Raw genomic sequence first — 64,678 nt, 5'->3', positions numbered from 1 at the left:
GAAGACCCGAGTGACGGACGAGAGTCGAGTTGGACCTTCCGGTCGGGAATCACGCTTTTTTGAAGGCAATTGGTTGGAGTCGAAATCGCAGACGCAAGATAAGCAGTAGGAACATTATTCTTTTATTTATTGTCTTACTTACATTATTGTCTTAATGATGTGGAAAGGCAAGGATAGGAGAGGTTGTGTGGATCGATACCTGCCACGTGGGCGAGTGGGTAACTCTGGTTAGTGTCCCTGGGGATTCCTTCTTAACCACGGTCAGGTTAAAAATAGTCCAGAACTTTCATTATGTGAAAATTCTGGAAAAATAGTCCCAACTACTAAAGGGAATTAAGAAGTAGGCCTACAGATTCTCCGCATGGCCTGAATGAGGCCCAAGGAGCTAGGCCGCCCTGGAATTAAACCCTTAGAAGTAGTATGACCTGTACAATTTTGTGCCTTTCGTTGTCTGGTCTAGGGGGTAGTACATACGCCAAGCGTGATTGGCTTGGTTTAAGCCATTTCAGGGGAGGTGTCGCCTTTCATTGTCTGGTCCAGGGGTAATACACACGGCAAGCTTGATCAACTTGACGGAGCCGGCTCGAGGAGGGTGTCTAATGTAAAGGCTCGAAACACCCGAAGATCCGAGAGTGCATTACTGATGATGTGTCCTGGCACATGATAATGAGAGGTTTCGATTTTCCTATACAAGCAGCTGGCTTAGGAGCTCAGACTTTAAATTCTGCAGACTAACCTTTGCCAGCTAAACATATAGATCCACCAGCCCTACACTTAAACCTAATCCTAAAGTCCAAAAGGGGCATACACCCCCATAAATAGGCAAATTCCAAGAGGGGTAGTCACCCCCATAAACCCTAGGCAACTTCCAAAGGGGGCATACACCCCCACAAACCCTAGGCATTCCCCGATTAACTTTTGATATTCTGAGAGGGGTAGGATTCAACAAGGGCAAGTGTGGGACCTGGTTAATGAAGGCGTGGGCCAGATCAAAGTGGCAGGGTGATGTGAAACAGAATCTCAAGTGGGGAGATCAGAAATCACAAGAGGGCTTTTTAGCCCACTGCCCGCATAATTTCAACCTAACCTATCAGTGACACGCTCTTCATTCTCCCGGCCCCAGAAAGGCCAATAAGAAAACCCAGATATTTTATTTCACCTATCAGGTGTTAAAAAATTCATAGTTAAAAGAATGGAGAGGTTCACTAATCAGCAGCTAATGTACCTTTAAGGGCTGAGGTGAGCCGGTCTCCTAGCAACAGCCAGGTTTGCAGTAGGTGGACAATTAGGTTTTAGTATCACATTAGTTAAAAGAGGCCCTGCGGGGGGGAAGAAGGTGAGGGATGTTTTAACTGGATAGCAGTATTGTCTGGGTTTAGAGACTCCACAGAAGACCCGAGTGACGGACGAGAGTCGAGTTGGACCTTCCGGTCGGGAATCACGCTTTTTTGAAGGCAATTGGTTGGAGTCGAAATCGCAGACGCAAGATAAGCAGTAGGAACATTATTCTTTTATTTATTGTCTTACTTACATTATTGTCTTAATGATGTGGAAAGGCAAGGATAGGAGAGGTTGTGTGGATCGATACCTGCCACGTGGGCGAGTGGGTAACTCTGGTTAGTGTCCCTGGGGATTCCTTCTTAACCACGGTCAGGTTAAAAATAGTCCAGAACTTTCATTATGTGAAAATTCTGGAAAAATAGTCCCAACTACTAAAGGGAATTAAGAAGTAGGCCTACAGATTCTCCGCATGGCCTGAATGAGGCCCAAGGAGCTAGGCCGCCCTGGAATTAAACCCTTAGAAGTAGTATGACCTGTACAATTTTGTGCCTTTCGTTGTCTGGTCTAGGGGGTAGTACATACGCCAAGCGTGATTGGCTTGGTTTAAGCCATTTCAGGGGAGGTGTCGCCTTTCATTGTCTGGTCCAGGGGTAATACACACGGCAAGCTTGATCAACTTGACGGAGCCGGCTCGAGGAGGGTGTCTAATGTAAAGGCTCGAAACACCCGAAGATCCGAGAGTGCATTACTGATGATGTGTCCTGGCACATGATAATGAGAGGTTTCGATTTTCCTATACAAGCAGCTGGCTTAGGAGCTCAGACTTTAAATTCTGCAGACTAACCTTTGCCAGCTAAACATATAGATCCACCAGCCCTACACTTAAACCTAATCCTAAAGTCCAAAAGGGGCATACACCCCCATAAATAGGCAAATTCCAAGAGGGGTAGTCACCCCCATAAACCCTAGGCAACTTCCAAGGGGGGCATACACCCCCACAAACCCTAGGCATTCCCCGATTAACTTTTGATATTCTGAGAGGGGTAGGATTCAACAAGGGCAAGTGTGGGACCTGGTTAATGAAGGCGTGGGCCAGATCAAAGTGGCAGGGTGATGTGAAACAGAATCTCAAGTGGGGAGATCAGAAATCACAAGAGGGCTTTTTAGCCCACTGCCCGCATAATTTCAACCTAACCTATCAGTGACACGCTCTTCATTCTCCCGGCCCCAGAAAGGCCAATAAGAAAACCCAGATATTTTATTTCACCTATCAGGTGTTAAAAAATTCATAGTTAAAAGAATGGAGAGGTTCACTAATCAGCAGCTAATGTACCTTTAAGGGCTGAGGTGAGCCGGTCTCCTAGCAACAGCCAGGTTTGCAGTAGGTGGACAATTAGGTTTTAGTATCACATTAGTTAAAAGAGGCCCTGCGGGGGGGAAGAAGGTGAGGGATGTTTTAACTGGATAGCAGTATTGTCTGGGTTTAGAGACTCCACAGAAGACCCGAGTGACGGACGAGAGTCGAGTTGGACCTTCCGGTCGGGAATCACGCTTTTTTGAAGGCAATTGGTTGGAGTCGAAATCGCAGACGCAAGATAAGCAGTAGGAACATTATTCTTTTATTTATTGTCTTACTTACATTATTGTCTTAATGATGTGGAAAGGCAAGGATAGGAGAGGTTGTGTGGATCGATACCTGCCACGTGGGCGAGTGGGTAACTCTGGTTAGTGTCCCTGGGGATTCCTTCTTAACCACGGTCAGGTTAAAAATAGTCCAGAACTTTCATTATGTGAAAATTCTGGAAAAATAGTCCCAACTACTAAAGGGAATTAAGAAGTAGGCCTACAGATTCTCCGCATGGCCTGAATGAGGCCCAAGGAGCTAGGCCGCCCTGGAATTAAACCCTTAGAAGTAGTATGACCTGTACAATTTTGTGCCTTTCGTTGTCTGGTCTAGGGGGTAGTACATACGCCAAGCGTGATTGGCTTGGTTTAAGCCATTTCAGGGGAGGTGTCGCCTTTCATTGTCTGGTCCAGGGGTAATACACACGGCAAGCTTGATCAACTTGACGGAGCCGGCTCGAGGAGGGTGTCTAATGTAAAGGCTCGAAACACCCGAAGATCCGAGAGTGCATTACTGATGATGTGTCCTGGCACATGATAATGAGAGGTTTCGATTTTCCTATACAAGCAGCTGGCTTAGGAGCTCAGACTTTAAATTCTGCAGACTAACCTTTGCCAGCTAAACATATAGATCCACCAGCCCTACACTTAAACCTAATCCTAAAGTCCAAAAGGGGCATACACCCCCATAAATAGGCAAATTCCAAGAGGGGTAGTCACCCCCATAAACCCTAGGCAACTTCCAAGGGGGGCATACACCCCCACAAACCCTAGGCATTCCCCGATTAACTTTTGATATTCTGAGAGGGGTAGGATTCAACAAGGGCAAGTGTGGGACCTGGTTAATGAAGGCGTGGGCCAGATCAAAGTGGCAGGGTGATGTGAAACAGAATCTCAAGTGGGGAGATCAGAAATCACAAGAGGGCTTTTTAGCCCACTGCCCGCATAATTTCACCCTAACCCCTAACCCCTAACCCCTAACCCCTAACCCTAACCCTAACCCTAACCCTAACCCTAACCCTAACCCTAACCCTAACCCTAACCCTAACCCTAACCCTAACCCTAACCCTAACCCTAACCCTAACCCTAACCCAAGTGTGGGACCTGGTTAATGAAGGCGTGGGCCAGATCAAAGTGGCAGGGTGATGTGAAACAGAATCTCAAGTGAGGAGATCAGAAATCACAAGAGGGCTTTTTAGCCCACTGCCCGCATAATTTCAACCTAACCTATCAGTGACACGCTCTTCATTCTCCCGGCCCCAGAAAGGCCAATAAGAAAACCCAGATATTTTATTTCACCTATTAGGTGTTCAAAAATTCATAGTTAAAAGAATGGAGAGGTTCACCAATCAGCAGCTAATGTACCTTTAAGGGCTGAGGTGAGCCGGTCTCCTAGCAACAGCCAGGTTTGCAGCAGGTGGACAATTAGGTTTTAGTATCATATTAGTTAAAAGAGGCCCTGTGGGGGGAAGAAGGTGAGGGACGTTTTAACTGGATAGTAGTACTGTCTGGGTTTAGAGACTCCACAGAAGACCCGAGTGACGGACGAGAGTCGAGTTGGACCTTCCGGTCGGGAATCACGCTTTTTTGAAGGCAATTGGTTGGAGTCGAAATCGCAGACGCAAGATAAGCAGTAGGAACATTATTCTTTTATTTATTGTCTTACTTACATTATTGTCTTAATGATGTGGAAAGGCAAAGATAGGAGAGGTTGTGTGGATCGATACCTGCCACGTGGGCGAGTGGGTAACTCTGGTTAGTGTCCCTGGGGATTCCTTCTTAACCACGGTCAGGTTAAAAATAGTCCAGAACTTTCATTATGTGAAAATTCTGGAAAAATAGTCCCAACTACCTAAGGGAATTAAGAAGTAGGCCTACAGATTCTCCGCATGGCCTGAGTGAGGCCCAAGGAGCTAGGCCGCCCTGGAATTAAACCCTTAGAAGTAGTATGACCTGTACAATTTTGTGCCTTTCGTTGTCTGGTCTAGGGGGTAGTACATACGCCAAGCGTGATTGGCTTGGTTTAAGCCATTTCAGGGGAGGTGTCGCCTTTCATTGTCTGGTCCAGGGGTAATACACACGGCAAGCTTGATCAACTTGACGGAGCCGGCTCGGGGAGGGTGTCTAATGTAAAGGCTCGAAACACCCGACGATCCGAGAGTGCATTACTGATGATGTGTCCTGGCACATGATAATGAGAGGTTTCGATTTTCCTATACAAGCAGCTGGCTTAGGAGCTCAGACTTTAAATTCTGCAGACTAACCTTTGCCAGCTAAACATATAGATCCACCAGCCCTACACTTAAACCTAATCCTAAAGTCCAAAAGGGGCATACACCGTCATAAATAGGCAAATTCCAAGAGGGGTAGTCACCCCCATAAACCCTAGGCAACTTCCAAGGGGGGCATACACCCCCACAAACCCTAGGCATTCCCCAATTAACTTTTGATATTCTGAGAGGGGTAGGATTCAACAAGGGCAAGTGTGGGACCTGGTTAATGAAGGCGTGGGCCAGATCAAAGTGGCAGGGTGATGTGAAACAGAATCTCAAGTGAGGAGATCAGAAATCACAAGAGGGCTTTTTAGCCCACTGCCCGCATAATTTCAACCTAACCTATCAGTGACACGCTCTTCATTCTCCCGGCCCCAGAAAGGCCAATAAGAAAACCCAGATATTTTATTTCACCTATTAGGTGTTAAAAAATTCATAGTTAAAAGAATGGAGAGGTTCACCAATCAGCAGCTAATGTACCTTTAAGGGCTGAGGTGAGCCGGTCTCCTAGCAACAGCCAGGTTTGCAGCAGGTGGACAATTAGGTTTTAGTATCATATTAGTTAAAAGAGGCCCTGTGGGGGGAAGAAGGTGAGGGACGTTTTAACTGGATAGTAGTACTGTCTGGGTTTAGAGACTCCACAGAAGACCCGAGTGACGGACGAGAGTCGAGTTGGACCTTCCGGTCGGGAATCACGCTTTTTTGAAGGCAATTGGTTGGAGTCGAAATCGCAGACGCAAGATAAGCAGTAGGAACATTATTCTTTTATTTATTGTCTTACTTACATTATTGTCTGAATGATGTGGAAAGGCAAAGATAGGAGAGGTTGTGTGGATCGATACCTGCCACGTGGGCGAGTGGGTAACTCTGGTTAGTGTCCCTGGGGATTCCTTCTTAACCACGGTCAGGTTAAAAATAGTCCAGAACTTTCATTATGTGAAAATTCTGGAAAAATAGTCCCAACTACCTAAGGGAATTAAGAAGTAGGCCTACAGATTCTCCGCATGGCCTGAGTGAGGCCCAAGGAGCTAGGCCGCCCTGGAATTAAACCCTTAGAAGTAGTATGACCTGTACAATTTTGTGCCTTTCGTTGTCTGGTCTAGGGGGTAGTACATACGCCAAGCGTGATTGGCTTGGTTTAAGCCATTTCAGGGGAGGTGTCGCCTTTCATTGTCTGGTCCAGGGGTAATACACACGGCAAGCTTGATCAACTTGACGGAGCCGGCTCGGGGAGGGTGTCTAATGTAAAGGCTCGAAACACCCGACGATCCGAGAGTGCATTACTGATGATGTGTCCTGGCACATGATAATGAGAGGTTTCGATTTTCCTATACAAGCAGCTGGCTTAGGAGCTCAGACTTTAAATTCTGCAGACTAACCTTTGCCAGCTAAACATATAGATCCACCAGCCCTACACTTAAACCTAATCCTAAAGTCCAAAAGGGGCATACACCGTCATAAATAGGCAAATTCCAAGAGGGGTAGTCACCCCCATAAACCCTAGGCAACTTCCAAGGGGGGCATACACCCCCACAAACCCTAGGCATTCCCCAATTAACTTTTGATATTCTGAGAGGGGTAGGATTCAACAAGGGCAAGTGTGGGACCTGGTTAATGAAGGCGTGGGCCAGATCAAAGTGGCAGGGTGATGTGAAACAGAATCTCAAGTGAGGAGATCAGAAATCACAAGAGGGCTTTTTAGCCCACTGCCCGCATAATTTCAACCTAACCTATCAGTGACACGCTCTTCATTCTCCCGGCCCCAGAAAGGCCAATAAGAAAACCCAGATATTTTATTTCACCTATTAGGTGTTAAAAAATTCATAGTTAAAAGAATGGAGAGGTTCACCAATCAGCAGCTAATGTACCTTTAAGGGCTGAGGTGAGCCGGTCTCCTAGCAACAGCCAGGTTTGCAGCAGGTGGACAATTAGGTTTTAGTATCATATTAGTTAAAAGAGGCCCTGTGGGGGGAAGAAGGTGAGGGACGTTTTAACTGGATAGCAGTACTGTCTGGGTTTAGAGACTCCACAGAAGACCCGAGTGACGGACGAGAGTCGAGTTGGACCTTCCGGTCGGGAATCACGCTTTTTTGAAGGCAATTGGTTGGAGTCGAAATCGCAGACGCAAGATAAGCAGTAGGAACATTATTCTTTTATTTATTGTCTTACTTACATTATTGTCTGAATGATGTGGAAAGGCAAAGATAGGAGAGGTTGTGTGGATCGATACCTGCCACGTGGGCGAGTGGGTAACTCTGGTTAGTGTCCCTGGGGATTCCTTCTTAACCACGGTCAGGTTAAAAATAGTCCAGAACTTTCATTATGTGAAAATTCTGGAAAAATAGTCCCAACTACCTAAAGGAATTAAGAAGTAGGCCTACAGATTCTCCGCATGGCCTGAGTGAGGCCCAAGGAGCTAGGCCGCCCTGGAATTAAACCCTTAGAAGTAGTATGACCTGTACAATTTTGTGCCTTTCGTTGTCTGGTCTAGGGGGTAGTACATACGCCAAGCGTGATTGGCTTGGTTTAAGCCATTTCAGGGGAGGTGTCGCCTTTCATTGTCTGGTCCAGGGGTAATACACACGGCAAGCTTGATCAACTTGACGGAGCCGGCTCGGGGAGGGTGTCTAATGTAAAGGCTCGAAACACCCGACGATCCGAGAGTGCATTACTGATGATGTGTCCTGGCACATGATAATGAGAGGTTTCGATTTTCCTATACAAGCAGCTGGCTTAGGAGCTCAGACTTTAAATTCTGCAGACTAACCTTTGCCAGCTAAACATATAGATCCACCAGCCCTACACTTAAACCTAATCCTAAAGTCCAAAAGGGGCATACACCGTCATAAATAGGCAAATTCCAAGAGGGGTAGTCACCCCCATAAACCCTAGGCAACTTCCAAGGGGGGCATACACCCCCACAAACCCTAGGCATTCCCCAATTAACTTTTGATATTCTGAGAGGGGTAGGATTCAACAAGGGCAAGTGTGGGACCTGGTTAATGAAGGCGTGGGCCAGATCAAAGTGGCAGGGTGATGTGAAACAGAATCTCAAGTGAGGAGATCAGAAATCACAAGAGGGCTTTTTAGCCCACTGCCCGCATAATTTCAACCTAACCCAAGTGTGGGACCTGGTTAATGAAGGCGTGGGCCAGATCAAAGTGGCAGGGTGATGTGAAACGGAATCTCAAGTGTGGAGATCAAAAATCACAAGAGGGCTTTTTAGCCCACTGCCCACATAATCTCAACCTAACCTATCAGTGACATGCTCTTCATTCTCCCGGCCCACGAAAGGCCAATAAGAAAACCCTGATACACACAAGGCGAGAGAGAACCAGTAAGTTAAAACCCGGATGGAGTCGACAGAGAGGTCAGTGCTAAACAGGGTCAGCTCTGCTGAATGCCCAGTAAACACTCACAATTTAACCCATGCAATCCCAGGCATACAGGTGCCAGGTAATGATATTTAAAAATATCATTACCCTCAGAATTACATGCGTCTCATTATTGGTCCCTGGGAAAAATACAAGCAGTGTCTGAGTCGGACACTGTTGGGCCACTTATGTAGGCCCCGAAACAGCCGAGGATCCGAATGTTCTCTACTGATGATGTGCCCCAGTGCACACCCGGTTCGCTGAACCAAGTGGTGTCGGACCACGATAATGAAAGGCATGGGCCAGATTAACCTGACTTCCCCATACAAGCCTAGCTGGCATAGCAGCTCATATCTCAAACTCTGCAGCCTAAACCCTCCCAACCAAACATAAACATCCACCAGCCCTACACACAAACCTAACCCTAAGGTCCAAAAGGGGCACACACCCCCACAAACCCTAGGCACTCCCTGATTAACCCTTGCTAAACCCTCACAAACCGGATACCCTATGTCGAGAGGGGCAAGATTCAACAAAGCCACGTGTGGGACCTGGTTAATGAAGGCGTGGGCCAGATCAAAGAGGCAGGGTCCCGTGAAACGGAATCTCAAGTGTGGAGATCAAAAATTACAAGGGGGCTTTTTAGCCCACTGCCCGCATAATTTCAACCTAACCCTAACCCTAATGACAGTTTGGCTGGGTACAACATTTCCAGCTGCAGATGTCCTGCGGCAAGGACTGATCCCTTGTTGACAACACTCCCACCTTGTGGTGTACTGCCGCAATGACAGTTCATCTGTAGACAATACTCCCACCTGGTGGTGTCCTGTCATAACGACAGATCAGATGTGGACAATACTCCCACCTGGTGGTGTCCTGCCACAATCACAGTTCGTCTGTAGACAATACTCCCACCTGGTGGTGTCCTGCTACAATGACAGTTCGTCCGTAGACAATACTCCCACCTGGTGGTGTCCTGTCATAATGACAGATCAGATGTGTACAACTCTCCCACCTGCTGGCGTGCTGCCGCCATGACAGATCAGATGTGGACAATACTCCCACCTGGTGGTGCCCTGTCACAATGAAGGATTAGGTGAAGACAGAAATCCCACCTGGTGGTGACCTGTCGGTATGACAGTTTTGCAACAAAATCCTAACCCTTACCCTCATGCGAGCCTATCCGCCATAGCAGTTCATACAGCACTGCTCAAAACTCGACAGCCTTACCTGTGACTGCCACAGATATACATCCACCAGCTCAAAACACAAACCAAATCCTAAAGTGCAAAAGGGGCACACACCCCCACAAACCCTAGGCAAATTCCAAAAGGGGCACACACCCCCACAAACCCTAGGCACTCCCCGATTAACCCTTGCTAATCCCCAACGAACCGGAGAGGGCAAGATTCAAAAAAGGCAAGTGTGGGACCTGGTTAATGAAGGCGTGGGCCAGATCAAAGTGGCAGGGTCACGTGAAACGGAATCTCAAGTGTGGAGATCAAAAATCACAAGAGGGCTTTTTAGCCCACTGCCCACATAATCTCAACCTAACCTATCAGTGACACGCTCTTCATTCTCCCGGCCCAAGAAAGGCCAATAAGAAAACCCAGATATTTTAACCCAAAAATTGACATAGAAGTTGGAAATTAAGACCAACCCCTGATATAATTAATTAAGTAATTGATAATTCACTAGCAGAAGTGATGAATTTACCTAGGTTATATAACCCCATCATGCCCATAGAATAATGAAGTAATGGGTTGAACCCTACAGTTATAATAAAGTAATATAATCTAAAAAGAGGAATAATTTGAGATCTCACCTACTAGGGGTTATGAAATTAGAAATGAAAAATTTAGAGTTAAAAGTATGGAGGGGTCCACCAACCCTGAGGGACAATTAGCGGATAATGTACCTTTAAGAGTTGAGCGAACAAGGTGGGCCGGTTTCCTAGCAATAGCCAGGTTTGCAGCAGGTGGACAATTAGGTTTTAGAATAACAATAGTTAAAAGAGGCCCTGCGCGGGGGGGGGGGGGGGGGGGAGGAAGGTGAGGGACGTTTTAACTGGACAGCAGTACTGTCTGGGTTTAGAGACTCCACAGGAGACCCGAGTGACGGACGAGAGTCGAGTTGGACCTCCCGGTCGGGAATCACGCTTTATTGAAGGCAATCCGCTGGAGTCAAAATCGCAGACGTAAGACAAGCAGTAGGAATATTATTCTTTTATTTATTGTCTTACTTACATTATTGTCTTAATGATGTGGAAAGGCAAAGATAGGAGAGGTTGTGTGGATCGATACCTGCCAGGTGGGCGAGTGGATAACTCCGGTTACTACCGGGACCCCGGTGCCCCTGGGGATTCCTTCTCAACCACGGTCAGGTTAATTTATAAAATAGTCCAGAACCTTCATCATGTGAAAATTCTGGAAAAACAGTCCCAACCACCAAAGGGAATCATGAAGTAGGTCCACAGATTCTCCGCATGGCCTGAACGAGGCCTAAGGAGCTAGGCCGCCCTGGAATTAAACCCTTAGAAGTAGCATGACTCGCATAATTGCATGCCTTTCATTGTCTGGTCCAGGGGTAATACACACGCCAAGCTTGATCGCCTTGGCGGGGCCGTCTCGGGGAGGGTGTCTAATGTAAGGGCCCGAAACACCTGACGATCCGAGAGTGCATTACTGACGATGTGTCCTGGGACATGACAATGAAGGGCTTTGACCATATTAACTTGATTTCCCCATACAAGCCTAGCTGGCTTAGTATCTCAGATTTTAAACTCTGCAGACTAACCTCTGCCAGCCAAGCATATAGATCCACCAGCCCTACACTCAAACCTAATCCTAAAGTCCAAAAGGGGCACACACCCCCAGAAACCTTAGGCAAATTCCAAGAGGGGCAGACACGCCCACAAGCCCTAGGTAACTTCCAAGGGGGGCACACACCCCCACAAACCCTAGGCATTCCCCGATTAACCCTTGCTAAATCCCCATAAACCGGATATCCTATGTCGAGAGGGGTAGGGTTCAATAAGGGCAAGTGTGGGACCTGGTTAATGAAGGCGTAGGCCAGATCAAAGTGGCAGGGTAATGTGAAATGGAATCTCAAGTGAGGAGATCAAAAATCACAAGAGGGCTTTTTTAGCCCACTGCCCGCATAATCTCAACCTAACCTATCAGTGACACGCTCTTCATTCTCCTGGCCCAAGAAAGACCAATAAGAAAACCCAGATATTTTAACCCAAAAATTGACATAGAAGTTGGAAATTAAGACCAACCCCTGATATAATTAATTAAGTAATTGATAAATCACTAGCAGAAGTGACGAATTTACCTAGGTTATATAACCCCATCATGCCCATAGAACAATGAAGTAATGGGTTGAACCCTACAGTCATAATAAACCAATATAATTTAAACAGAGGAATAATTTGAGATCTCACCTACTAGGGGTTATGAAATTAGAAATGAAAAATTCATAGTTAAAAGAATGGAGGGGTCCACCAACCCTGAGGGACAATTAGCAGTTAATGTACCTTTAAGGGCTGAGCAAACAAGGTGGGCCGGTTTCTTAGCAACAGCCAGGTTTGCAGCAGGTGGACAATTAGGTTTTAGTATCACATTAGTTAAAAGAGGCCCTGCGGGGGGAGGAAGGTGAGGGACCTTTTAACTGGACAGCAGTACTGTCTGGGTTTAGAGACTCCACAGAAGACCCGAGTGACGGACGAGAGTCGAGTTGGACCTCCCGGTCGGGAATCACGCTTTTTTGAAGGCAATCCGTTGGAGTCGAAATCGCAGACGCAAGACAAGCAGTAGGAACATTATTCTTTTATTTATTGTCTTACTTACATTATTGTCTTAATGATGTGGAAAGGCAAAGATAGGAGAGGTTGTGTGGATCGATACCTGCCAGGTGGGCGAGTGGATAACTCCGGTTACTACCGGGACCCCAGTGCCCCTGGGGATTCCTTCTTAACCACGGTCAGGTTAATTTATAAAATAGTCCAGAACCTTCATCATGTGAAAATTCTGGAAAAATAGTCCCAACTACCAAAGGGAATTATGAAGCAGGCCCACAGATTCTCCGCATGGCCTGAATGAGGCCCAAGGAGCTAGGCCGCCCTGGAATTAAACCCTTAGAAGTAGTATGACCTGCACAATTTTATGCCTTTCGTTGTCTGGTCTAGGGGTAATATATACGCCAAGCTTGATCGCCTTGGCCGAGCCGTCTCAGGGAGGGTGTCGCCTTTCATTGTCTGGTCCAGGGGTAATACACACACCAAGCTTGATCGCCTTGGCGGAGCCGTCTCGGGGAGGGTATCTAATGTAAAGGCTCGAAACACCTGACGATCCGAGAGTGCATTACTGATGATCTCTCCTGGGACATGATAATGAAAGGTTTCGATTTTCCCATACAAGCCTAGCTGGCTTAGCAGCTCAGACTTCAAATTCTGCAGACTAACCTCTGCCAGCTAAACATATAGATCCACCAGCCCTACACTTAAACCTAATCCTAAAGTCCAAAAGGGGCACACACCCCCACAAACCTTAGGCAAATTCCAAGAGGGGTAGACACCCCCACAAACCCTAGGCAACTTCCAAGGGGGGCACACACCCCCACAAACCCTAGGCACTCCCCGATTAACCCTTGCTAAATCCCCATAAATCGGATATTCTATGTCGAGAGGGGTAGGATTCAACAAGGGCAAGTGTGGGACCTGGTTAATGAAGGCGTGGGCCAGATCAAAGTGGCAGGGTGATGTGAAACAGAATCTCAAGTGAGGAGATCAGAAATCACAAGAGGGCTTTTTAGCCCACTGCCCGCATAATCTCAACCTAACCCTAACCCTAATGCGACCCTAACCCTAACCCTAACCCTAACCCAAACCTAAACCTAAACCTAAACCTAACCCTAAGGTCCAAAAGGGGCACACACCCCCACAAACCCTAGGCAAATTCCAAAAGGGGCACACACCCCCACAAACCCTTGGCACTCCCCGATTAACCCTTGCTAATCCCCAACGAACCGGAGAGGGCAAGATTCAAAAAAGGCAAGTGTGGGACCTGGTTAATGAAGGCGTGGGCCAGATCAAAGTGGCAGGGTCACGTGAAACGGAATCTCAAGTGTGGAGATCAAAAATCACAAGAGGGCTTTTTAGCCCACTGCCCGCATAATCTCAACGTAACCCTAACCCTAATGTAAAGGCCTGAAACACCTGACGATCCGAGAGTGCATTACTGACTATGTGTCCCAGGACACGATAATGAAAGGCATGGACCAGATTAACCTGACTTCCCTATACAAGCCTAGCTGGCATAGCAGCTCATATTTCAAACTCTGCAGCCTAAACCCTTCCAACCAAACATAAACACCCACCCACCCTACCCTAAAGTCGAAAAGGGGCACACACCCCCACAAAACCTTAGGCACATCCCAGTGAACCCAGACTTCAGTAATGATTAAAGCCCCGAAAACATGACGATCCGAGAGTGCATTACTGACGATGTGTCCCAGGACACGATAATGAAAGGCATGGACCAGATTAACCTGACTTCCCCATACAAGCCTAGCTGGCATAGCAGCTCATATCTCAAACTCTGCAGCCTAAACCCTCCCAACCAAACATAAACATCCACCAGCCCTACACACAAACCTAACCCTAAGGTCCAAGAGGGGCACACACCCCCACAAACCCTACGCACTCCCCAATTAACCCTTGCTAAACCCTCACAAACCGGATATCCTATGTTGAGAGGGGCAAGATTCAACAAAGCCAAGTGTGGGACCTGGTTAATGAAGGCGTGGGCCAGATCAAAGTGGCAGGGTCACGTGAAACGGAATCTCAAGTGTGGAGATCAAAAATCACAAGAGGGCTTTTTAGCCCACTGCCCACATAATCTCAACCTAACCTATCAGTGACACGCTCTTCATTCTCCCGGCCCACGAAAGGCCAATAAGAAAGCCTTGATACACACAAGGCGAGAGAGAACCAGTAAGTTAAACCCCGGATGGAGTCGACAGACAGGTCAGTGCTAAACAGGGTCAGCTCTGCTGAATGCCCAGTAAACACTCACAATTTAACCCATGCAATCCCAGGCATACAGGTGCCAGGTAATGATATTTAAAAATATCATTACCCTCAGAATTACATGCGTCTCATTATTGGTCCCTGGGAAAAATACAAGCAGTGTCTGAGTCGGACACTGTTGGGTCGCTTATGTAGGCTCTCTAGTGATTAAAGGCCCCGAAACAGCCGAGGATCCGAATGTTCACTACTGATGATGTGCCCCAGTGCACACCCGGTTCACTGAACCAAGTGGTGTCGGACCACGATAATGAAAGGCATGGGCCAGATTAACCTGACTTCCCCATACAAGCCTAGCTGGCATAGCAGCTCATATCTCAAACTCTGCAGACTAAACCCTCCCAACCAAACATAAACATCCACCAGCCCTATACACAAACCTAACCCTAAGGTCCAAAAGGGGCACACAACCACACAAACCCTAGGGAAATTCCAAAAGGGGCACACACCCCCACAAACCCGAGGCAACTTCCCAAAGGGGCGCACAGCCCCACAAACCCAAGGCACTCCCCGATTAACCCTTGCTAAACCCCCACAAACTGGATTTCCTATGTCGAGAGGGGCAAGATTCAACAAAGGCAAGTGTGGGGTTAATGAAGGCGTGGGCCAGATCAAAGTGGCAGGGTCACGTGAAACGGAATCTCAAGTGAGGAGATCAAAAATCACAAGAGAGCTTTTTAGCCCACTGCCTGCATAATCTCAACCTAACCTAAATTACTAAAGGGGCACACACCCCTAAAAACCCTAGGCAAATTCCAAAAGGGGCACACCCCCCACAAACCCTAGGCAACTTCCAAAAGGGGCACACACTCCCACAAACCCTAGGCACTTCCTGACAAGCCCTGGCTTCGGCCCCACAAACCCTAAGCACACCCCGATTAACCCTTGCTAAACCCCCACAAACCGGATATCCTATGTCGAGAGGGGCAAGATTCAACAAAGGCAAGTGGTGGACCTGGTTAATGAAGGGAGTGGGCCAGATCAAAGTGGCAGGGTCACGTGAAACAGAATCTCAAGTGAGGTGATCAAAAATCACAAGAGGGCTTTTTAGCCCACTGCCCGCATAATCTCAACTTAACCCTAACCCTAATGTAAAGGCCCGAAACACCTGACGATCTGAGAGTGCATTACTGACGATGTGTCCCAGGGCACGATAATGAAAGGCATGGACCAGATTAACCTGACTTCACCATACAAGCCTAGCTGGCATAGCAGCTCATATCTCAAACTCTGCAGCCTAAACCCTCCCAACCAAACATAAGCATCCACCAGCCCTACACACAAACCTAACCCTAAGGTCCAAAAGGGGCACACACCCCCACAAACCCTAGGCTCTTCCCGATCAACCCTGGCTTCAGCCCCACAAACCCTAAACATAGCAGCTCATATTTCAAACTCTGCAGCCTAACCCCACTCAGCCAAACATAAACACCCACCAGCCCTACACACAAACCTAACCCTAAAGTCCAAAGGGGGCACACAGCCCCGCCAAAACCTAAGCACACCCTGATTAACCCCTACTAGACTCCCACAAACCGGATCAAACATATACATCCACCAGCCCTACACTCAGACCTAATCCTAAGGTCCAAAAGGGGCACACACCCCCACAAACCCTAGGCTCTTCCCGATCAACCCTGGCTTCAGCCCCACAAACCCTACCCCGATTAAACCTTGCTAAACCCCCACAAACCAGATATCCTACGTCAAGAGGGGCAAGATTCAACAAAGGCAAGTGTTGGACCTAGTCAATGAAGGGATGGGCCAGATCAAAGTGGCAGGGTCGCGTGAAACTGAATCTCAAGTGACGAGATCAAAAAGCACAAGAGGGCTGATTCGCCCACTGCCGGAATATTCTCAGCCTAACCCTAATGCGAGGGCTTGTGGGGGTGTGGCCAGGGTTAATCGGTATGTGCCCAGGGTAGAGTTATGGTTAGGGGTTAGCATTGGGGTTAAGGTTAGCCGCATTGTGACCTGCCACAGTGACCCGTCGTCTGTGCATAACATTCCCATGTTGTCGTGTCCTGCCACGATGTCAGTTCAGCAGGTGTGGACAATAGTCCCACCTGTTGGTGTCCTGCTGCAAGGACAGATATCTTTAGATAACTATCCCACCTTGTGCTCTCCTGCCACAATGACAGTTCAGTCGTAGACAATACTCCCATCTGATTGTGTCCTGCCATAATGACAGTAGAAATATGGACAACATACCCACCTAGTGGTGTCCTATCACAAGGACAGGTCCTGTGTGGACATGACTCCCACCTGGTGGTATCACGTCGCAATGAGAGTTCCATTGTCAACAACAGTCGGACCTGTTGGTGTTCTGTCGTAATGTCATGCCCACTGTGGACAAAGTATCCTGCCACAATGACAGGTCCACTATAGACAATACTCCCACCTGGTGGTGTCTTGCTGCAATGACAGTTTGGCTTTCGACAACACGCCGAGCAGATGGTGTTCTGCCGTAACGACATTCCAGCTGTGGACAACACTCCCAGCTGCTGGTGTCCTGCCGTGATCTCAGTTCCAGTGTGGACAACAGTCCCACCTGCTGGTGTCCTGCCACAAGGACTGATCCCTTATAGACAGCATTCCCATCTAGTGGTGTCCTGCCGCAATGACAGATCAGTTGTGGGCAATACTCCCACCTGCTGTTAACCTGCCACAATGACAGGTGCCATGGACAATCTTCGAACTGTTGGTGTCCTGCCTTAATGACAGGCCCAGTGTGGACATGACTCCCACCTGGTGATGTCCTGGCACAATGATAGTTCCGCTGTCAACAACACTCCAACCTGGTGGTGCTCTGATGTAATGACATGCCCACTGTGGACAACACTCCCACTTGGTGGTGTCCTGCCAGAATGACATGTCTGTTGAGGAATACATTCCTACCTGGTGGTGTGGACACAATCCCACCTGCTGGTGTCCTGCCGTAAGGACTGATCCTTTGTAGACAACACTCCCATCTTGTGGTGTCCTGCTGCAATGACAGATCAGGCATGGGCAACACTCCCACTGGTGGTGGTCCTGCAGCAATGTCAGTTCTGGTGTGGACAACACACCCACATGCTGGTGTCCTGCTGCAAGGACTGATCCCCTGTAGACAACATGCCTACCTTGTGGTATTGTGCTGCAATGCCAGTTCAGACGTGGAAAATAATCCCACCTGGTGGTGTCCTGCTGCAAGGATTGATCCCTTGTAGACAATACTCCTACCTGTTGGTATCGTGCCGTAACGACTGGTTAGATGTGGACAACACTCCCACCTAGTGGTGTCCTGTCATAATGACAGGTTGGAGGAGGACAACACTCTCACCTGATTATCCTGCCGTAATGACAAACCTGCTATGGACAACGCTCCCACTGGTGGTGTCCTGTCACAATGACAGGTCCGGTGTGGACTTGACTCAAACCTGGTGGTGTGCTGCCGCAATGATAGTTCTGCTGTCGACAACACTCCGACCTGGTGGTGCTCTGACGTAATGACATGCTCACTGTGGGCAACACCTCCACTTGGTGGTGTCCTGCCATAATGACAGGTTAGATGTGGACAACACTCCCACCTGGTGGTGCCCTGCCTCAATGACAGGTCTGCTGCGGACAACATTACAACTGGTGGTGTCCTGCTGTAATGACAAACCTGCTATGGACAACACTCCCACTGGTGAAAAGAAGATACGAGGTTGGTTTGGCAAATAAGGTGAAAGTAAATCCGAAAGGTTTCTACAGTTATATTAAAAGCAAGAGGACAGTGAGGGATAAAAATGGCCCCTTAGAGAATCAGAGTGGTCAGCTATGTGTGGAGCCGAGGGAGATGGGAGAGATTTTGAACGATTTCTTCTCTTCGGTATTCACTAAGGAGAAGGATATTAAATTGTGTAAGGTGTGGGAAACAAGTAAGGAAGTTATAGTACCAATGACAATTAAAGAGGTGGAAGTACTGGCGCTTTTAAGAAATTTAAAAGTGGATAAATCTCCGGGTCCTGACAGGATATTCCCCAGGACCTTGAGGGAAGTTGGTGTAGAAATAGCAAGAGCTCTGACGGAGATCTTTAAGATGTCATTAGAAACAGGGATTGTGCCGGAGGATTGGTGTATTGTTCATGTGGTTCCATTGTTTAAAAAGGGTTCTAGAAGTAAGCCTAGCAATTATAGACCTGTCAGTTTGACATCAGTGGTGGGTAAATTAATGGAAAGTATTCTTAGAGATAGTATTAATAATTATCTGGATAGACAGGATCTGATTAGGAGTAGCCAGCATGGATTTGTGTGTGGAAGGTCATGTTTGACAAACCTTATTGAATTTTTTGAAGAAGTTACGAGGAATGTTGACAAGGGTAAGGCAGTGGATGTAGTCTATATGGACTTCAGCAAAGCCTTTGACAAAGTTCCACATGGAAGGTTAGTTAAGAAGGTTCAGTCGTTAGGTATTAATGCCTAATGCTGGAGTAATAAAATGGATTCAACAGTGGCTAGATGGGAGATGCCAGAGAGTAGTGGTGGATAATTGTTTATTGGGATGGAGGCCGGTGACTAGCGGGGTGCCTCAGGGATCTGTTTTGGGTCCAAAGTTGTTTGTAATATACATAAATGATCTGGATGATGGGGTGGTAAATTGGATTAGTAAGTATGCCGATGATACTAAGGTAGGAGGTGTTGTGGATAATGAGGTGGGTATTCAAAGCTTGCAGGGAGATTTATGCCGGTTAGAAGAATGGGCTGAACTTTGGCAGATGGAGTTTAATGCTGAGAAGTGTGAGGTTCTACATTTTGGCAGGAATAATCCAAATAGAAGATGCAGGATAAATGGGAGGGCATTGAGGAATGCAGAGGAACAGAGAGATCTAGGAATAACAGTGCATAGTTCCCTGAAGGTGGAGTCTCATGTAGATAGGGTGGTGAAGAAGGCTTTTGGAATGCTGGCCTTTATAAATCAAAGCACTGAGTACAGAAGTTGGGATGTAATGTTAAAATTGTACAAGGCATTGGTAAGGCCAAATTTAGAATATTGTGTGCAGTTCTGGTCACCGAATTATAGGAAAGATATCAATAAATTAGAGAGAGTGCAGAGATGATTTACTAGGATGTTACCTGGGTTTCAGCACTTAAGTTACAGAGAAAGGTTGAACAAGTTAGGTCTCTATTCATTGGAGCGTAGAAGGTTGAGGGGGGATTTGATCGAGGTATTTAAAATTTTGAGAGGGATAGATAGAGTTGACGTGAATAGGCAGTTTCCATTGAGAGTAGGGGAGATTCAAATGAGAGGAGATGATTTGAGAGTTAGGTGACAGAAGTTTAAGGGAAACACGAGGGGGTATTTCTTTACTCAAAGAGTGATAGCTGTGTGGAATGAGCTTCCTGTAGAAGTAGTAGAGGCCAGTTCAGTTGTGTCATTTAAGGTAAAATTGGATAGGTATATGGACAGGAAAGGAGTGGAGGGTTATGGGCTGAGTGCGGGTAGGTGGGACTAGGTGAGATTAAGAGTTCGGCACGGACTAGGAGGGCCGAGATGGCCTGTTTCCGTGCTGTGATTGTTATATGGTTATATGGTGGTGTCCTGCCTTAATGACAGGCCCAATGTGGACATGACTCCCACCTGGTGGTGTCCTGTCACAATGATAGTTCCACTGTTGACAACACTCCGACCTGGTGGTGCTCTGACCTAATGACAATATACAATAGGTGTAGGAGTAGGCCATTCGGCCCTTCTAGGCAGCACCACCATTCACTGTGATCATGGCTGATCATACACAATCAGTACCCCGTTCCTGCCCTCTCCCCAGATCCCTTGACCCCGCTATCTATAAGAGCTTTATCTAACTCTCTCTTGAATGCATCAAGAGACTTGGCCTCAGTCAGCTGGAGACGCTCATGGAGTGAGTACTGTTTTGGATTCGCTCCATAACCTTTACTTTTTTTAACCTTTGATCACCCTTATTCAGCTTATTTTTACCTATACCGAAAGTTTCTTTGTTAATTTTTTTTGGATTTACTGCCAAGAGTTTGTTGTGAACTTTTGAAGATATGCAAACAGAAATGTCTCTCAGGTCTAAGGAACAGGATCCCGGACGCAATCAGAACGGTAACGGAAAGAAGCAGGCTCCGCCACAACAAACTCAATTAACTTTTGAAGTGTTTATGGAGGTTTTGGATAAAAAATTTGCTGAACTACAACAATTTTTTAAAGAAGATATAAAGACTTTTCAAGAGTACATGGTTAGGACAGATTTAGTAATTAAACAGCAACAAGCTCATTGCGTCTTTGCAAGAAGATGCTCGGAAGCGAGATTTGACTATTGAAAAACTGCAACAGGATTTAATTTCGACCATTAAGCTGATGGAAGCCCTTAAAGCCAAGAGTGACGATTTTGAGAATCGGTCCAGAAGACAGAACTTACGTATACTTGGTCTTCCAGACGGCATTGAAAAAGATGACCCTTCGAAATATTTTGCTCAACTTTTAAAAGAAGCGTTTCCGACGATTTTCCCGAATAAACCCCCTTTATTGGATTGGGCACATAGAATTCGGCGTCGATCACCGAGTGTTACAGACAAACCTTCGGTGGTAATTGTCCGGTTCCATTATGTACATGACAAAGAACAACTTATACGAGCAGCTCGTCGGGCAGGAATGATTAAATTCAAAGAATTTTGCTTCCGCCTGGTCGAAGACTTTAGCCCTGACCTTTTAAAAAGAAGGCTTCTTTTTAAACCGTTGATGGCTGAATGTTATGAGAAAAATCTGAAACCTGCGCTCCTATACCCTGCGAAGCTTCGAATATCTCTGTCGAATGCTCCACGACAGGTTTTCATTTCAACTTCAGAAGCGAGAAAATATCTGGAGGAGAACTTCCCTACTGCTACAGACACCGGTCTCTAATAAATGAACGATTCTGATCGTGTAAGATGGTTCTCGATCTCTTAAACCTGAATTAAAATCTGGTTATTGGTGTAGGTTCATCCGATACTTTATACTTGTTAAAGTGTGTTTTCGTCATATTAATTGTTTTGCCTTATACACTTTAACCATTTAACTACATACTTGTCCATTAACTTTGTTCCTTCGAAGGTATATTTTTAATTCTTTGAAGGTGAATTTTTCTTTGATTAGGATGGTGGTTTTTTGAAAAAGATTTTTGGTTTTGCTTAAGATGGCGTTATTTTTTCTTTCTTTCGTCTCTTTCCTACAATGCATCGCTTATCATAGCTTAAATATTTTTTGCTTTGTCTGGGCTAGAGCCCGATTTATAATTTTTTTTAGTGATTATATTTTTATTTTTTTTACAACTAACTATACTTAGAAATATGGTTTTTATTATAGCGATTTTAATTTTTAAAGTTGGGGTGATTCTTTTATATATATCCTTTATATATGGAGTGTTCTTCAGCTGACATGGGGGTAGGATTAGTCTTACTTTTTCCCTTTTTAAGTCATATTTTGGCTTTTTCTCTTTCTCTTGGGGGGTGGGAGGATGGTCTGTTTTCTAATTCTATTTTTTTTTGTACCAGTTTGTGTTAGTTTTTTTATTTGGGCTGTTTTTGAACTTCAAATATGGCTGTGTTGTCGTCACTTCCGGGTCTTCTCATTACTTTTGTTCCTCTTCCGGGTGCATGAGTTTATAAGTTGGTTAACCCTTTCTATACCAAAGGGTTGATTTTAGAATTATGGCTCAGACCATTAATTTTGTGTCTTGGAATACTAATGGTTTAAGTCATCCAATTAAACGAAAGAAGATTTTCAAAGTATTCCAAAGACTTAATGCTCATATCATTTTTGTACAAGAAACTGATGTGAGGAAGGAGGACAAATTTCGTTTTTTTAGATTTTGGCGGGGTCAACAGTATCACACAAATTCAAATGCTAAAGTAAAAGGAGTTTCAATTTTTATTGACTCCTCTATTTCATTTGTTCAACATGATATTTTTTCGGATCCGAATGGTAGATTTTTGTTAATTATGGGGTTACTTTGTAATAAAAAGGTTGCTTTGGTTAATATTTATGCTCCAAATGTGGATTGTCCTAAGTTTTTTAAGTCCTTATTTACCTCTTTACCCAATCTAAACGAATATAAGTTAATAATGGGTGGTGACTTTAATTGTTGTTTAAATCCTCTGATGGATAAATCTTTATCTACTCAGACTTTACCTAATAAGTCGGCCACTTGTATTAACTCTTTTTTGACTGACAATGGAGTTTTTGATATTTGGAGATTCCGGCATCCTAAAGACAAAGAGTTTTCTTTTTTCTCACATGTTTATCACTCTTATTCAAGAATTGATTATTTTTTTGTAGACTCTTGTTTTATTCCATTGGTAATCGGTTGTAACTATGATACTATAGCTATCTCTGATCATGCTCCATTATTACTTTCTATGAAATTAATGGATACAGCTTCTAATGCCAGACAATGGCGATTTGACTCTACCTTGTTGCAAGACTCTGACTTTATAAAATTTATGGAGGAGCAGATCGACTTCTTCTTTTCAACTAATTCTACAGATGATATTTCCTGCGGAACACTTTGGGACACTTTTAAAGCGTATATACGTGGACAGATTATTTCTTATTCTGTTGGTTTGAGGAAACGTACTAAGATGGAAACTCTTTTATTGGTTGATAAAATTAAAGAGATTGATAAGAAATATTCAATTGCTCCTAGTAAGGAGCTTTACAAACAAAGGGTTGAACTTCAAATGGAACATAGTTTATTACTTACATCCTCGATTGAAAATCAATTAATGAAAACTAAATCTGATTTTTATATACATAGTGATAAATCTGGTAAACTGTTAGCTAGTCAATTGAAGAATGCTTTGGTTAAACGTCAAATCACTAAGATTGGTCAGCAGAATGGGAATCTGACAGTTAATCATGATGAGATAAATAAGGCATTTCAAGACTTCTATACCTCCCTGTATCAATCTGAATTTCCTCAAGATCATAATACCATGTCTGATTTTCTTGGGAAATTAAATTTTCCAAGATTATCATCTGATGATCTTTTGATATTGGATAGTCCTATTACGGATGTAGAAATTAAAGGGGCTATTTCCTCAATGAATTCTGGGAAAGCACCAGGTCCAGACGGTTATACAGTTGAGTTTTTTAAATTTTTTTCCGCTACTCTTTCCCCTTGGTTAGGTAAGGTTTTTGAGGAAGCCATTAGATTGGGGAATTTGCCACAATCTTTTTATAGAGCTTCCATTTCTCTAATATTGAAGAAAGATAAAGACCCTACTAACTGTGCTTCTTATAGACCTATATCTTTATTGAATGTAGACTCCAAGATTTTTTCCAAGTAACTGGCATCTAGATTGGAGAAGGTATTACCCAAAATTATTTCAGATGATCAAACCGGTTTTATTAAAAATCGTTATTCTTTTTTTAACATTAGGAGATTGTTGAATATTGTTTATACTCCCTCACATGACACTTCAGAATGCGTGATTTCATTAGATGCGGAGAAAGCATTTGATAGAGTTGAATGGCCTTACTTATTTAATGTGTTGGAGAAGTTTAATTTTAGTCCGATATTTATATCATGGATTAAATTGATTTATCATACTCCAGTAGCCTCAGTGCTTACCAATAATCAAAGATCTCCCTTTTTTCGCCTATTTCGGGGCACAAGACAAGGATGTCCTCTTAGTCCATTACTATTTAACATTGCCTTAGAACCTTTGGCAATTGCCATCAGACAATCACAGGATATTTTGGGTATTAATCGTGGGACAGATATTCATAAGTTATCTTTGTATGCAGATGATTTATTACTATTCATTTCTAACCTGGAGAAATCCATCCCAGCAGTTTTATCATTATTGGATCAATTTAGTGAGTTTTCTGGGTATAAGTTAAATCTTAATAAAAGTGAATTGTTTCCTTTGAATAAACGGGTCCCAATTTATGGAAATTTACCTTTTAAATTAGTTAATGATTCTTTTACTTATTTAGGGATCAAAATCACAAAAAACCATAAAGATTTATTTTGATTTAATTTTTTACCCTTAATTGATCAGATTAAAGGTTTGTTTACTAAGTGGTCACCTTTATCTTTATCCCTAATAGGTAGGATTAATGCTATTAAGATGGTTATTTTACCTAAGTTTTTATATATATTTTCAAGTGATACCAATTTTTATCCCAAAATCTTTTTTTAATGTTGACTCTAAAATTTCTTCATATATATGGCAGAATAAAAATCCCAGGTTAGGTAAAACATATTTACAGAAGACAAAAAAGGAAGGCGGGTTAGCATTACGTAATTTCAGATTTTACTATTGGGCAGTTAATATTAGATATTTGTTATGTTGGTTGAAAGATGGGGGTGGATCTTTCGGCCCTTGTTGGGTCAGTTTAGAAACTAAATCGGTATCAGCTTATGCTCTGGGTTCTATTTTAGGGACTTCTCTCCCTTTTGCTCTTTCTAAATTGCCGAAACGAATTGACAACCCGATAGTTAAACATACTTTGCGTATATGGTTTCAATTTCGGAGATTTTTTGGGTTGACTCAATTCGTTTTAAATAGTCCTATTGTATCTAATTGTTTTTTCCACCCTTCCATTATAGATCAAGCTTATTCGGCTTGGAAAACTAAGGGATTACTAAGATTTTCTGATTTACTTTTAGACAATTGTTTCATGTCTTTTGAGCAATTATCCAACAAATATAACTTGCCTAGATTTCATTTTTTTAGATATTTACAGATTAGACATTTTTTAAGTTCTGTACTCCCTACGTTTCCAAATTTTGTGCCTTCAGGTATTTTGGAGAGTTTATTTGAATTAGACCCTTTTCAAAAAGGGCTTATTTCAAAACTTTATAATATAATTATGAAGATACGTTCAGAGCCTCTTTGTAAGACTAAAAAGGATTGGGAAAGAGAGCTTAGTCTTAGTATTTATAACCATATAACAATCACAGCACGGAAACAGGCCATCTTGGCCCTCCTAGTCCATGCCGAACCCTTAACCTCACCTAGTCCCACCTACCCGCACTCAGCCCATAACCCTCCACTCCTTTCCTGTCCATATACCTATCCAATTTTACCTTAAATGACACAACTGAACTGGCCTCTACTACTTCTACAGGAAGCTCATTCCACACAGCTATCACTCTTTGAGTAAAGAAATACCCCCTCGTGTTTCCCTTAAACTTCTGCCCCCTAACTCTCAAATCATGTCCTCTAGTTTGAATCTCCCCTACTCTCAATGGAAACAGCCTGTTCACGTCAACTCTATCTATCCCTCTCAAAATTTTAAATACCTCGATCAAATCCCCCCTCAACCTTCTACGCTCCAATGAATAGAGACCTAACTTGTTCAACCTTTCTCTGTAACTTAATTGCTGAAACCCAGGTAACATCCTAGTAAATCGTCTCTGCACTCTCTCTAATTTATTGATATCTTTCCTATAATTCGGTGACCAGAACTGCACACAATATTCCAAATTTGGCCTTACCAATTCCTTGTACAACTTTAGCATTACATCCCAACTTCTGTACTCAATGCTTTGATTTATAAAGGCCAGCGTTCCAAAAGCCCTCTTCACCACCCTATCTACATGAGACTCCACTTTCAGGGAACTATGCACAGTTATTCTTAGATCTCTCTGTTCCTCTGCATTCCTCAATGCCCTGTGGCGACCCATTACCTAGCGTATCCGAACCGACTCACAATTAGATAGCCTACGGGGGTTTGCGAGCACAGAGCTTTGGAGCCTCTGCGCCATGGGGGGCTGGTTGACAGAGGCTTAAAAGTGAGGCTGAAGTTTTCGAATAAAGTTTTTTCCTTCGACTGCAGTTACCGACTCCGTGTCGTAATTTTAGCGCTGCGTGTAGCACACCGCTACAATTGGTGACCCCGACGGTCCAAACGATTTTTGGACCAGAAATGACCGACGCCGCCTCTGTTCATGCGGTTTCGTTGAAACTGCCGGGTTTCTGGACACAGCGACCGAACCTATGGTTCCAGCAAGCCGAAGCCCAATTCCACGTTCGCCAGATCACCTCAGCAGACACCCGCTACTACTACGTGGTGAGCTCCCTCGACCAGGACACAGCGGCCCAGGTCGCGGAGTTCGTACAGTCGCCCCCGGCAGACGGCAAGTACACGGAATTCAAAGCTCTGCTCCTCAGGACTTTCGGACTCTCACGGCGTGAGCGGGCTGCCCGTTTACTGCACCTGGATGGCTTGGGCGACAGACCTCCATCGGCTTTAATGAATGAGATGTTGTCTCTGGCCGATGGACACACATGCCTCATGTTTGAGCAGGCATTCCTGGAGCAGCTGCCTGAGGACATACGCCTGCTGCTGTCCGACGCGGATTTCAGTGACCCCCGGAAGGTGGCAGCCCGGGCGGACTTGCTGTGGAACGCCAAAAAGGTGAGCGGGGCGTCCATCGCACAGATCTCCCAGCCACGCTCCCGGCAGCAAACCAGTCCAGGCCCGGCCGCAGAGCCCGCCAACCCCCAGCCCAATGAACACTGGTGCTTCTACCACCAGCAGTGGGGCGCAGAAGCCCGCTGTTGTTGCCCGCCCTGCAAGTTCCTGGAAACGCCAGGGCCAGCCGCCGCTGATGGCTACGGCAGCTGGCCATCGGGATAGCCTCCTGTATGTGTAGGATAGAAGGTCGGGACGCCGGTTTTTGGTCGATACTGGGGCTGAGATCAGCGTTTTACCTCCGACGAGTTATGACACCCGCAGCAGGGCACTGGGTCCCCCCCTGAGGGCCGTGAATGGCAGCACAGTAAGGACCTATGGCACCCGTCAGGTGCAGCTACAGTTCGGCTCCAGCCAGTTCACGTGGGACTTTACACTGGCCGCCGTAGCCCAACCGCTTCTGGGTGCGGATTTTTTGCGGGCTCACAGCCTACTGGTCGACCTGCCCAGGAAGAGACTGGTACACGCCGAGACCTTTCAGACGTTCTCCCTGGGTGCAGCCCAGTTGCCAGCCCCTCACCTCGGCTCCATCATGCTGTCCGACAACGACTTCACCAGGGTCCTGGCGGAGTTCCCATCGGTTCTGGCACCGCAGTTCACAGCGGCCATGCCCAGGCACGGCGTACAGCACCACATCCCGACCCAGGGACCACCCCTCCACGCCCGCGCTCGGCGGCTTCCCCCGGACAAGCTCCGACTGGCGAAGGAGGAGTTCCAGAGGATGGAGGAATTGGGGATCATCCGGCGGTCCGACAGCCCATGGGCCTCCCCCCTGCACATGGTGCCCAAAGCGACAGGGGGCTGGAGACCGTGCGGCGACTACCGCAGGCTGAACGAGGCTACCACACCGGACCGCTACCCAGTGCTGCACATTCAGGACTTTGCAGCAAACCTGCACGGCGCACGGATCTTCTCCAAGGTAGATCTCGTCCGGGGATACCATCAAATCCTGATGCATCCTGACGACGTCCCCAAAACGGCTCTCATCACCCCTTTCGGCCTTTTCGAGTTCCTCCGCATGCCGTTCGGCCTGAAGAATGCCGCACAGACGTTCCAGCGGTTAATGGACACGGTGGGACGGGACCTGGACTTCGCGTTCATCTATTTGGATGACATCCTCATAGCCAGCGGCAGTCGTCAGGAGCATCTGTCCCACCTCCGTCAACTCTGCGCCCGACTGAGTGAGTACGGTCTTACAATCAACCCCGCCAAATGCCAGTTCGGACTCGATACCATTGACTTCCTGGGCCACAGGATTACTAAAGACGGGGCAACCCCTCTGCCCGCTAAGGTAGATGCGGTCCGCCACTTCCCCAGACCCACCACGATCAAAGGTCTTCAGGAATTCGTAGGTATGGTCAACTTCTACCGCCGTTTCCTCCCTTCAGCTGCCCGGATCATGCGCCCCCTGTTCGCCCTGATGTCGGGTCCGAGCAAGGACATTACCTGGGACGAGGAGTCCGCCGCCGCTTTCGTTCAAACGAAGGAAGCTTTGGCGGACGCCGCAATGCTAGTACATCCCAGAATGGACACCCCTACCGCCCTCACAGTGGACGCATCAAACACGGCAGTCGGTGGGGTGCTGGAGCAGCTCATCGCAGGTCGCTGGCAACCCCTGGCGTTTTTCAGCAAACACCTGCGGCCACCTGAGCTTAAGTACAGTGCTTTCGACCGGGAACTGTTGGCGCTCTACCTGGCAATCCGGCATTTCAGGTACTTCCTAGAAGGTCGGCCCTTCACCGCGTTCACGGACCACAAACCGCTTACCTTTGCGTTTACGAAAGCGTCCGACCCCTGGTCGTCCCGCCAGCAACGCCACCTGTCCTACATCTCTGAATACACGACGGATGTCCGGCACGTCTCGGGTAAGGACAATGTCGTGGCGGATGCGCTCTCTCGCCCTACCGTTCATGCCCTTTCCCAAGGGGTAGACTTTGAGGCACTGGCAGAGGCGCAGCAGGCGGATGAGGAGATTCCGAGTTACAGAACCGCAGTCTCCAGTTTGCAGCTCCAGGACCTCCCCGTGGGCCCAGGTGAGAGGACCCTACTCTGTGACGTCGCCACCGGCCAGCCCCGTCCAGTCATCCCGACAGCATGGCGGCGCCGCGTTTTCGACTCCATTCATAACTTGGCGCATCCCTCCATCCGGACAACTGTCTGGATGGTTTCCAGCAGGTTCGTTTGGCACGGACTCCGCAAACAGGTCAGTGAATGGGCCAGGACGTGCATGCACTGCCAGACGGCCAAGGTTCAGCGGCACACCAAAGCCCCACCGCAGCAGTTCCATCTCGCCCACCGGCGTTTCAACCACATTCATGTGGATATCGTGGGCCCCCTGCCAGTGTCGCGCGGAGCGCGTTACCTCCTGACTATCGTGGACCGGTTCACAAGATGGCCAGAGGCGGTCCCGCTCACCGACACCACCTCCGAATCTTGCGCCCGAGCCCTGATCACCACCTGGATATCTCGCTTTGGTGTACCGGCCCACATTACCTCTGACAGAGGCACCCAGTTCACCTACAGCCTGTGGTCAGCTATGGCCAGCCTTTTGGGGACTCAGCTGCACCACACAACTGCCTACCACCCACAGTCGAATGGGCTAGTGGAGCGTTTCCACCGTCACCTGAAGTCGGCCCTCATGGCCCGCCTGCGAGGAGCCAACTGGGCGGACGAGCTTCCCTGGGTCCTACTCGGCATCCGCACAGCGCCCAAGGACGACCTGCACGCCTCGTCGGCCGAGCTGGTATTCGGCGCGCCCCTGGTCGTCCCCGGGGAGTTCCTACCAGCCCCAAGGGGGCAAGAGGAAGAACCCGCAGCAGTCCTGGGCAGACTACGTGAGAAGCTCGGTAATCTGGCCCCCATACCCACTTCACAGCACGGGCGGCACCCGACCTGCGTACCCAAAGACCTACAGAACTGTAAGTTTGTGTTTGTACGAAGGGGCGGGCATCGGCCGCTGCTGCAGCGGCCATACGAGGGGCCGTTTATGGTGCTCCGGAACAACGGGTCCACGTTGGTGCTGGACGTTGGGGGGAAAGAGGAGGTTTTCACGGTGGACCGCCTCAAACCGGCCCATGTGGACCTGGCGCAACAGGCCGAGTTTCCGGCGCCTCGGCGCAGAGGCCGACCTCCCAAGCAGGTTCTGGCCCAGACTGTGGACATTGGGGGGTGTATCGCCAGTTCTGGGGGGGGGGGGGTTATGTGGCGACCCATTTCCTAGCGTATCCGAACCAACTCACAATTAGATAGCCTACGGGGGTTTGCGAGCACAGAGCTTTGGAGCCTCTGTGCCATGCGGGGCCGGTTGACAGAGGCTTAAAAGTGAGGCTGAAGTTTTCGAATAAAGTTTTTTCCTTCGACTGCAGTTACCGACTCCGTGTCGTAATTTTAGCGCTGCGTGTAGCACACCGCTACAGCCCTACCATTTACTCTGTATGTTCTATTTGGATTATTCCTGCCAAAATGTAGAACCTCACACTTCTCAGCATTAAACTCCATCTGCCAACGTTCAGCCCATTCTTCTAACTGGCATAAATCTCCCTGCAAGCTTTGAAAATCCACCTCATTATCCACAACACCTCCTACCTTAATATCATCGGCATACTTACTAATCCAATTTACCACCCCATCATCCAGATCATTTATGTATATTACAAACAACATTGGGCCCAAAACAGATCCCTGAGGCACCCCGCTAGTCACCGGCCTCCATCCCGATAAACAATTATCCACCACTACTCTCTGGCATCTCCCTTCTAGCCACTGTTGAATCCATTTTATTACTCCAGCATTAATACCTAACGACTGAACCTTCTTAACTAACCTTCCATGTGGAACTTTGTCAAAGGCTTTGCTGAAGTCCATATAGACTACATCCACTGCCTTACCCTCGTCAACATTCCTCGTAACTTCTTCAAAAAATTCAATAAGGTTTGTCAAACATGACCTTCCACGCACAAATCCATGCTGGCTACTCCTAATCAGATCCTGTCTATCCAGATAATTATTAATACTATCTCTAAGAATACTTTCCATTAATTTACCCACCACTGATGTCAAACTGACAGGTCTATAATTGCTAGGCTTACTTCTAGAACCCTTTTTAAACAATGGAACCACATGAGCAATACACCAATCCTCCAGCACAATCCCTGTTTCTAATGACATCTTAAAGATCTCCGTCAGAGCTCTTGCTATTTCTACACCAACTTCCCTCAAGGTCCTGGGGAATATCCTGTCAGGACCCGGAGATTTATCCACTTTTAAATTTCCTAAAAGCGCCAGTACTTCCACCTCTTTAATTGTCATAGGTTCCATAACTTCCTTACTTGTTTCCCACACCCTACACAATTCAATATCCTTCTCCTTAGTGAATACCGGAGAGAAGAAATCGTTCAAAATCTCTCCCATCTCCCTCAGCTCCACACATAGCTGACCACTCTGATTCTCTAAGGGGCCAATCTTATCCCTCACTATCCTTTTGCTTTTAATATAACTGTAGAAACTTTTTGGATTTACTTTCACCTTATTTGCCAAACCAACCTCGTATCTTCTTTTAGCTTTTCTAATCTCTTTCTTAAGATTCCTTTTACATTCTTTATATTCCTCGAGCAATTCCTTTACTCCATGCTGCCTATATCTATTGTAGACATCCCTCTTTTTCTAATATCCCTTGAAAACCATGGTGCTCTCAAACCTTTAACCTTTCCTTTCACTCTAACAGGAACATAAAGATTCTGTACCCTCATAATTTCACCCTTAAATGACCTCCATTTCTCTATTACATCCTTCCCATAAAACAACTTGACCCAATCCACTCTCTCTAAATCCCTTCGCATCCCCTCAAAGTTAGCCTTTCTCCAATCAAAAATCTCAACTCTATGTCCAGTCCTGTCCTTCTCCATAATTATATTGAAGCTAATGCTATTGTGATCACTGGACCCTAAGTGCTCCCCAACACATACATCTGTCAGCTGACCTATCGCATTCCCTAACAGGAGATCCAACACTGCCCCATCTCTAGTTGGTACTTCTATGTATTGTTGCAAAAAACTATCCTGCACATATTTCACAAACTCTAAACCATCCAGCCCTTTTACAGAATGAGCTTCCCAGTCTACGTGTGGAAAATTAAAATCTCCCACAATCACCACCTTGTGTTTACTACAAATATCTGCTATCTCCTTACACATTTGCTCTTCCAACTCACGCGCCCCATTAGGTGGCCTATAATACACTCCTATCAGTGTTACTGCACCTTTCCCATTCTTCAATTCCACCCAAATGGCCTCCCTAGAGGAGCTCTCTAATCTATCCTTCCAAAGCACCGCCATAAGATTTTCTCGGACAAGCAATGCAACACCTCCTCCTCTGGCCCCTCCTACTCTATCACACCTGAAGCAACTAAATCCAGGAATATTTAGTTGCCAAACACCCTTCCTGCAACCATGTTTCACTAATAGCTACAACATCATAATTCCAGGTATCAATCCACGCTTTAAGCTCATCCACCTTTCTTACACCTTTCTTATTTCTGGTGAGAATTGGGATAGAATTCTTCAATTAGTTAATACATCATCGTTATGTGCCAAACATTCATTAATACAATTTAAGGTCGTACATAGGGCCCATATGTCCAAGGATAAATTAGCTCACTTTTACTTTTATATTAGTCCTATTTGTGATAGATGTCATTCTGAAATTGTGTCTTTAACTCTTGTTTTGGTCTTGTTCATTTTTGGAGAAATATTGGAAAGATATTTTTGATATTATTTCTGCGGTTTTGAATATTGATTTACAACTTCATCCTATTACCGCAATTTTTGGTTTACCAATGTTAGACTCATTGCATTTATCTTCTTCTGCCCGTCGAATGATTGCATTTCTAACTCTGATGGCTAGAAGTTCTATATTGTTGAATTGGAAGGAAATTAATCCTCCCACTGTATTTAATTGGTTCTCTCAAACTATGTTATGTTTAAATTTAGAAAAAATTAGAAGTGGTACTTTTGAGACTTCTATTAAATTTGAAAAGTTATGGAGACCATTTATTCACCATTTTCATATGATGTAATATGACCCTGTGCCAAGTTCATTTGATTTCCCAGCTTTTAGCTTATGTATGTTGAGAGAACTGGAAGTGACGGCATTGATGAATATTTATTTTTGTGAGATATTATAAATGGCCCCCTTTTTTTCTCTCTCTCTTTTTTTGCTTCTTTTTTCTTCTATATTAGTTATTAGATTAGATTAGCTAGTTTTGCATTATATATATATTTTTTTCTTTCTTTTTTCTGTTTTCTTTATATCATATATTACAAAATATTTAGACTTACCATGTTCAAACATATATTTTATGGCTTATGTCTTGGTAATCTCATTTATATTGTAACTATTATGTATGTTTTTTTTCATATGTAATGGAATTTGTATGTTGGTAATTTCTTTATCAATATATCATTTGTATTCTGTCCATATTACTAATATTAATAAAAAGATTTAGAAAGAAAGAGACTTGGCCTCCACTGCCTTCTGGGGCAGAGCATTCCACATATCCACCACTCTCCGGGTAAAAAAGTTTTTCCGCATCTCTGTTCTAAATGGCCTACCCCTTATTCTTAAACTGTTGCCTCTAGTTCTGGACTCACCCATCAGCGGGAACATGCTTCCTGCCTCCAGTGTGTCCAATCCCTTAATAATCTTATATGTTTCAATCAGATCCCCTCTCATCCTTCTAAATTCCAGTGTATACAAGCCCAGTTGCTCCAATCTTTCAACATATGACAGTCCCGCCATTCCGGGAATTAACCTTGTGAACCTATGCTGCACTCCCTCAATAGCAAGAATGTCCTTCCTCAAATTTGGAGACCAAAACTACACACAATACTCCAGGTGGGGTCTCACCAGGGCCCTGTACAGCTGCAGAAGGACCTCTTTACTCCAATACTCAATTCCTCTTGTTATAAAGGCCAGCATGCTATTAGCTTTCTTCACTGTCTGCTGTACCTGGTTGCTTGCTTTCATTGACTGATGTACAAGGACAACTAGATCTCGTTGTACTTCCCCTTTTCCGAACTTGACTCCATTTAGATAGTAATCTGCCTTCCTGTTCTTGCCACCAATGTGGATAACCTCACATTTATCCACATTAAACTGCATCTGCCATACATTTGCCCACTCACCCAACCTGTCCAAATCACCCTGCATTCTCATAACATCCTCCTGACATTTCACACTGCCACCCAGCTTTGTGTCATCAGCAAATTTGCTAATGTTACTTTTAATCCCTTCATTTAAATCATTAATGTATATTGTAAACAGCTGTGGTTTCAGCACCGAACCTTGCGGGACCCCACTGGTCACAGCCTGTCATTCCGAAAGGGACCCATTAATGGCTACTCTTTGTTTCCTGTCAGCCAGCCAATTTTCAATCCATGTCAGTACTCTGCCCCCAATACCATGTGCCCTAATTTTGCCCACTAATCTTTTATGTGGGACTTCATCAAAAGCTTTCTGGAAGTCCAGGTACACTACATCCACTGGCTCTCCCTTGTCCATTTTCATAGTTACATTCTCAAAAAACTCCAGAAGATTAGTCAAGCATGATTTCCCCTTCATAAATCCATGCTGACTCAAACAGATCCTTCTACTGCTATCCAAATGTGTTGTAATTTCCTCTTTTAGAATTGACTCCAGCATCTTTTCCACCACTGACGTCAAGCTAGCCGGTCTATAATTCCCTGTTTTCTCTCTCTCTCCTTTCTTGAAAAGTGGGACAACATTAGCCACCCTCCAATCAGCAGGAACTGTTCCTGAATCTATAGAACATTGGAAAATGATTACCAATGTGTCCACGATTTCTAGAGCCACCTCTTTAAGTACCCTGGGATGCAGACCATCAGGTCCCGGGGACTTATCAGCCTTCAGACTCAACAGTCTATCCAACACCGTTTCTTGCCTAATATAAATTTCCTTCAGTTCATCCTTTACCCTAGTTCCTTTGGCCACTATTACATCTGGGAGATTGTTTGTGTCTTCCCTAGTGAAGACAGATCCAAAGTACCTGTTCAACTCGTCTGCCATTTCCTTGTTCCCCATAATAAATTCACCCGTTTCTGTCTTCAATGGCCCAATTTTGGTCTTAACTATTTTTTTGCTATTCACATACCTAAAGAAGCTTTTACTATCCTCCTTTATATTCTTGGCTAGTTTACCTTCGTACCTCATTTTTTCTTGGCGTACTGTCTTTTTGGTTATCTTCTGTTGCTCTTTAAAAGCTTCCCAGTCCTGCGGTTTCCCGCTCATCTTTGCTATGTTATACTTCTCTTTTATTTTTATACTGCCCTTTACTTCCCTTGTCAGTCACAGCCGCCCCTTACTCCCCTTAGGATCTTTCTTGCTCTTTGGAATGAACCGATCCTGCACCTTCTGCATTATTCCCAGAAATACCTGCCATTGTTGTTCCACTGTCTTCCCTGCTAGGGTATTGTTCCATTGAACTTTGGCCAGCTCTACCCTCATAGCTCCATAGTTCCCTTTGTTCAACTGTAATACTGACACATCTGATTTTCCCTTCTCTTTCTCAAATTGTAGGTTAAAACATATTATATTATAGTCACTATCTCCTAATGGTTCCTTTACCTCAAGGTCCCTGATCAAATCCGGTTCATTGCACAACACTAGATCCAGAATTGCCTTCTCCCTGGTAGGCTCCAGTACAAACTGTTCTAAGAATCCATCTCGGAAGCACTCCACAAACTCCCTTTCTTGGGGTCCAGTACCATTCTGATTCTCCCAGTCTACCTGCATGTTGAAATCCCCCATGACAACTGTATCATTACCTTTGTGACATGCCAATTTTAACTCTTCATTCAACTAACACCCTACACCCAGACTGCTGTTTGGGGGCATGTAGATAACTCCCATTAGGGTCTTTCTACCCTTAGAATTTCTCAGTTCTATCCATACTGACTCTACACCCCCTGTTTCTATGTCCCCCCTCGCAAAGGACTGAATATCATTCCTGAACAACAGAGCCACCCCACCCCCTCTGCCTGTCAGTCTGTCCTTTTGATAAGATGTATATTCTTGAATATTCATTTCCCAGGCCCTGTCCACTTGAAGCCATGTCTCAGTTATTCCCACAACATCGTACTTGCCAATTTCCAACTGAGCCTCAAGCTCATCTACTTTATTCCTTATACTTCGTGCATTCATATATAATACCTTTAATTTGGTACTCCCCTCTCCTTTCATATCCATTCCTATTTCACTTGGCCATACTGTAGGATCTCTTCTTGAGCTTTCTGCTCCATTGATTCTGTTGTCCTTTTTAACTTTTCTTATTTTCACTTTCCCTTTAACTCCATCCTTATATTTCCAGTTCATCCCCTCCCCCCACTACTTAGTTAAGCACATCCGTGTTGCAGTGGCAAACCTGTCTGCCAGAATGCTGGTGCCCCGCCTATTAAGGTGCAACCCGTCCCTTTTGTACAATTCATCCCTACCCCAAAACAGATCCCAGTGGTCCAAGAATGTAAATCCTTGCTTCCTGCACCAGTTCTTCAGCCACACATTCAGATCCATTATCTCCCTGTTCCTGCCCTCTCCAGCACGAGGAACTGGAAGCAAACCAGTGATAACCACCCTGGAAGTCCTACTTTTCAGCCTTCTTCTCTGAAGTCCTGCTGCAGAATGTCCTTCCTCTTCTTCCCGATGTCATTTGTGCCGACATGCACTACCACTTCCGGTTGTTCACCTTCACCCTTGAGGATTCCCTGCAATCGGTCCGTGATGTCCTGGATCCTAGCACCAGGGAGGCAACACACCATCCTTAAATCTCGCCTGTTGCTGCAGAAACCCCTTTCCGTACCTCTTACTATGGAGTCCCCTACTACCACAGCTCTTCCTGATGTCTGACTCCTCGGCTCTGCTTCTGCACCAATTTTCGGCTTGCAGACTTGTCCACCTCTCAGACTGGCAGTATCTTCTGTCCTGACAGCTTCCAAGAGGGTGAACCTGTTTACAAGAGGTACATCCCCTGGGTTCTCCTGTACTTCAAGCATCCTTTCCTTCCTCATCGTCGCCCCCTTTCTCTCTTCCAGTATCCTCGGTGTAACAACCTCACTGTAGGTCCTGTCCAGAAAACTCGTTTTCACAGATAAACCTGAGGTCATCCAGTTCTTTCTTCAGTGCTGCAACATGCTCCTTCAGAAGCTGAATCTGGACACACTTTTCACAGCTGTAACAGCCGGGGGCACCATCAGTGTCCCTGACCTCCCACATCATGCACGTAGCACACTGAATCAGCTTAGTGGTCATCTCTTCACCCTCTGCAATTGTGCCTGGCGTAGTCTCCTCCCTCAGCCTCCTTGCCGAAGACTCTTGAGCCAAAGACTAGCACTTTTCACACCAGGCACTTCCCTCGACCAGGCCACTTCCTGACAGGCCGCTCCGCTAGAGCTCTCCCTCTTTTTATTTGCTTGAGCTTTGCAAGTTGCAAGGTCACCTGACCTCAATTGCCCAATCAGCTGTGATATGCTTGCTGTGGGCAACACTCCCACTTGGTGGTGTCTTGCCACAATGACAGGTCCATTGTGGAATACATTCCCACCTGGTGGGTCCTGCGGTGATATCAGTTCTGGTGTGGACAACAATCCCACCTGCTGGCGTCCTGCCGCAAGGACTGATCCATTGTAGACAACACTCCCATCTTGTGGTGTCCTGCCATAATGACAGGTCTGCCATGGGCAACCTTTTAACTGGTGGTGTCCTGCTGTAATGACAAACCTGTTTTGGGCAACACTCCCACTGATGGAGTACTGCCTTAATGATAGGCCCAGTGTGGACATGACTCCCACCTGGTGGTGTGCTGCCGCAATGATAGTTCTGCTGTCGACAACACTCCCACCTGGTGGTGCTCTGATGTAATTACATGCTCACTGTGGACAACACTCCCACTTGGTGGTGTCCTGCCACAATGACAGGTCCGCTGTGGAATGCATTCCCACCTGGTGGGTCCTGCGGCGATATCAGTTCTGGTGTGGACAACAATCCCACCTGCTGGTGTCCTGCCGCCAGGACTGATCCCCTGTAGACAACATGCCTACCTTGTGATGTTCTGCCGCAATGATAGTTCAGCTGTGGTCAACACTCCCACCTGGTGGTGTCTTGACTCAATGACAGGTCCACTGTGGATAACATTCCCATCTGGTGTTGTCCTCCCGGAATATCAGTTCCGGTGTGGACAACACTCCCACCTGCTGATGTCCTGCCGCAAGGACTGATCCCTTGTAGACAGCATTCCCATCTTGTTGTGTCCTGCTGCAATGACGGATCAGATATGGATAACACTCCCGCTTGGTGACATCCTGCCATAACAATTGGTTAGATGTGGACAACACTCCCACCTGGTTGTGTCCTGCTGTAACTACAGGTTAGATGTGGACAACACTTCCACCTGGTGGTGTCCTGCCATAATGACAGGTCTGCCACGAGCAACCTTTTAACTGGTGGTGTCCTGCTGTAATGACGAACCTGTTATGGGCAACACTCCCACTGATGGAGTCCTGCCTTAATGATAGGCCCAGTGTGGACATGACTCCCACCTGGTGGTGTGCTGCTGCAATGATAGTTCTGCTGTCGACAACATTCCCACCTGGTTCTGTCCTGCTGTAACTACAGGTTAGATGTGGACAACATTCCCACCTGGTTGTGTCCTGCTGTAACTACAGGTTAGATGTGGACAACACTCCCACCTGGTTGTGTCCTGCTGTAACTACAGGTTAGATGTGGACAACACTCCCACCTGGTTGTGTCCTGCTGTAACTACAGGTTAGATGTGGACAACACTCCCACCTGGTGGTGTCTTGCCTTAATGACAGGTCCAGTTTGGACATGACTCTTACTTGGTGGTGTCCCTTAGCAATGACAGTTCCACTGTCGATAACAGTCCGACCTGTTGGTGGTCTCCTTTAATGACATGCCCTCTGTGGACAACACTCCCACCCTGTAGTGTCCTGCCACAATGACAGGTCCACTATGGACAACATTAAACATGGTGTTGCCCTGTCGCAATGACAGTTCAGTTGTGGACAACACTCCCATCTGGTGGTGTCCTGCCACAATGACAGTTCCACTGTGGACAATACTCCCACCTGGTGGTGTATTGTCACAATGACAATTCGGCTTTCTACAAAACTCTGAGCTGGAAGTGTTCTGCCACAATGACCAGTCCACTGTGGATAACATTCCCACCAGGTGGTGTCGTGCCACAAGGACTGATCCCATGTAGACAACACTCCCACCTGGTGGTATCCTGCCGCAATGACAATTTGGCCGTGGATAATATTCCCACCTGATGGTGTCCTGCCGTAACGATAGATCAGATGTGGACAACACTCCCATCTGGTGGTGTCCTGGCAAAATGACCCTAACCCTGACTCTAACCCTAATGTGGAGAGGCAAGCGTCGGACCTGGTTAATGAAGGCATGGGCCAGATCAAAGTGGCAGGGTTGCGTGAAACTGAATCTGCAGTGACGAGATCAAAAAGCACAAGAGGGTTGATTCGCCCACTGCCTGCATCCTCTCAACCTAACCTTACAGTGACACACTCTTCATTTTCCCGGCCCACGAAATGCCAATCAGAAAGCCCAGATACCCACAAGTCAAGAGAGAACCGGTAAATTAAATCCAAGATGGGGCTACAGAAAACAAGTCAGTACCAAACTCAGGTGCAGTTATGCTGAATGCCTAGTAAACACTGCCAATTAAAGCCATGCAATCCCAGGCATACAGATGCCAGGTAATGATGTTCAAAAATATCATTACCCTCAGAATTATATGCTTCTCATTATCCTAGTCCATGGGAAAAACAAAAGCAGGGTCTGAGCAGACTCTGCTGTGCCACCCTGGGGAGGATGTCTAATGATTAAAGGCCCAAAACACCTGACAATTCGAGGGTGCATAACTGATGATGTATCCCAGTGCACACCTGGTTTGTTGAACGAAATGGTGTCGGACCACGATAAAGAAGGGCATGGGACAGATTAACCTGGCTTCCCTATACAAGCCTATCCACCATAGCAGTTCATACATCACCACTCAAAACTCCACAGCCTTACCTCTTCCAGCCACACATATACATCCACCAGCCCAACACTCAAACCTAATACTAAGGTCCAAAAGGGGCACACACCCCCACAAACCCCAGACGTGTCCCAGTTAATCCTGGCTTCAGCTCCACAGACCCTAAGCATACCCCGAATAACCCTTGACAAACCCCAACAAACCCCATGTCCTATGTCAGGAGGGGCAAGATTCAACTAAGACAGGTATTGGACCTGGTTAATGAAGGCGTGAGCCAGATCAAAGTGGCAGGGTCACGTGAAACTGAATCGCAAGTAACGAGATCAAAAAGCACAAGAGGGCAATTTCGCCCACTGCCTGCATACTCTCAACCTAACCCTAACCCTAATGCCAGCCAAATATATATATCCACCAGCCCAAGATCCAAACCTAATCCTAAGGTCCAAAAGGGGTACACATCCCCACAAACCCTTGGCACTTCCTGATTAACCCTGGCTTCAGCCCCACAAACCCTAAGCACACCCCGATTAACCCTTGCTAAACTCCCACAAACCCGATGTCCTATGTGAAGAAGGGCAAGATTCAACAAAGGCAAGTGTTGGACCTAGTCAATGAAGGTGTGGGCCAGATCAAAGTGGCAGGGTTGCGTGAAATTGAATCTGGAGTGACGAGATCAAAAAGCACAAGAGGGCTGACTTGCATTAGGGTCCGAATACTCTACTGCCCGCACACTCTCACCCTATCCCCTAACCCTCTGAATTACATGCTTCTCATTATCCTGGTCCATGGGTTAAACACAAGCCGGGCCCAATCAACCCTGGCTGGGTCGCCTCATGGAGGATTAGGGTTAGGGTTAGGTTGAGCACATTCTGGCAGCAGGCAAGTCAGCCTTCTTGAGCTTTCTGATCTTGTCACGTGGGGGTGTGGCCGGAGTTAATCAGGGTGTGCGTCGGGTTTGTGGGATGTGTGCACCTTTTGCACCTTAGGATTAGGTTTGGATGTTGGGCCAGTGGATCTATTTGTTGTGTTGGGAGAGGTCAGTTTGTGGAGTTTTGTAGGGTGAGCATGTAGGGCACTGGCGAAAACAGTAGTGTACCGGCTGTGGGTTTTTAGGGGTATGGCCAGGTTTAATCAGGATACACGTGGGGTTAGTAGTTGTGTGTGTCCATTTGGTACTTAGGTTTAGGTTTGAGGGTAGGAATGGCAGATGTATATGTGGGGCTGGGAGATGTAGGGTTGTGGAGATTAGTGTGGTGAGGTCTGAGATGCTATGATGGATAGGGTAGTGTAGTGGAGCCAGTTTAGTTTGGCCCATGCCTTTCAGAATCGTGGCCCAACACCAGTTTGTTTATCGACCCGGGTGTGCACTGGGACACATTATCTGTAATGCATCCTCGGATCATTGGATGTTTCGGGTCTTTAATCATTAGACAGCCTTCCCGAAGTGACTCTGCCAGGGTTGATCAGGTTTGACTTGTGATTATCCCATGGATCAAGATAATGAGAGGCATGTAATTCTGAGTGTAATGATATTCTTAAACATCATTACCTGGCATCTGTATGCCTCACATTAGCGTTAAGGTTAGGGTTAGGGGCTAGGGGTTAAGGTTAGGGTTTGAGGCCTTGACTTTGAGGGATGGAGTTTGAGGCCAGGTGTTTGGCAGAGTTTGAGGAGTGGAATTTGAAAGGTGGTGCTTGAGGCCTGTATTTTGAAGTCTGGAATTTGAGGAGTTAATTTTGAAGCCTGAAAGTTGAGGGGTGTAGTTTGAGGCGAGGAGCTAGAGGCATGGAGTTTGAGGCATGCAGTTTGAGGGGCAGCCTGTCGAGTGGATTTTGAAGGGGTGTTTGAGGCATAAAAATTGAGGCGTGGAGTATGAAGCCTTGACTTTGAGGGGTGGAGTTGGAATCATGGTGTTTGAGGGATGGAGTTTGAGTTCTGGAATTTGAGGCGTGGAGCTACAGAGGTGGAGTTTGAGGGGTGGAGTTTTTGGCGTAGAGATTGGGTGGTGCACGTTGAGGCATGAAGTTTGAGTGGTGGAGCTTCAGCCATAGAGTTTGAGGGGTGGAGTTTGAGGCAGGGAGTTTGAAGTCCGAAGCTTGAAGTGTGGAGTTTGAGGAGTGGAGTTCAGGTGGTGGAGTTTGAGGGCTGAAATTTGAGGCAAGTTGATTGAGGTGTGAAGTTTTATGCGTGGAGATTGAGGGGTGAAGTTTGAGGCGTGGTGTTTGAGGGGTGTCGTTTCATGGTGGAGTTTGAGGGTTGGTGTTTGCAGGTTGCTGTTTGAGAGTTGGAGTTTTGGGCATGGAGCTTGAGGGGTGAAGTTTGAGGGTTGGAGTTTGGGGGTGGAGATTGAGGCATAGAGAGTTGAATTTGAGGTGGAGCTTGAGGGTTGGAGTTTCAGGGGCGGAGTTTGAGACGTGGGAGTTTGAGGGGCAGAGTTTGCGATGTGGAGTTTGAGGCATGGATTTTGAGACATTAGGGTTAGGTTGGAGGGGGCTGTTTGTGAGGTCATGATTGAGGGGTCATGTTTGAGGGGAGGAAATTGAGGGGTGGTACTTGAGGGCTGGAGTTTGAGACGTGGAGCTTGAGGGGTGATGTTTTAGATGTGGAGCTTGAGGGGAAGAATTTGAGTGGTGGTGGAATTTGAGGTGTGGAGTTTGAGGTGTGGAATTTGAGGCATGGTTTTTGAGGGTTGTAGTTTGAGGAGTGGAGTTTGTGGGCTGGAGATAGAGTGATGGACATTGAGGCGTGAAGTTTGTGGGGTGGCGTTTTAGGAGTGAAATTTGTGGTGTGGAGTCCGATAGGCAGAGTTTGTGGAATAGAGTTCGAGGAGTGGAGTTTGAGGGGCGGATTTTTAGGGGCTGTGTTTGTGGAGTAAAGTTGAGGGCTGGAGTTTGAGAAGTGGAGATTGAGGCATGGAGCTTGATGAGTGGAGACAGGCATGGAGATTTAGGGGTGGATACTGAGGGGTATAGATTGAGGGGTGGAGATTGAGAAGGAAGGGTGATGAGTGAAATTTGAGGGTTAGGATTAGGGCTAGGAGTTTGAGGGGCTGATTTTTAGGGGCTGTGTTTGAGGAGTAGAGTTGAGGGTTGGAGTTTGAGGCGTGGAGTTTGAGACAAGGAGAATGAGGCGTGGAGTATGAGGGGTCATGTTTGAGGGGTGAAAATTGAGGGGAGGAGATTGAGGTGTGGCATTTGTGTCATGGAGTATGAGATTTGCAGTTTGTGGTCTGGAGTTTGAGGGGTGGAGATTGTGGGGTAAGCTTTTAGGAGCGGGGTTTCAGGGGTACATTTTGAAGGGTAGAGTTTGAGGGCTGGAGTTTGAGGTGTGGAGATTCTGAGGTGGAGGTTGAGGAGTTTAGATTGAGGTGAGGAGAATCAGGGTAGAGTTTGAGCAGTGGGGTTTGTGGTGCGGACTGAGACGGACTTTGAGGGGTGACGCTTCGTGGTGGAGTTTGAGGGTTGGTGTTTGAGGGCAGAGTTTCAGGCATGGAGCTTGAGGAGTGGACTTTGAAGGGTGGACTATGAGTGGTGACATTTCACAGTGGAGTTTGAGGGGTGGTGTTTGAGCAGTGGTGTTTGAGGGGTGGAGTTTGTGGGATGGAGCTTGTGGGGAGGAGTTTTTGAGGTGGACTTTTAGGAGTGGAGTTTCAGGGGTATATTTTGAGGGGTAGAGTTTGAGACATGGAGATTGAGACGTCAAAATTGAGATGTGGAGTTTGAAGGGTAGAATTTGAGGGGTGATATTTGAGTGGTCATGCTTGAGGGGTGACACTTGCAGTGTGCGGATTGAGGTGTGAAGTTTGAGGAGTGGAGTTTGAGTGGTGATGTTTGAGGGTGAAGTTTGAGGGGTGGAATTTGAGGGGTGGAGTTTGAGTGGTGATGTTTGGGGGGACTTTGAGGGGAGGACTTTGAGATGTGGAGTTTGAGGGGTGATGTTTCAGCGATGATGTTTGAGGGGTGACGATTCACAGTGGAGCTTGAGGGGTGATGTTTCATAGTGGAGTTTGTAGGGTCTCGTTTAAGGCATCAAGTTAGAGGCATTAAATTTGAGACATCAAGTTTAAGGCGTCAAGTTTGAACTGTGGAGTTTGTGAGAGTGGTCTTTCAGGAGTGGAATTTGAGAGGTACAGCTTGAGAGGTAGGGTCTGCAGCGTGGGATCTGAGCCGTTGGGTCCGAGGGGAGCAGATCAAGGCATGGAGTTTGAGGCGTAGAGTGTGAGGCATGGAGTTGGAGGTCCAGAGTTTGAGGCATGGGGTTTAAGGCATGGAGTTTCTCTTTTATTTTTAACATTCTTGTGAAAACTTTTACTATCCACTTTGATATTAGTTGCGAGCTTGCTTTCATATTTCATCTTTGCCCATTAAAGGATTTTTCCAGTTGTTTCCTGTAGCTGTTTGAAAACTTCCGAATCCTCTATCTTCCCACTAAGTTTTGCTTTGTTGTATGCCCTTCTTTTGCTTTTACACTAGTTTTGACTTCCCTTGTCAGCCACAGTTGTACTATTTTACCATTTGAGTATTTCTTCATCTTTGGAATACACATGTCCTGCATCTTCCTAATTTTGGGGATAGGGTTGAAACCTAATGCATGCCATTGCTGCTCAGCTGACATTCCTGCCAGCGGCTCCTTCCAATTTACTTTGACCAACTCCTCTCTCATAATTTCCCTTACTCCACTGAAATACTGCTACATCAGACTTTACTTTCTCCCTATCAAATTTCAAGTTGAATACAATCATGCTGTGATCACTGGTTCCTATGGTTTCTTTTATTTTAAGCTCACTAATTGTCTCCATTCATTACAGAACACCCCATCCAGTGTAGCTGATCCCCTGGTAGGCTCAATGACAAACTGCTCTAGGCATTCAACCAACTTAGTCTCTTGAGATCTATAACCAACTTGATATTCCCAATCGACCTGCATGTTAAAATCTCCCATGACTACCATAATATCACCCTTTTGACCTGCCTTTTCTATTTCCTGCTGAAAACCTGTAGTCGACCTCCCAGCCACTGTTGGGAGGCCTGTATACAACTGCCATTAATGTCCTTTTACCTTTGTAGTTTCTGAACTCACCCCACAAGGATTCAACATCTTCCGATCCTATGTTACATCTTTCTACTGATTTGATGCCTTCTTCACTAGTAGAGCCACACCACCTCTCTGCCTACCTTCCTATCCCTCCGATATAACGTGTAACCTTGGAGGGTTTACAGGGAGGACGAACAAACTCTTATATAGGCTCTGGAACTGAACTCCAAACTCCTTATCACACTAACTGCTATGCTACTGCAGAGCCCTGTAAATCTTTTCTGCATTATTTCAGTTTAACCCCATTTTGCTTGTAATGGAGTGACCAAACCTATACGTACACTTAAGTGCAACTTCACCGAGGACTTGTACAACTGCAACATAATGTCTTAACTACTGTACTCAATGCCCTGACTTGAGAAGGTTATTGTGCTAAATGTATTTTTTTAAATCATCATCCTATCTGTGGCACAGCTTTCAAAAAAGTATTCACTTGTACTCCTAGGCCCCTCTGTTCCTTTGCACCCTCTGGTATCCTAACGTTCATAGATTATCCTACACTGGTTTAACTTTCCCAAACTGCACCACCTCATAATTATTTGTATTGAAATCCATTTGTCACTCTTTGGTCCACTTTCCTAAATGATTAGATACTTCTGTAATCTACAAAATCCTGCTTCACTATTAACAACACTTCACTATGTATCATTTGCACATTAATAAGGGTCCCACTATGACACCTGTGACCCATCACTAGTTAGCAGCCTTCATTCTAAGAAGCAACCTTTGATCACCACTCCTTGCTTTTTACCTCCAACCAATTTAGAATACGCCTGATGGCAAATCCAGATAATTGTATTTTTTTTTCAAGGAACAATGATAGATTTCCAAATCATTACATGTGTGACATTAAATTCTTGCTACTTTGATACTAAATGTACAAATAGCACTTACTATTTTGGATATAGTTTGGAGATTTTGTGTTTTCTAGTGCATTAAAGTAGAATAATATTACAGAGTCCTGTAATCTTATTGTCTTGATGAAGGGTCTCAGCCCAAGACATTGACTGTTTACTCCTCTCCACAGATGTTGCCTGACTTGCTGAGCTTCTCCAGCATTCTGTGCATGTTGCTCAAGATTTCCAGAGTCTACAGAATCTCTTGTGTTTATAATACCACAGATTTTGTTAGCTCAGTAAAGCAAAATCTCAGACAACCATAATTTATAGAATACCTAAACTGTGAATGAAATTTGGTTTTTGTCTCTGTGACCATAAGTCAAAGTGCAGTGGGAGGAATACAATCTGTGAAATTAATTAATCTTCATCACAATTTACCATGCATATTGTTCAATGAATATAGCAGGATCTTATCAACAATCAAGTGAACAACAATTAAAAATATTCTCATAACATTTCCAAATTCAATGATTACAGTGTTTTTTGAACTTGTATTAAACAGGATTTCCCTAGATATTCATTTACCTCATTCCCTATGAACTAATTAGTAACATAATCTCCATGCTTATCCTTGCTTGTTAATGAGGTTTAAAAGTAGATTAGAAACAGAGCATCATGGGGATTGACACTGGCCAATTTATGTTCCTATTCAACCAGTTATTTGACTTAGAAAAAGACAGCTGAGACAGCCTTTTTTAATATTTCAGAGGAGCACCAACATGAAAGAAATGTTTTAAGGCTACTTCTATTGACATGCAAAGTCATTGTGGACATTATCTCTGCATTTTCAGGCTTTCCCTTCCTCCACAATGATGCTGCCCTCACCTGCATCTCCTCCATTTTCCAAAGCTTTGCGTTCTCCCCATCTTCCAGGCACCTTATAAGTGAGAGAGTTCCTGTTGTCCATATCTACCACCCTGTGAGCCTCCTTGTTTATCACATTATTTTCTGCAACTTCTGCCATCCCCAAAAGAATCCTACCACCAAATATATCTTTACCTCCTCCTGGCACACTGCTTTCTGCACGGTTCATTCCCTTGATGATTCTCTTGGCAATTTGTCCCTTCCCACTAATTTCCCTTCTGGCACTTATCTCTGCAAGCAACTAAAGTGCCACATATGCCCTCACTTCCATTTAGGGCTCCAAGCTGTCCTTAGCTGATGCTATACTTCACCTGAGAATCTGCCGGGGTCAGCTATTGTATCTGATGCTCCCGATGCAGCCTCCTCTAGAGTTTTTCAAGGAATTTATCAGGAACGTTTATGAAAACAAGACAGAGAACGTTGTTTGCATGGACTTTAGCAAGGTCTGTGACATGGCCCTGCATAGGAGATTGGTCAAAAGGTTCAGTTATTTGGCATTCAAGATGAGATACTAAACTGGCTTAAATATTGGCTTCGCAGGAGAATCAGAGAGTGGTAGTAGATGGTTACCACTCTGACTGGAGGTTTGTGACTAGAGGTTTGGTGTAGGGATCAGTGCTGAGTCTATTGCTGTTTGACATCTGTATCACTGATCTAGATGATAATGTGGTAAACTGGGTCAGCAGATTTGCAGATGACACCAAGATTAGGTGTGCAGTAGACTATCAAAGCTTGCAGTGGGATCTGAACCATCTGGAAAAATTAGTTGAAAAGTGGCAGTTGGAATTTAATGTAGACAAGTGTGAGGTGTTGCACTTTGGGTGGACCAACCAGGGCAGGTCTTGGTGAGTGGTAGGGCACTGAGGAGTATTGATTTTTACTCCTCATGTATGTGAAGGATGTAAAAGTAAAGTCCATTCAATTCAATTCAGTGGAATCTGGGAATACAGATCCATACTTCCTTGAAAGTGACATCACAGGTAGGTAGGGTCATAAAGTAAGCTTTGGCACATTGGCTTTCATAAATCAATGTATTGAGTGCAGGAGTTGGGATGTTATGTCAATTTATTTTGTTTACTGAGACACGGCATGGAATAGGCCCTTCTAGCACTTCAAGCCACGCTGCCCAGCTATTCCTGATTTCCCTCGCCTAATCACAGGACAATTTACAATGATCAATTAACCTACCAGCTGGTAAATGTTTGGACTGTGGGAGGAAACTGGAGTAACTGCACAGGGACAACATATAAACTTCTTACAGATAGTGACAGGAAGTTTAATAAGATGTTGGTGAAGTCTAATTTGAAGTATTGTGTGCAGTTTTGGTCGCCCACCTATAGGAAATATGTCAATATGTTTGAAAGAGTGCAGAGAAAACTTACAAGTTTGTTATTGGAACTTGAGGACCTGAGTTATAAGGAAAGGTTAAATAGGGTTAGGGTTAGGGTTAGGGTTAGACTTTATTCCTTAGACCATGTAAGATTGAGGGGAGATTTGATAGAGGTATATGAAATTATGAGGGATATAGATTGAGTAAATGTAAACAGGCTTTTTCCACTGAGGCTGGGTGAGATCAGAATTTGAGATCATGGGTTAAAGAAGAAAGGTGAAATGTTTAAGGGGTACATCTTCACTCAGGGAGCAGTGAAAGTGTGAAATGAGCTGCCAGTGCAAATGGTAGTTGCAGGTGGATTTCAACATTTAAGAGGAATTTGAATAGGTACATGGATAGGAAGGGTACGGAAGGTTATAATCTGGCTGCAGGTTGATGGAACAAAGCAGATTATTAGTTTGGCATGGTCTAGATGGGCTGAAGGGCTTGTTTTTGTGCTCTAGTGTTCTATGACTCTATATTATGCAACAAAGATGAACCCTTGGTGCCAGGGGTGGTGTTAGAAAGAACAGAGATACTGTGGATGTGTTGTAATCCATGCTGGGTTGGGGTGTGGCTCCTCCCAGTCAGTGTTGCTTTCCCTGGAAGACGAGCTCAATTGCTTGCAACTGACTAAATGTAAGACAAACTGATTTGCTTTGTCTGCTGAACCAGCACGAAATGAGGACCTAGAAACATAGAAAACCTACAGCACAATATAGGCTCTTCGGCCCACAAAGCTGTACTAAACATGTCCTTACCTTAGAACTCTCATTATCTTGTACACCTCTATCAGGTCACCTCTCATCTGCCGTTGCTCCAAGGAGAAAAGGCCGAGTTCACTCAACCTGTTCTCATAAGGCATGTTTCCCAATCCAGGCAACATCCTTGTAAATCTCCTCTGCACCCTTTCTATGGTTTCCACGTCCTTCCTGTAGTGAGGCGACCAGAACTGAGCACAGTACTCCAAGTGGGGTTTGACCAGGGTCCTATATACCTGCAACATTACCTCTCGGCTCTTAAACTCAATCCCACGATTAATGAAGGCCAATGCACTATATGCCTTCTTAACACAGAGTCAACCTGCATAGCAGCTTTGAGTGTCCTATGGACTCGGACCCCAAGATCCCTCTGATCCTCCACACTGCCAAGAGTCTTGCCATTAATGCTATGTTCTGCCATCATATTTGACTTGCTGCATATTTGTTCTTACTAAAACATGGCTCCAGGCCATTATCTCATGCACTATTAATCTTCAGGCCTCACAGTTGCACAGATTAAACTCCATGTGTCAATTTTCCATATGTTCACTCACTGGCCACTCTATTAGGTACTGTACCTAATAAAGTGGCCACTGAGTGTACGTTCATGATCTTCAAGGATTGATGTGTTGTGCATTCAGAGATTCTCTTTTGTACATCATTGTTATAACACATGGTTATTTGAGTTACTGTCACTTTCCTGTCAACTTGAACCACTGGTCACTTCCCTCTGACCTCTCTCATTAACAAGGCCTTTTTCCCTATATAAATGCTGCTCACTAGATGTTTTTCTTTTTATTTTTTATGCGACATTTTCTGTAAACTCTAGAGACCGTAGTGTATGAAAATTCCAGGAGATCAGTAGTTTCTAAGATACTCAAATCAATCTGTCTGACACCAACAATCATTCCTTGGTCAAAGTCAACATAGATCACATTCCTTCCCCATTTTGATGTTTGATCTGAAAAACAATTATACCTCTTGGCCATAACTTCAAGCTTATATGCATTGTGTGGCTGTCACATGACTTTGTTAATTAGATATTTGCATTAATGAGCAGTCTACAGGTATACCTAACAAAGTGGCCACTGAGTGTATCTTCAACTGATTTATGTCCTGCTGTAACTTTTGACAATCTTCCAGATTATCTACAACTGCACCAATTTTTGTGTCATCTGTAGTCTTACTGCAGATCCACCTACACTTTTGGCTAAGTAATTTATATTTATCACAAATTGCAGAGGTCTCAGTACTGATCCTTATGGATCCCCTCTGGTCATGGACTTTCAGACAGAATACGATACTCCATGAACACCTTCTATTTTCTATGATCAATAATTTCCTGGATTGCCTTTTTAAACACCAAAACAGCATTGGCTAATAAATAAATTTACAAAATGCCTTCAGATTTAATCTTTTTGCCAGTGATATTTTGTGACTTCTCTTTGGCTTTCTAATTTAATTGTTAAAGCCATTCATTATTTTATTTTCACTCTTGGTGTGCCTCCCCCATCTGTAGTTCCCTATTCCTGCTTATGCCTCCTTTTCTTCTCATTATCTACCTAGAAACAGAAACATAAAAAGCCTACAGCACAATACAGGCCCTTCGGCCTACAAAGCTGTGCTGAACATGTCCTTACCTTAGAACTACCTAGACTTTACCCATAGCCCTCTATTTTTCTAAGCTCCATGTAGCCATCCAGGAGTCTCCTAAAAGACCCTATCGTTTCCACCTCCAGCATCACCGCCGGTAGCCCATTCCACGCACTCACCACTCTGCATCAATATTCCTTTACAGCCAGGTTTCTCTATATTTGCTACCATTGCCCTTCACCCTTACAGGAATATGACAGCATTCAATTTTTATTATTTTTTCTTTTTATACTTCTCACTATGATGATGTAGACTTACCTGCAAGTAGATCCTCACAGTCTACCTTTGCTGTACTTGGCTTTATTTTAATAAAATTGGACATCCTCCAGTTTACTGTTCTAGAGTCAGTGAGCCATACAATATGAAACCATACAGCAAGGAGGTACAGGAGCCTTAGATCACATAATACCAGGTCTAGCAACAGTTATTATCCTACAGCCATCTGAATCCTGAGCCAAGGAGGTACACAGGCCTTAGGTCCCACACTAGCAGGTCTAGGAACAGTTATTTACCCCTCAATTATCAGGCTCCCAGTACAGATAACTTTATTCACCTCAACACTGAATGATCACTGAACACAACCTATGGATGTCACAACCACAGATTCGGCAGCGCAACAGAAATGGCAATTGCGCTCATGAATATGCACGTGTCAGCTAATTATTATTTCATTGTGATAGTATTTAACTCCATTCCATCATAGTATTTGTGGAGACTTGGACATAGCTACGCTTTGCTGCCTGCATTCACCTTGCCTGAGAAATTGGACTGATAAAGTCAACTGACTCTGAAGTTTATTTTGATAGGTTCAGGGATTCTGTGTTAGTTTTATTGTTGAAGTAGATGCTCGATTAGCTCCAATCGGAGGGTCATCATTATGAGAATGATTTGTCTCACGGTGTCACTTGGTCAAGCTACCTTTGTATAAGCTCTTGTATCTGTCTCTACATGGAAGTCTTTGGCTCCGATATTGACAGTGCACACCATGGCACTTATCTACCAGCATCACTGAAGGACATCTTGGATAAGTTCCTCATTCATGACTTCCAACGGACACAGGTGCTCAGGTGTGGCACCCCAGGGGCTGCGCCTAGAGAGGGGGGCCCTGTCACAACCACAAATTCAGCAGTGCCGCTTCTTCTTTTCCATGTGCCTTGCACGTTACACACTTGGGTGATCACGGCTCTCCACATCCAATGATCCCTCACAGAGTCGATGATATCTCGCACATTAAGATTTGTTAGTTCTTTCACAGTGTCCATATATTTTCTTCTTTGCCTTCCTCTTTCGCGTTTCCCAGGCATACAGCCATGTAATGGAAGGCATTCCATTTCTCCCTTTCTGATGACATGGCCAAGGAAATTAAGTTTCCTCTCATTTAACGTTCTCATTAAAGATCTTTTTGTATGGCCACGTTGGAGTACTGACTCATTAGTTACCCTATCTCTATATAATATTTTCAGCATTCTTCAGAGAAACCACATTTCTGTTGCTTCGAAGTTTCTTTGGAGTTCTGGTGTCATAGTCCATGTTTCGGAAGCAAACAGCAAGATTGACCAGATGGGGGAATCACGTGAGGCAGAAACGAGGTAAGACATGCTAGCGTGAGCTCTCCGAGTGTGTCTCAATAGTTATCTTTATTTTGCTATGCTATTGTTAAAGCTGCATTCCTAAAATTTTTAAAACAAATCTCACTTGCTTGTGGTGCATGGCAAGGTATAATCCTAGAAGTAAGAAGGATATTCTATCGTCAACTGAAGGAACAATCAGACTCTCATATTTTATTAAAATGGCGGTCGACTCTGGAAAAGGGGGAAAGCTTTCCCTCGAGACAGTCATGTCGGCCATTCGGGAAAACAAGGTAGAATTATCAACGCAAATTATCAATACTAGCTGACCAAGTTAAGGAAATCCTATCAGATTTTTGGAACAAATCCTATCAAAAATTTTTTGACATTGAAAATTTTCCTACCACTGCCTGGGAAAACTCCCCAGCGGCATTGACGACTCACGGAGACTGAGACCTATAATCGCAAAGCTCCTCAATTTTAAGAACAAGATTATGCATCTAGCCAGGCAAAAAGGAGTGATTCACTATGAAAATAACAGGATTTACATATTTCCCGACTGTAGTCCGAGATTGCAATGCCTTAAGGACTCCTTCAAAGAGGTTAAGAGGACCCTACAGGAAAGGGGCATTGATTATTCCCTGCACTATCCAGCTAAACTTCAGATTATACATAAAGGAGTCACCAAGTGGCTTGTTACTCCTGATGCAGTAATGGAGTTTTTGAAAGTTATCAACAATAATGACTGATAGTCCTCTTGCTCCGTGCACAACAGACAGGTTACTGTGATGCTTAAGCACGATATACATTAAGTGACTTTTATTTAAGTGATTATTGGATGTACTGCTTTGACTGATATGAGAACACGAGTAAGTTTCACAATATGGATACTTTCCCACCTTGCTATTGTGGAAAGTGCATCTCCTTAATTTTTGATGACATTTCGTCTCACACTTGTGCCTTGAGATGTTTTTGATTCGCGGTGTTCCTTTTACTAAACATTTTATATGTTGTAGTCTGAGTTCTGTTCAAGTTGCTTTGCCAGGTTTTATGTGCATGCTCCCAGGCCTCGATTATACTCGTTTAGAGGCTGTAGAACCTAGAATTCTGAATTAATGTGGTTTAATGCTCACTATATTTTTCTAACTGTTGAGAACCCTTGCATATTTAGAGAAAGTAGCCTACCCACCAGGGATGTTTGGTTTAGGGGGCATCAACGGGTGGGTCTCATACAAGGATATGGTATGGATCTGTTTCTTAATTACTCTCATTCTTACAGTTCTCACACTATCTCTATGCTCTGAGGTATCTATTATTTTTTTCTTTAAGGTATGATTAGTCAACTTAAAATAATCTCCTTGAATGTAATATTAATTCTCCAATTAAGAGGAAAAAAAATTCTTAAATATTTAAAGAGACATTCCACTGATATAACGTTTATACAAGAGACTCACCTTTCTGACACAGAACATATAAAGTTAAAAAGGGAAACACGAGGAAATCTGCAGATGCTGGAAATTCAAGCAACACACACAAAATGCTGGTGGAATGCAGCAGGCCAGGCAGCATTAGATTGAGAGGGGATCTAATTGCAACATATAAGATAATAATCTTATATGGACAAGATAGAGGCAGGAAATATGTTCCAGATGCTGGGAGAGTCCAGTACCAGAGGGCATGGTTTGAGAATGGGTAGGTCATTTAGAACAGAGTTAAGGAAAAACTTCTTCTCCCAGAGAGTTGTGGGGGTCTGGAATGCACTGCCTCAGAAGGCAGTGGAGGCCAATTCTCTGGATGCTTTCAAGAAGGAGCTAGATAGGTATCTTATGGATAGGGGAATCAAGGGATATGGGGACAAGGCAGGAACCGGGTATTGATAGTAGATGATCAGCCATGATCTCAAAATGGCAGTGCAGGATCGAAGGGCCGAATGGTCTACTTCTGCACCTATTGTCTATTGTCTATTGTCATCTATAGGGAGAAGCGCTGTCGACGTTTTGGGCCGAGACCCTTTGTCAGGATAGGGGGACCCTTCTTCCTATAGATGCTGCCTGGCCTGCTGTGTTCCACTAGCATTTTGTGAAAGTTAAAAAGGGATTGGGTTGGACATGTTTACCACAAAAGCAAGGGGAGTAGCTATACTCATCAATAAAAATGTGAGGTTTAAATTAATATCAACAGAAAAAGACAAGAACGGTAGACTTTGTTTAGTTAATTGTGAACTAAATATGAACAGGGTCACACTGATAAATGTATATGGCCCCAACCATGACGATCCCATTTTTTAATATGACTTGGTATTAAAACTTATGACAGCTTTGGACCACTGTCTGGTTGATGCTGACTTCAATTTGGTCTTAGACCCAGCAATGGATCGATCCACACCAAGATCTTTTAATCGTTCAAGGGCAGTGTCGGTCCTGGATCAGGGCATGAGGGATCTGGGGTTTTGCAATATTTGGCATCAATTTAATCCAAATGTAAAGGACGTTTCCTACTTTTCAGATGTCCATGGCTCCTATTCTAGAATTGAAATGTTTTTAATATTCCAAAGTATGGTATCCAGGGTTATTGAATGCTCCTACCTACCAGCTATACTCTCTGATCATAATCCAATAAAGCTTACTTGGAGGATAGATATTACACAGTCATCATCTTATAGTTGGAGATTTAAAACATATATGCTTAATGATCCCGAATTTCTCAGATTTATGAATGGCCACACTGATTTATTTATGGAAACTAATTCAAATTCTTCTTCTTACACTAACATATGGGAGGCTTTAAAAGCATATATGAGAGGACAAGTCCTTTCATATAGCACACATAAGTTAAGAGAAAAAAGGAAAACTCTTGTATCGCTAGAGGAAGATATTAGAAATCTTGAATGTGAACATGCTTTTTCTAAAAGTGAAGAAATACTTAATACACTGACTTTAAAATGGATTCAATACAATAACTTATGTAGAAGTAAAGCTGAGGCAGATATGGCCACAATTAACTATCGTTATTACGAATTCAGAAGCAAAACTAGTAAGTTACTTGCCTGGCAAATAAAAAAGGAAGAGACCAATAGATTTATCCAATCTGTTGTTATGGATGATGGCAGATCCCTCATTAACCTACAGGACATAAATCAAGAATTCAGAAAATTTTATGAAACGCTATATAAGACAGATCATGAGAAAGAAAACACCATAGCAACACATTTCTTGAACTCATTAAATCTGCCTAAGTTAGGTCATAAGGATAAAGATCTTCTTGACTCTGATATATCTGAAGAAGAAGTTCTTGGTGCTATGAAGTCTCTTCAGAATAATAAAGCTCCAGGGCCAGATGGCTTCCCAATTGAATACTTTAAAGCCTTTTCAGATAAACATTTAACCCTTTAGAACCATAGAACATTAGAGCACAGAAACAGGCCTTTTGGCCCTTCTTGGCTGTGCCGACCCATTTTTCTGCCTAGTCTCACTGACCTGCACCTGGCCCATATCCCTCCATACACCTCTCATCCATGTACCTGTCCAAGTTTTTCTTAAATGTTAAAAGTGAGCCCACATTTACCACTTCATCTGGCAGCTCATTCCACTCTCTCACCACCCTCTGTGTGAAGAATCCCCCTCTAATATTCCCTTTAAACTTTTTCCCCTTCACCCTTAACCCATGTCCTCTGGTTTTTTTTCTCCCCTAGCCTCAGTGGAAAAAGCCTGCTTGCATTCACTCTATCTATACCCATCATAATTTTATATACCTCTATCAAGTCACCCCTCATTCTTCTAAGCTCCAGGGAATAAAGTCCTAACCTATTCAACCTTTCTCTGTAACTCAGTTTCTCAAGTCCCGGCAACGTTCTTGTAGACCTTCTCTACACTCTTTCAACCTTATTAATATCCTTCCTGTAATTCAGTGACCAAAACTGCACACAATACTCCAAATTCGGCCTCACCAATGCCTTATACAACCTCAACATAACATTCCAACTCATATACTCAGTAAATGAAGCCAATGTACCAAAAGATCTGTTTACTACCTTATCTACCTGTGACACCACTTTTAGGGAATTTTGTATCTGTATTCCTAGATCCCTCTGTTCTACTGCACTCCTCAGTGCCCTACCATTTACCTTGTATGTTCTACTTTGATTTTTCCTTCCAAAGTGCAATACCTCACACTTGTCTGTATTAAACACCATCTGCCATTTTTCAGCCCATTTTGCCAGCTGGTCCAGATCCCTCTGCAAGCTTTGAAAACCTTCCTCACTGTCCACCACACCACCAATCTTTGTATCATCAGCAAATTTGCTGATCCAATTTACCACATGATCATCCAGATCATTGATATAGATGACAAATAACAATGGACCCAGCACTGACCCTGTAGCACACCACTAGTCACAGGCCTCTACTCAGCAATCCTCCACTACCACTCTGACTTCTCCCATTGAGCCAATGTCTAATCCAATTTACTACCTCACCATGTATTCCTAGTGACTGAATCTTCCTAACTAACCTCCCATGTGGGACCTTGTCAAAGGCCTTACTGAAGTCCATGTAGACAACACCCACTACCTTCCCTTCATCCACTTTCCTTGTAACCTCCTCGAAAAACTCTAATAGATTTGTTAAACATCACCTACTACACACAAAGCTGTGTAGACTCTCCCCAATAAGTCCCTGTCTATCTAAATACTTGTAGATCCTATCTCTCAGTACTCCTTCCAATAATTTACCTACAACTGACATCAAACTTACCAGCCTATAATTTCCTGGATTACCTTTAGAGCATTTTTTAAACAATGGAACAACATGAGCTATTCTCCAATCCTCCGGCACCTCACCCATAGATAGCGACATTTTAAATAAATCTGCCAGGGCCCCTGCAATTTCAACACTAGGACTGAGGGAATACCCTGTCAGGTCCTGGGGATCTACTCTGATTTGCCTCAAGATAGCAAGTACCTTCAATCTGTTTAGGTTCCATAACCTCACCACCTGTTTGTCTTATTTCCACTGACTCCATGCCAGTTTCCTTAATATATACAGATGCAAAAAGCCCATTTAAGATCTCCCCCATTTCTTTTGGTTCCATACATAGCAGACCACTCTGATCTTCAAGAAGACCAATTTTATCCCTTACTAACCTTTTGCTCTTAATATATCTGTAGAAGCTCTCTGGATTATCCTTCACCTTGACTGCCAAAGCAACCTCATGTCTTCTTTTAGCCCTCCTGATTTCTTAAGTTTTTTTTGAACTTTTTATACTCCTCAAGTACCTTATTTGCTCCCTGTTTCCTATACATGTCATACATCTCTCTCTTCTTCTTTATCAGAGTTCCAATATCCCTAGAGAACCAAGGTTCCTTATCCTTATTCACTTTGCCTTTAATCCTGACAGGAACATAGAAACTCTGCACTCTCAAAACTTCTCCTTTGAAGGCGTCTCACTTACCAACGACATCCTGGCCAAAGAACAATCTGTCCCAATCGAAGCTTTTTAGATCCTTCCTCATTTCTTCAAAATTGTCCTTTTTCCAGTTTAGAACCTCAACCCGAGGACCAGATCTATCTTTATCCATGATCAAATTGAAACTAATGGTGTTATGATCACTGGAACCAAAGTGTTTCCCTACACACACTTCCGTCACCTGTCCTAACTCGTTTCCTAATAGGAGATCTAATATTGCATCCTCTCTAGTCGGTACCTCTATATATTGATTTAGAAAATTTTCCTGAACACATTTTACAAACTCTAACCCATCTAGACCTTTAACAGTATGGGAGTCCCAATCAATACGTGGAAAATTAAAATCCCCTAGTATCACAACTTTATGTTTCCTGCAGTTGTCTGCTATCTCTCTGCAGATTTGTTCCTCCAATTCTCGCTGACTATTAGGTGGTCCATAATACAACCCCATTAATGTGGTCATACCTTTCCTGTTTCTCAGCTCCACCCATATGGCCTCGGTAGACAAGTCCTCTAATCTGTCCTGCCTGAGCACTGCTGTATAATTTTCCCTGACTAGCAATGCCATCCCCTCACCCTTCATTCCTCTGCCCCTAGCACACCTGAAACATCAGAACCCCATTAAGCTGCCAGTCCTGCCCCTCCTGTAGCCAAGTTTCACTAATGGCTACAATGTCATAATTCCACATGTCAATTCACACCCTCAGCTCGTCAGCCTTTCCCACAATACTCCTTACATTGAAATAGATACACCTCAGAAGATTATTACCACCACACACAACCCTTCTATTTGTGACTTTGCATGAAACTTAAACATCATTTATTTTTAACAAATATGTTTAACAAATTTAACAAATATGTTTAAGGAGGCACTGATTAATAAAATTCTGCCTAGTTCTCTGGAAATGGCTACAATAACATTATTGCCAAAACCTGGGAACAACCATCAAAAATGTACTTCTTATTGGCCCCTTAGACTTTTGAATTCAGATTACAAGATTTTATCAAAATAATTGCATTAAGAATAGATGGCATTATCCCTAAAATCATTAATGCTGACCAGACAGGTTTTGTCAGAAATCAATATGGATCTGATAATGTACAGAGACTTTTTCACATAATGGAAGAGGCTCATATGCAAAATGATCCCACGTTGATAATATCGATGGATGTAGAGAAGGCATTCGACAGGATAGAACCTACCTTCCTTTTGCAAACTTTAAAAGCAATGAATTTCAGAGAGAGATTTATTCAATACATTGAAACATATTTTGCTGATCCTAAAGCTCAAATTCTTACTAATGGAGCCCTGTCAGGTACCTTCTCACAATCAAGAGGAGTCCGCCGAGGTTGTCCAAGTACTCCGCTGCTTTTCTTAATAGCTATTGAGCCGTTGGCTATTGCTATTCATTCTAATCCCACCATTACCGGCATTACATTTGGCTTGAATGAACACAAACTAGCCCTTTACACTGACGATCTCTTAGTTTTCTTGTCTGATCCAGAAAAGTCATTACCCTCCCTTCTGCAATGTTTCCAACAATATAGTGCTGCTTCTGGATATAAATTAAACCTTTCAAAAAGTGAAGTCATGTCTTTTAATATACAGGATAATAACAGTGAGAACCTAGTCAAACCCTTGCAATGGTGCTTGAATGGATTTAAATATTTGGGCATAGAAATTAGGATATCTGCAGATAAAATCTTTTAAGATAATTACATCAAATTATTGAATCGGGTTAAATTAGATCTACAGAAATGGAGGGAACTGCCATTATCTTTAATTGGAAGAGTGAACTTAAGTAAAATGAATATACTCCCCAAATTTCTATATTTATTCCAATGTGTCCCAATTAAAATTCCCAAAAGTCTATTTAATGATTTAAACAAATCAATATCCAGCTTTTCATGGAAAGGTGAAGTCCCTAGAGTCAAACTCTTAACCCTTCAGGCCCCTTTCGCCACGGGAGGATTAAATCTTCCTAATTTTAAATGTTATTACATTGCAGCTCAATTCTATCCAACATGATGCTGGTTGCACTCTGAGAACAATGAGGTTAGATGGCTTCCTATTGAACAACATCAGTTAAAAAATGTTCCCTTAAACACATATAACCATATAACAATTACAGCACAGAAACAGGCCATCTCGGCCCTCCTAGTCTGTGCCAAACGCTTACTCTCACCTAGTTCTACTGACCTGCACTCAGCCATAACCCTCCATTCCTTTCCTGTCCATATACCTATCCAATTTTTTTTAAATGACAGGTGTAGTAGGTCCTGTTAAAGATATTAAACTGTATTTGTCTATGTTTAGTTGAAATCAATACAGTTTGAGACATTTGAAGGATATTACACCAATCAGCATCATTGTAATTGCATTCAAGATCTATATTTAAGTTCTTCTTTTTTTAACATTTAAGACAGCACTCTTAAATATTACTAAGAACCCTATAATGTTAAATACTTTTGCAGTATGGCAAGAAGCTCATGCAGTTATTGGTATAAATATCTCATTATTTCAGAAAACTCTTCTGTGGAATAACCCCAATATCCTCCACCTGACTACAGATGGAATTCTAAAAAATTGGGATAATATGGTATAAAATCAGTTGAAGATCTATGTAGCCAAGATAACTTTGCCAACCTTCAACAACTGTTAGGTAAATTTAATCTACCAAATCATAATTTATTTAAATACTTTCAGATTAGACAATGGGTCCGTAACAGTTATATAGGCTATCCACAAATTCCAATAGAATCCCCATTTGAAAAGCACTTGCTTAATGAATCCCTGTACACTACAAAGGGTCTTATGTCATCTGTTTATATTATTTTAAATAGTAACTTGCCAATCTATACTAAGAGTGATATTAAAAATAAGTGGGAATCAGATCTTGAATGCAATTACAATGATGCTGATTGGTGTAATATCCTTCAAATGTCTCAAACTGTGTTAATTTCAACTAAACATAGACAAATACAGTTTAATATCTTTAACAAGACCTATTACACCCCACATTGACTGCACAAAATATACCATTACGCCTCTCCTAATTGTCAGAGATGTAAATCTTGTTGATGGAGACTTACTTCATATGCTTTGGAATTGCTCTTATCTGGAATACTTTTGAAAATACATTGCTAGAATAACATCAGATATTATAAAAATTGAAATTTAATTTGATCCTAGGGTCTGGATTTTGGGAGATCTACAAGGTCTTAATGTGAATTACAATAAAAAATATTGCTTGCAGCTACAGCCAGGAAAAAGTGTATCCTTTAAAACTGGAAATCTGAATTTCCTCCCTCACACAGGCAGTGGTAAACGAGTTAATATCTGTATTAAACCTGAAAAGAACTTGCATAGTGTGAGGAGGAATCCAGCAACGTATGAAAAAATATGGGACTCCTTTTTCGGCCTTATTACCATCATTACACCTCCTCGGCTACTGAATGAGTATGGATGCCTGTCTTCCTGTGCTCCTACTATCTGCTTAGTGTAGTAATATATTCTTTATTAATACCTCATATTCTCATACCTTATTTGATCAAATTTTATTTTTGCTATTTTTCGATTGTGAACAAGGAAGAAATTTTTGGTGGGTGGGGGGTGGAAGGGAGGGAGTATTCTGTCTGTTTTTTGTTTGCTTGTTTTTCTTTTCTTATGTGTATCTGTGTATAAAACATGTTTTTTTTTTGCTTCAATAAAAATATATAAAAGAAAAGATTGACCAGATGTAACATTTTAGTAACCTAAGCCTTGTTGTCATACAAATGTGTCTGTTGGTAAAACTGGGTTTCATTTTTTGGTAATTGGTTTTGGCAACGGCAGTTCTTCTTTTTATTTCTACTGTACTTCTAGCATCATGTGATATAAAACTACCAAGGTAATTAAAGTTGGTCTTTTGTTCAATCTCTTGCTTACAAGTGCACAATTGGCAGTTGGGAGTATCCCGCTGTTCTGATATTACCGAAAATTTGTTTTTTTTACAGTTGATGGTTAGACCAAAATCTGCACTTGTTTGTACTACTTTGTCTCGGAGGATTTGTAGGTCTTCTGCAGCACTTGCTATTAGGATGGCATCATCTGTATATTTTATACTGTTGATGTTAACACCTCCAATTTTTATCCCATCTAGGTCTTCTATTTCTCTGAGAATCATTTCACCAAGCTTTGTACAATAACAGCAAAGGCTGGGTGAAATCTAGAGTATGATTCCCAATTGGGTACACCAGTAGAGGTCAAATGCTCTAGTTAAATGAGCACTGCAGCAATAGAAGGCAATGGCAAACCACTGTGAACCACAGCAAACTCAAAAGTGTGATCTAACCTGAGTTTTAGAGAGCTGCAACAGTACTGCAGTGTTCTTGAACTTAATCTCCTGACTAATGAATGACAACACACCATATTCTTTTTATCCACCCTATCAAGGAGGCAACTTCGAGGATCTATGGATGTCAACCCCAAGATCCCTGTTTCTCCACACTGCTAAGAATCCTGCCATTAACTGTATTTTGCCTTTAAGTTTAACCTTCTAAAGTGAATAACTTCACACTTTTCCAGATTGAACTCCATTTGCGATTACCTTTAATAAGACTATGCTCTTCCAAATGCTTGTAATCCTGTCTTTAAGAATCCTCTCTAATCGTTTGACCACAACTGATGTCTCAGTGGTCACTAATTCTCAGAATTATTTCTACAGTATTCCTTTTCTTGAACAAAAAAATAACATTTCTCACCCTCCAGTCTTTTGGCACTACTACTATGGCCAGGGAGGACGCAAATATCAATGTCAAAGGTTACAGCACAGAAACAGCCCTTATGAACCATCTAGTCCATGCTGAATCATTAATCTGCCTTGTCCCCTCGACCTGCACCTGGACCATAGCCCTCCAGACAGACATACTTTATTGATCCCGAGGGAAACTGGGTTTCGTTACAGCCGCACCACCAAGAATAGTGAAGAAATATAGCAATATAAAACCATAAATAATTGAATAATAAGTTAATCATGCCAAGTGGAAAAAAATAAGACCAGGCTCCGCCTATTGGCTCAGGGTGTCTGACACTCTGAGGGAGGAGTTGTAAAGTTCGATGGCCACAGGCAGGGATGACTTCCTATGACGCTCAGTGTTATATCTCGGTGGAATGAGTCTCTGGCTGAATGTACTCCTATGCCTAACCAGTACATTATGGAGTGGATGGGAGTCGTTGTCCAAGATGGCATGCAACTTGGACAGCATCCTCTTTTCAGGCACCACCATCAGAGAGTACAGTTCCACCCCCACAACATCACTGGCTTTACGAATGAGTTTGTTGATTCTGTTGGTGTCTGCTACCCTTAGCCTGCTGCCCCAGCACACAGCAGCAAATATGATAACACTGGCCACCACAGACTCGTAGAATATCCTCAGCATCGTCCGGCAGATGTTAAAAGACCTCAGTCTCCTCAGGAAATAGAGATGGCTCTGACCCTTCTTGTAGACAGCCTCAGTGTTCTTTGACCAGTCCAGTTTATAGCCCATTCGTATCCCCAGGTACTTATAATCCTCCTCTTGGATGGAAACAGAGGTCACCGGTGCCTTACCCCTCCTCAGGTCCACCACCAGCTCCTTAGTCTTTTTCACATTAAGCTGCAGATGATTCTGCTCGGATCATGTGACAAAGTTTCCCACCGTAGCCTTGTACTCAGCCTCATCTCCCTTGCTGATGCATTCAACTATGGCAGAGTCATCAGTCCAAACCCTTTCCATCCATGTACTTATCCAAATTTCTCTTAATGTTGAAATCAAATCTGTGTCCATCATTTTTGTTTGCAGCTTGTACCACACTTGCACTATCCTCTTAGTGAAGAAGTTACCCCTAATGTTCCCCTTAAACATTCACCCAACCTCAGGTGCAGCAATCTCTTCCCTCCAGTACTAACCTGGCTACATCCCATCTGGTCCCAAGGAAGTATCTATATACCAAAGTCCATCTGTCACTTCTCAGCCCAGTTCTGCATCCTATCGATGTCCTGCTATAACCTTTGACAACCCTTTAGGCTATCCACAACACCCCCAGCCTTTGTGTCATCAGCAAACTTATTAATCCACCCTTCTACATCTTCATCCAGGTCTTTATAAAAATCACAAAGAGGAGGGGTCCCAGAACAGATCCCTGCAGAACACCACTGGTCACCGACCTCAATGCAGAATACAAACCATCTATAACCATCCTTTGCCTCCTGTGGACAAGCCAATTCTGGATCCACAAAGCAAGGTCTCCTTGGATCCCGTGCCTCCTTACTTTCTAATGAGCTTTGCAAGGGGAACTGTGGTAGAATCGGTTAAAACTAGTGTCTGAGGGGATACTTGACCATTCCGGAACAACTGGACTTAAGACTGCTGTTACATGTCGAGAATAACATTGGATGATAAGCGCAGTACCAGGAACTCCAAGTAATAAGATACTAGGCCCCTGGAATCAGAAGGCAGGGTGCGTCTGGGGGTAAATTATGAGCCCTGATAACAGGGAACAAAGAGGACTATTACACTTGCACTGAGAGATAACTGACATCTCTTTTAAACGACTGATCATGTACTGCCCGTGGGATGCCAAACAAAGTTATGTGAAGTTGTTTGTCTTGCTGTATAAATATGAGCTTTGTACAGCCTAAAAATCAGAGTTTTGGTGGCAGTGGAGACTGCTGCAGACTCTCCATGATATCATGTTAATAAACTCTTAAAACAAAACTTGAAGTCACTCTGGTGTTCTTAGTACATGTTCCATGACAGGAACCTTATCAAATACCTTACTGAAATCCATATACACTACATCCACTGG

The 64,678-nt window shown here is 44.3% G+C and overlaps 1 long non-coding RNA gene across 2 annotated transcripts; it reads left to right on the top strand.

Annotated features, from left to right (window-relative positions):
* Positions 1-6,676: 6,676 nt before the first annotated feature.
* On the top strand, positions 6,677-64,458 carry LOC132382301 (uncharacterized). Of its 2 annotated transcripts, XR_009508277.1 has the most exons (4): positions 6,677-7,313; positions 10,646-10,748; positions 52,282-52,407; positions 63,969-64,458. It is a non-coding gene; the product is annotated as an uncharacterized LOC132382301 (long non-coding RNA). The 2 variants fall into 2 exon arrangements; XR_009508276.1 differs by lacking the exon at positions 10,646-10,748.
* Positions 64,459-64,678: the final 220 nt, after the last annotated feature.

This window comes from Hypanus sabinus, chromosome 27 (genome assembly GCF_030144855.1).
Source record: "Hypanus sabinus isolate sHypSab1 chromosome 27, sHypSab1.hap1, whole genome shotgun sequence".
In the NCBI taxonomy this organism is placed as follows: Eukaryota; Metazoa; Chordata; class Chondrichthyes; order Myliobatiformes; family Dasyatidae; genus Hypanus; species Hypanus sabinus.
Note: the sequence above shows the minus strand (reverse complement) of the source record. Positions and strands in the feature narration are given on the sequence as shown.